The sequence below is a fragment of the Pseudophryne corroboree genome, chromosome 9, assembly GCF_028390025.1.
Source record: "Pseudophryne corroboree isolate aPseCor3 chromosome 9, aPseCor3.hap2, whole genome shotgun sequence".
NCBI classification, from domain to species: Eukaryota; Metazoa; Chordata; class Amphibia; order Anura; family Myobatrachidae; genus Pseudophryne; species Pseudophryne corroboree.
Window position 1 is genome coordinate 137,226,021 of NC_086452.1, and position 72,089 is coordinate 137,298,109.

The 72,089-nt window shown below is 44.4% G+C and overlaps 1 long non-coding RNA gene across 1 annotated transcript; it reads left to right on the top strand.

Annotated features, from left to right (window-relative positions):
- Nucleotides 1–12,414: 12,414 nt before the first annotated feature.
- LOC134956815 (uncharacterized) lies at nt 12,415–53,502 on the top strand. The gene is made up of 2 exons (XR_010186199.1): nt 12,415–12,470; nt 53,322–53,502. It is a non-coding gene; the product is annotated as an uncharacterized LOC134956815 (long non-coding RNA).
- Nucleotides 53,503–72,089: the final 18,587 nt, after the last annotated feature.

Sequence of the window (72,089 nt, forward strand, 5' to 3'; positions counted from 1 at the left end):
GAAATCCGCAGCGTCTCCCGGATCGCAGGAGCAGAAGTCCACCCCTGCTTCTGCCAAATCTGCAGCATGACGCTGGGGTTCCCTTGCGGGAGTCCGCTCGGGTGGGGGCACGTCTGAAACTTTTCAGTTAAATCTGGATTCAATCTGGCCTGGACCCATGGGTCTTACAAATAGTGTCCCATGGGTACAAACTAGAGTTTCAAGACGTCCCCCCATTGGCCGATTTTTCAAATCGACCTTGCCAGCTTCTTTTCCAGAAAGAGATACAGTTACAGTAACAACGGCAATTCAAAAATTATGTCAGGATCAGGTCATTGTCCTGGTACCCTTGTCACAGCAAGGAGAAGGTTTTTATTCAAGCCTCTTCGTAGTTCCGAAGCCGGACGGCTCGGTCAGACCGATTTTAAACCTGAAAAATCTGAATCTCTACCTGAAAAGGTTCAAGTTCATGATGGAATCCCTGAGGGTACTGATTTCCAGTCTGGAGGAGGGGGGACTTCATGGTGTCAGTAGACATAAAGGATGCTTACTTGCATGTTCCCATTTATCTTCCTCACCAAGCTTATCTTAGATTTGCAGTACAGGATTGCCATTACCAGTTCCAGACGTTGCCGTTCGGACTCTCCATGGCACAGAGGGTATTCACCAAGGTGATGGCGGAGATGACGGTCCTCCTTCGTCAAAAAGGAGTCAATATTATTCCTTATCTGGACGATCTCCTGATAAAAGCGAGATCCAGGGAATAGTTGGTGCAGAACATCGCACTCTCCCTGTCAATACTCCAACAACACGGTTGGATCATGAATATTCCAAAGTCGCAGTTGGAACCGACGACAAGATTGTCCTTTTTAGGGATGATTCTGGACACAGAAGTACGGAGAGTATTTCTTCCAGTGGAAAAGGCTCTGGAAATCCAGAAAATGGTCAAATATTGAAACCAACAAGCGTGCCGATCCATCAATGCATTCGGTTGTTCGTGAAAATGGTAGCGGCCTACGAGGCCATACAGTTTGGCCGATTTCATGCCAGAGTATTCCAGTGGGACCTGTTGGACAAGTGGTCCGGATCCCACCTACGCATGCACCGGAATAATCCTGTCCCCCAAAGCCAGGATTTCACTCCTGTGGTGGCTACACAGCGCTCACCTACTAGAGGGATGCAGGTTTGGGATTCACGAATGGGTCATAATAACCACGGATGCAAGTCTCCGAGGCTGGGGAGCTGTCACACAGGGGGAAAGCTTCCAAGGAAAATGGTCAAGTCAGGAAGCCTGCCTTCACATAAACGTTCTGGAATTGAGAGCCATTTACAACGGCCTTCTACAAGCGGTACATCTTCTTCAAGATCATCCCGTGCAGATCCAGTCGGACAAAGTAACAGCAGTCGCGCACATAAACAGGCAAGGTGGAACGAAAAGCAGAGCGGCAATGGCAGAGGTGACAAGGATTCTCCTCTGGGCAGAAAGACATTAAGAGCTTTGTCAGCAATTTTCATTCCGGGAGTGGACAACTGGGAAGCAGACTTCCTCAGCAGACACGATCTCCATCCAGGAGAGTGGGGCCTCCACCAAGAAGTCTTCGCAGAGGTGACAAGTCTTTGGGGAGTTCCTCAAGTAGATATGATGGCATCTCATCTAAACAAGAAGCTTCAGAGATATTGTTCCAGGTCGAGAGACCCTCAAGAAATAGCAGTGGATGCACTGGTGACCCAGTGGGTGTTTCGGTAGGTATATGTTTTCCCTCCACTTCCACTGATTCCAAAAGTTCTCAAAATAATAAGAACAAGAGTTGAGCAATCATCATTGCTCCAGACTGGCCAAGGAGGGCTTGGTATCCAGATCTTCAGGAGTTCCTCATAGACGATCCTCTGCCTCTTCCTCCTCGAGAGGACCTACTACAGCAGGGACCATGTGTGTATCAAGACTCACCGCGGCTTCTTTTGACGGCATGGCTGTTGAGCTCTGGATCCTAGCCCGAAAGGGTATTCCCAAGGAAGTCATCCACACTCTTATTCAGGCCAGGAAAGGAGTAACGTCTAAACATTACCACCGTATTTGGAGAAAATGTGTGTCTTGGTGTGAATCCAAGAAGGCTCCTACGGAAGAGTTTGAGTTGGGATATTTTCTCCATTTTCTACTGGCTGGTGTGGATGCGGGCCTTAGATTGGGGTCAATCAAGGTCCAGATTTGGGCCTTATCAGTTTTCTTTCAAAAACAATTGGCCTCCTTTCCAGAAGTTCAGACATTCGTGAAAGGGGTTCTGCACATCCAGCCTCCATTTGTGCCTCCAGTGGCACCATGGGACCTTAATGTGGTGTTGCAGATCCTTCAATGAGATTGGTTTGAACCTCTGCAGGAGATAGAATTGAAGTTTCTCACTTGGAAAGTGGTGATGCTTTTGGCCTTGGCATCCGCATAGAGGGAGGAGCCAGTTCACACCCTTGAAAAGTCTTAAAGTGCCCATGGCTCCTGTGGAACCGTCTATACCCCATGGTACTGAAGTGGACCCCAGCATCCTCTACGGACTAGGAGAAAAGGATTTACCGGTAGGTATTAAAATCCTATTTTTTCTATTTCTGAGCCCTTTTAAGACAGACAAAATGTATAGAAGTAACAGAGTTACTGTGCAGTAAGGAATATGCTGAGACATACCGTATATGGATCATACTGTACAGTATATAACATTTTCTAGTTTCTGTTTTTGTTGTGCCTGCAATACAATATGATTTACTCTGCTGTATAACATAAATATTATTTTTCAGAGTACAGTACCTGATACCCTTAAAGATTTATTGAATAAAGAAGTTCGTGAGAAACTTAACAATTTTCTGGTAAATATGTTGTAAATTATCTTTTGATGTTACACCCTAAAGTATTAATTGCCTTGTATTGAATTGCCTAAATCTGTACTTATCTAAAAAAAAAACTAATTTTGTAATGCTACTTTTCCATATTAAAAATGTCTAATATATAACATTTTTAAGATTGTTGTTGTTAAAATTAAAAAAATACTGTAAATCTTAAAAGGTGAACACTGATAATTAATTGTACAGCCAAATGTATCTGACTATTTGTGATTAATCAATTTGATTAGTTTTTTGCAGAATATAATTTGTAGAAATGCTAAAACTTTATTTTGTTAGATTTGGAGTTATTAAGACGGGATCAGTATGGGATGCTGACGTACAGGATGCCTAATGTCAGTACACCGACATCGGCATCCTGTGCGCCAGAATGCAAGCAGGGGGCGAGCACAACAAAGCCCCTTGTGGGCTCGCTGCACTTGCCACGTTGCGGGCACGGTGGCAAGCTTTGCTCGCCACAGGTTCTATTGTCTCTCTATGGGTGTCGTGGACACCCACAGAGGGAGAATCATCCACTTCGCCAGTGTTCCGGTGACGATATAGTACCTCTGTCGGGATCCCGGAATCGGTACTGAGACAGCCGGGATCCCTATGGGCGGGATTTTAACCGCATACCATTAAGACTGCTGCACGGTATATTTGTGAATTTGATTTTAAAACATCTAGATATGGTGACATTGGAAGACAACTTCAAAACAATGTTTGTGAATTTGGCCAATTACATCTACACTTAGAAGTCAGTCAGTAACTATTCAAAATAATGGCGATTACAAGTTACATGCAATGGTGTAACGCATGTAAGCAATGGAAAGGTTATCTCAAGATGTCACTAGTTCGTAAAGTTTTTGGGTAAAAAATATGTTTCACTATGTTTAGATATTTTAATCAATGTATTCCATAATATTTATGTTATGGATAATAATCTCATAATATTTAGAAACTGACTAATGTCAATGTACAAAGGAATTTGTATGAATATTCTATTTGTTACATTCAGACAATTAGAGATTGTGGCAAAGATAAGGGATGAATTTCCCATTAGGCATGTGCCTAGGGCGGCACTTGTTTGGGGGCAGCACTTATCAGCCCAAAAAGTACCAGCAACTGCTAAATATTTCCATTGTACTGAATGGAGTGTACACGGGTAGAACATGCACTTACTGCCCCTGTAAGCTGTCCTATATGTATAATAATTTGTTATTATTCTATTAAATTGGCTATCATCAAATGAGGACCTATAACAAATCAATAAAAATAATACATTTAGGCAGGCAGGATGGAGGCCATTACTGTTTTGCCAAGGGGCGCACACTCTCCTAAATCAGCCCCTGGCAAGATGAGGTCATTTCAAAACACCACTTATTTAATATATGACTAGCAAACACAAAATTGCAGTAACTAAAATTAGAGAGCAAAGTGGTGAATAAATATATCTGGAACGCTTTAAAACGAAAATGTTACTCACTTTCAAACTCATTACAAGAATATATACTGTATATATATATATATATATATATATATATATTTTTTTTTTTTTTTTTCCAAATCAATATAAAATGATATTGGCCTGTAAGCACTTCTGTGATTGGATAACCCTCGGGAAAGTTGAGGAGGGGGGAGCATTGGTACAGTTGATGTGATACAAAGGTCTAAGGCTTAGGAATAACAAAGATACACAGTTACAACTTTGTTATTGTGTGGCCATGTCACTGATCAGCAGAAACACAGGAGAAGGCCCCTGGATCCATGCCCCCCTCTTATTACCAGGGAACAGGACTGACTTGTGAAGGACAATAGGGCACAGTTAAACTTTAGAAGTGTGATGAGGTCTAATCATTTTATGCAGTTTTTTGTGTTAAACCAAAAAATGTATATCTATAGTATTGGGTGCTCTTAAATGATAAACAAATCTGTTTTGAGCAACAACAAAAAAACAGTCCAATAGTAAAACAACACAGATACCAAAGAAATACAGTAGGTACGTTCCTGTATGATTCTTTGTTTCCAGCGTATCACATCAGTTTCCAATCCTTCTTAAATGCAAACTCCTCCTTTCCTCTCGTTGTGTCCAATGTTGGTCATATAAAACAAGGAAGGAGAGAAAATATTGTGCAATAGATTTTTTTTTTATTTAAACATCCAGAGTCCACAGGACTCAAAAACATGAACATATAAAATTCCATAAAACGATCATAAAATCAATATGTGAGCACATAGAGCACAGAATGTGCCTCATACACAGGTCTGGAGTTTGTAATTACCGTAAAGTAGGAAAACTGAAATCAGTCCTCATAAAGATGTTAAATGAATATTTCCAGTTAGCCTCCCGAGCAGCAGCGTTCTGGATCCCGATAATCACACCTCAAGACACAGCAGAAACAGTCCCCTGTGCTTCACCAACGCATTTCAAGCACAGGGGACTGTTTCTGCTGTGTCTGGAGGTGTGAGGTGCTCTATGTGCTCCCATATTGATTTTATGATCGTTTCATGGAATTTTATATGTTCATGTTTTAGAGCCCTGTGGACACTGGATGTTTAAATTAAAAAAACCTATTGCACGATATTTTCTCTTCTTCCTTGTTTTATATGACCAACATTGGACACAACGAGAGGAAAGGAGGGGTTTCCATTTAAGAAGGATTGGAAACTGATGTGATATGCTGGAAACAAAGAATCATACAGGAACGTACCTACTGTATTACTTTGGTATCTGTGTTGTTTTACTATTGTACTTTTTTTTTTGCTCAAAACAGATTTGTTTATCATTTAAGAGCGCCCAATACTATAGATACACATTTCTTGGTTTATCATTCGTAATTGGGGTATGGGAATTGCCCCCTAAGTGTGTATAGGTGTATAGGCAGCTTTAGCTCTGCGCACCAGAGAGGTTTCCTTATTCTTTGCACAATTGTTTTTTGTGTAGTGAATTTTGCAGTATCAAATAAAGAATAATATCTTACAGGATGGTGTGTCTCCAGTTTTCCTTGATCCCCTTGTTTGTAGTGCGGTAAGTGTGAAGTGCTTAATAATACTGTAAAATATTTGATAGGCAATCCAAATACAGTATGTAATGTAACAATAAACAATCTGAATCTACAGACAGAAAACTCTGATTTTAGGAAAATAAAAAGTGCTAGTAATGTAAATGTGGTTATGAACAATGACCCAAAATTAGATAATATGTTAATTACAGTATACCCCTTCTCCACCAAAAACCCAGGTCCTACCTGTATATTTGAACATGGTTTCAAGCTGTGTCACAGCAGCTTGAAACCCCGTTGTCATGATTCTGATTGTATTTCTCATATTCTGGGGTTAACCTCAGCATATCCTGTAACTTGCATCTGTTCAGCTCAGCAGGAAGACTGCAAATCTGTGTTTGCTTCCCTTGATTAGCCACCTGAGTAGGAATTCCTCTAAGTAATCAGTATCAGCTGTGTACAGCATTTTGATTCTTCACTGTGTTCAGCAATCTGGAGTTTAGGCCTAAAAGTCAGCATCCTCTGTTTATTTTTAGAGGTTCAGGCTTCAGTGTTTTTTTCGGCCTGCTAGTCCTCACTACACATCAGAGCCAAACCTGGAGTATTGACGTGACAGGGTCTGATCACCTGACCAGGAGCTATCCAATCCTGTGCCAGCCTGAGACTCTCTGAATCACCTGACTCTGTTCACCAATCACCAAGGACAAGGAAGTATAAGTAAAGAGACTTGTGTTACAGAAACTGCCAGTTCCTTGTGTCGCACAGCTCAGTGTGAGCTTAGTAGCTAAGCTCCCTAAGAGGTAACACTATTACCTTAGTTCCTGTAAAACTCTGCTCTTTTGCTACCCAGTCTGGATTACAGTTGTGTTACCAGTTATATCCAGTAATCTTTAGTCTCGTCATAAAGACACAGCCACAGTATTATTCAGTCTCGTCTTAAAGACACAGCCGCAGTATTCTTCAGTCTCGTCTAAAAGACACAGCCGCAGTATTCTTCAGCCTCATTTTAAAGTCACAGCTACAGTCTTCAGTTCTTCTTCAGCCTTGTCTTAAAGTCACAGCCACAGTCATTGTTCTTCATACAGTTACGTTTCCATTTATATCCGGTACCAGCCCGGATTACAGTTTTGTTCCAGTTATACCGGTATCCAGCCTGGTCCACAGTGCGGTTCTCAGTCTCACCAGTAACCAGCCCGGTTCTCAGTCTTACCGGTAACCAGTCCGGTTCAACATCTTCAGCTCTCCTCCCAGTTCTTCGCAACTCCAGAGAACCTATTTCATAGTAACCTTGCATACACAAACACCTACTCCTGTGACAGTATATCCAGTTCGTTCTCACCAATACATTCACCATCCTGCTATCAACACCAAGTCCCTGGTGATCCAGTAGTCAGGATACGGCTCCCACCGGGTTCAACCCCCGGTCAGGGATTGCTCCTTACTACTTCATCTCACTGATTCCCACAGACCAGCCAAATATACACATAGTCCTCCAGTTACCCACATGGACTTCACATACATGCCATGTTCACAAAAACCACAATCATGACACCTGTTCCTGTTGCCCGGTCTTCCGTCTGCGGCACTTGAGCTGACATCCTCTCCAAACACCAGTAATCATGCTCTCCATATGCATGTAGGGTCAGATGACTTGGGTCACACCATTGACACAGCATGTTACCTAGGTCAGTGCCGGATTTGAGTGTATATGCAAGAGGTAGAGATATCAAGGGTATTCAGGCACTAAACGTAGGAGACGCTTTGCTAAGCTGCAGCCTGGTAAAGGAGAAAGTCACTCCCACAGAATTACAGTGCCGGATTTGACCCTGGCAACTACCAGGGTCGAATTCCTGGGTAACGTGATCAGGTTAATTTTTGGTGGAAAAGAGGTATTACTGAAACTTTAATTCTATTAACCAAACAATGATATAGTGTTTCCATTACGAATTAACTAACTAGTCCTAAATTAAACTGACATGTGTATTACTGGCTCAAATGTATTAAGCCTTAAAATGTGATGAAGTGGACATGGATAAAGAGTGATAAATGATCAGCCAATCAGCTTCCTAACTGTCATTTGACAGGCTGTGTTTGAAAAATGACAGTTAGCAGCTGGTTGGCTGTTCATTTATCACTCTTTATCTGTCTCCACTTTATCACTTTTTAAGGTTTAATACATTTGGGTCAATGTTGGTTATAGAACTGCACATACTACATTAGCCAAACAATATACTTGTAGTTTAACATTGGCACAGATGTAATAAATAAAAATTAAATACACTGCTCAAAAAAATAAAGGGAACACTAAAATAACACATCCTAGATCTGATTAAAATGAAATATTCTTATTAAATACTTTGTTCTTTATATAGTTGAATGTGCTGACAACAAAATCACACAAAAATTATCAATGGAAGTCACATTAACCCATGGAGGTCTGGATTTGGAGTCACACTCAAAATTAAAGTCGAAAAACACACTACAGGCTGATCCAACTTTGATGTAATGTCCTTAAAACAAGTCAAAATGAGGCTCAGTAGTGTGTGTGGCCTCCACGTGCCTGTATGACCTCCCTACAATGCCTGGGCATGCTCCTGATGAGGTGGCGGATGGTCTCCTGAGGGATCTCCTCCCAGACCTGGACTAAAGCATCCGCCAACTCCTGGACAGTCTGTGGTGCAATGTGGCGTTGGTGGATGGAGAGAGACATGATGTCCCAGATGTGCTCAATTGGATTCAGGTCTGGGGAACGGCGGGCCAGTCCATAGCATCAATGCCTTCGTCTTGCAGGAACTGCTGACACACTCCAGCCACATGAGGTCTAGCATTGTCTTGCATTAGGAGGAACCCAGGGCCAACCGCACCAGCATATGGTCTCACAAGGGGTCTGAGGATCTCATCTCGGTACATAATGGCAGTCAGGCTACCTCTGGCGAGCACATGGAGGGCTGTGCGGCCCACCAAAGAAATGCCACCCCACACCATTACTGACCCACTGCCAAACCAGTCATGCTGGAGGATGTTGCAGGCAGCAGAACATTCTCCTTGGCATCTCCAGACTCTGTCACATGTGCTCAGTGAGAACCTGCTTTCATCTGTGAAGAGCACAGGGTGCCAGTGGCAAATTTGCCAATCTTGGTGTTCTCTGGCAATTGCCAAACGTCCTGCACAGTGTTGCGCTGTAAGCACAACCCCCACCTGTGGACGTCGGGCCCTCATACCACCCTCATAGAGTCTGTTTCTGATCGTTTGAGTAGACACATGCACATTTGTGGCTTGCTGGAGGTCATTTTGCAGGGCTCTGGCAGTGCTCCTCCTGTTCCTCCTTGCACAAAGGCGGAGGTAGCAGTCCTGCTGCTGGGTTGTTGCCCTCCTACGGCCTCCTCCACGTCTCCTGATGTACTGGCCTGTCTCCTGGTAGCGCCTCAATGCTCTGGACACTACGCTGACAGACACAGCAAACCTTGCCACAGCTCGCATTGATCTACCATCCTGGATGAGCTGCACTACCTGAGCCACTTGTGTGGGTTGTAGACTCCGTCTTATGCTACCACTAGAGTTAAAGCACCGCCAGCTTTCAGAAGTGACCAAAACATCAGCCAGAAAGCATAGGAGCTGAGAAGTGGTCTGTGGTCACCACCTGTAGAACAACTCCTTTATTGGGGGTGTCTTGCTAATTGCCTATAATTTCCACCTGTTGTCTATTCCATTTGCACAACAGCATGTGAAATTGATTGTCAATCAGTGTTGCTTCCTAAGTGGACAGTTTGATTTCACAGAAGTGTGATTAACTTGGAGTTACATTGTGCTAAGTGTTCCCTTTATTTTTTTGAGCAGTGTATATTTAAATAATGAAAAGTACACTTATTTTGTTAAATAGCCTACTTGTTGCTGTACTGTTCTGTATTGCAACTTTATATTTATTGTATCTGTGTGTACTATAGTTGCAGGTTACTAACTCTGTATGATGGATTATTACATCCATGGTAATGATAAGATCAGAATGAATGGGACCCCTCCTTTTGTCCAAACAACCAGCTATGTGAAATGCTGGCCACAAATAAGACTATTTAGCATCATTCTGAGCACCTCATGACATCTGGTGTATGGCCGGCTTTACAGTAACTACTTGTACAGTAACTATTTGTACAGTTTGTCAGCTAGTGATCACCTGCAGCTCTGTAAATGACTGTAGTATCATGCTATTGTTTTCTATGTACAGTCTCTAATAATGGTTCAAAATAAATGTTTAGTTGAGCCATATAGCGAGCCTTTTTCACATAGTGTAAGATGTTCTGAAATAAAATAGTCTAATAACAGAATTGAGACCAACACCGTAAAAATACAAATGACAACATAGATTACTGTACATTGTAACACTCAACACAAACACACACATTTACCCCATGGCAGTCAGCAGAACATATTCCATCCTTTACAGAAGCTCCAATTCCTTCTTCAACTGAGTTTTCTCTACAGCTCTGCTAACCCCATATCTGCTCCAGCATTCTACATCTGTCTCCTATTACCAGTGAAAGTCTTTCTCTACTTACAGCTTTTTTCTCTACAAAGCCGAATCCCTATTTTTCTTTCAGCTTTCTCCTCCCCAGTTAATTCATTGGGTCATGTATAGGGCCTGATTAAGGGTTACGGATTAATATATCTACAGTATAGTAAGAAGGTCTACAATCATTAGGTCAACACCATTTGGTTGACAGTGAAAAGGTCGACATGGACAAAAGGGCGACATGTTTATTAGGTTGACCTGTTTTTATATAATCACTGGCCGGTGATCATATTTATTATATATATTGATTGCATAAGCAGTTTGTTTTAAATAAAATTTCAGCATTTAAAAGTTCATTGATTTTGTATTGAATATCAGCGCTTTTCAAAATATTTATTCTTATTGGTTTTTCTTTTTCGGTTTGAGTATACCCGTCGAAAAGCAGCAGGTATTCAGCCACTAATAGGCGCTGGGTTCTTTGGTTTTGTTTTTATTGACCTATGAAAGGTCAACACAGGAAAATTTTGACACAAGATTTTTTAAATTTTTTGGGTGTCGTTTTCTCACACTGAGCATGTGGACCCTGCTCGCCATGCTTTAAGCAAGGTGCCTCGCTCCACTACCGCAGTGCTCGGCACAGGTTACTACTATTCCCAATCGTAGTCCACGTGGATGGTAAAGTAGGATTTTTTTTAAAAAAAGTGAAAAAAAACACTCATACTGACCATATGTGTGTCGACCATTGGCATGTCAACCATGTGAACCTGTTGATCTTTTGTACCTGTCAACCATAAGCACTGTCGACCTTTCATAGCTCGACCTAATGACCATGTCAACCTTTTGACCATGTTGACCTAATGCATGTCGACCATTTGGGGTCGACCTGTTGACTGTCTAACTTGACACTGTAGATCTATAGACTACATACCCTGATTAAGGGTTCTAGCCAAACTAGGTTAATACACTTGAAGCCACAGTGAATGAATAGCAATCTCAAGCAGGGAGACAGACAGACAGACTGTGCACTGGATGGTGCACTGGATGGCAGAGGTTGGCGCACAGTCCTGTAACGCAGCAAAGCAAAATAGGAGAAATCAAGGAGCATGGATGTAATGCTATGTTCTGTGTACAGTGAATCAGTCCTGAGGCAGAACAGCATACATTCAGTATTCCAGGAGGTGTGGTCATAGATCATGAGCAGAATTCAGTACAGAGTGTGGAGTACTGATGGAACAGCAGGCCAGGAGTATATAAGGGACCAGTCAGAGGTTGTTATTCATGGTGGAGCAGTAACAAAAACTATGGCAAACATGAGGTCAAAACAAAGCACAGGTCAAGGCATGATAAAGTGACCAAGAAGCAAACTATGACCAACACATGCAAATAGTCAAGCAACGTAGAATGGGACACAATTCCTTAAATGGGATAAAGGCCTGGTGATACCACGAACATAGTATAGAGGCATGTCCCATATGTTCCATGGCACAAGAGGTCCAGTTTGTGTATGAAGCTTCTGAGAACACTGGTGGGTGATGGTGATAACTATTTTGATCCACACTGGAGGCACAGCCAAAACCAAGTCACTAGAATTGTAATTCAGCAACAAGACTTGGAAGTAGCCGCAAAGACAGCACCTGATGGATGAGGGCCTTGCAAATATGCTTGTATAAGTGCCACTCATGACAATACAGAGCAGCTCAAGAGTGGACAGCTGATCATCAGGTCTGCCAGACACACAATGCATGTATTAGTGTCAAGCGGTAACACAACATGATTGTACAAGGGACTATTGTAAGTGTTGCCTACTTTTTAGACTTGGCTTTTGCCAAACACATCTTAGCCATACTTTCTATCTGTTCTTGATTTTTAGGTAGAAATAAACAACAAATCCAGCAAATACCAAAAATTCAAAACAAAAACCCACATACTGTATATTCCAGATGGTCATTAGTGTACAATCTGTATTTTGCCTGATGAACTGGAATAACACTTTATGACTCAATGATTCAAAATGTTTTCTTTTCCCTAAATTGCTTATAAACCTATGCAATGTATTCCATTTTAGCTTGGAGGCAATAGTCCTGTTTCTCCTGCAGACATTATACTGTAAGTGGAATTTGGTAAGTGAGTTACAGATAGCAGTTGATATTACAGGTTGGACATATGAGCTTTCCATTTAAACATGTTCCACTACTGTTGGAGCACTAAGCTGGTCAAACATTTGGGGCCATTTTTTCATTATGGGTTTTTTTCTCTCGCCACAATCTAACGAAAATATATCACTGGAGCAATGATGCTGAACTCTATTGAACCATCAGTAATGGATAACAGTTATAAGAGTTCACTGACAGTTCTATCTGGCCAATCTTTATAGATCTGCACATGTATAAGCCAGCTTGGAACTGAAAACTTGTATTAAAAAACTAAACAGTCTGAAAAAAGAAAATAAGCCTCACTACATTAAAAACACTGAATGAGTTTGTTCTGTTATCAATATTCTCATATGGTGATTACTCAATAGCTATCACAGAGGTACAAGTACCACCACAATATATGTTAGGCTTCACCATGCAAGATTATCACTGGTGATAACACTGCTATCACTAACAGCAACCAGTTTTGTATTTTATTACTGCAGTAGTGAGCTCTATTGCTGTCTGACGTGCCCATTTATACCAGTAATAAGATTCGATGCCTCTGTACTAAAATCTTCTTTAGAATTTGTAAAAACAAAAATAAAAACCTACACAATAAAGCTTGAAGGTTGTTTCTAGATAGATAATGGCTTACAAAGTGTTTTATGTCTTTGTTTTAAGATTTAATTCATCTTCTTAAACACTTCAAATGCCCATCTAGCTCTTGAATGATAATGCTGATTTTGATTACCTTATAACCTTCACTATATGGGTAAGAGACTCAGTACGCAATTGGCGTATGGGGTACCGTAAGGGTAAGCACTTTGCGTAGCATACGCTCGGCCGTGATCGAGACGCACATGCGGTACGCTCGCTCACAGCTTACGCTTGGTGTCGAGCACGCTATAGGCGAGCGACTACCGTAATGCTACGCTACCAGCGTAGCGGACGCTCGATACCACGAGGAGATCACGAGCGGCGCAGACGCTCACAAGATGATAATCAGTAAACCTTGAATGTAACACACAGAAAGGATACTCTTATGCTGTAAACCTTGTTCTGAAACACTGTAGCGATATAACGCTGCTTAACCTGGTTAACCCTAAAGCTGTTTGAGCGATCGAGACGCTCCTATTACCCTCTGCAATGTAATGAACACACGATACCGTGCTAAGGTTCCAACACCTTTACTAACAAGCTTTTAGTTATATCGTAAAGGGGTAAACAGTTTACAAGTCATACACTACAAGCTAACATATAATTCTAACAGAATATCTAGACAGAAATATACAATAACGTTACAATCTTATACTATAACAGAGAGAGAGAAAGAATGAATGGCCAATACAAACAAAGAGCGAGTTGATTACAGAGAATTACTTACACACACTGGGAATGATCGCTGCGCTAGTCCTGGTACCAGCTCCGAGTTAGTCAATATGAAAACCGTTTGTGGAGTGAGAGAGACTGAGCTGCCCAGGCTGGCTGATCTTATATACACTGCATACAGTATACTACAAAGGGACCTATAATCTCATTGTTCATTGGACACAGGAATGTCTCCTCGCATTATAACAAAAGGTCATAGGTTAGTTTGAACAGGTGGGCTGTGACTATTTCAAACAGCTCAGGTGGGAGGGAATCTCCGGATTCCCGCCGCATGGATAATGAACTGCAAATATAGGATATGTCCAGAAACTACTAATGGCCATAACTATACGCAGGAGCGTTTAATCTATACCTAACCAACACCGGATTGTTGCTATTAAAATACTCTTCGGTTAGGTACCAGACACAACTGTTCTACCTTAATCAGACCCTTTGTACCACGTAAAGAGGGATTCCCAAGTCCGTGAACAAGTCACATTAAACAAACTTACAGTTATCACTAAGGGGAACATTACCTATAAAACCTGCTATATGGATTTATTATCTAACGATTGAGTCTCCCGCTAGACGCACACAAACTCTACCGTAAATGCACATACCACGCGCCAATGCGCACGGCCGTAGAAGCTCCATTACGCAGCTGCGAGTATCCGCACGCACAGGAGAGAATGTGCACGTGCAGCAGGCACGCGCATGAGGTGAATATATGGCAACGTGTAGCATGATATTTTTCTGACTTTGACAGTCCACCCTTTGGCAGTCATCAATAACTGCCACTTCCTAAAACAGTTCAAAAATAAAAAAATATATGTCATGTGTAAATACATTTCTATGGTTGGGTAAGGGAGAAGAGGATCAGGTGGGAAAAAGGTATGACCTAGTGAGATAGTAGAAGCATGTGTGTATGAATCCATGTTTGGGGGGTCATGTATCATCGTGCCGTATGTGTTTTAAATCAAGCTTCGAGGTATTGCGAAGTATACATTTGAATCCTTCTTATCCCGTATGACGGGTCTGTGGATGGGCTGTCAAACTTTACCGAGCTCTTTTCGGCTTTTGGTTGCAACAAAATGGGGGAGCACATTTTAGTTGATGATACATGAATGGGGGGATATGTGAGTGCTGATATCTGTGCCTATATTCCCTATCGACTATGTGTGTCATTACCTGAAGGTTGTAGAAATGAAGATAAGAAGCAATTATGGTAAATGCAGTCATAAACTATGTGAGTTTAATATACATTTGCTGATTGAGGTCTTGTCTGATGTCTTGTCTCGATGTACATGTTGACTGTAGTCTCCCGATGCTTTTGCTATAAATGCTGAGCAAAAAGCTTTCTCAATGTCCATAGACTTACAATCTTTAAAATATTGGGCTATCGTAAAAGTTAAAGTCACTAGGGAAAATGGGGGTCTATGGCATTGTCCATCAATGGTCTGTGTAAAAGGTTGTCAAATTCTTCTTCCAAGCGGATGTCTTTGTACCTTGGAGGAAAACAAAGGAGAAACGGGTGAAAGAAACGGACCGTGGAATCACATTTTCATCACAACATTGTCTCTATCGTTGGGTCATAAATCAAATTAGTCGTTGTTAGTACAGTGTCCTCGCTCCTTAGACTCATCACCCTGGTACTGTTTCTACGCTTCGCTAAAACCCGAACGCATCTAAATATCAGACCGACCAATATGATGACACCCAGAATACACAAAAGAAATTTCCCTACATCCATAATAATACCTTGGGCCCATTCTCCTAAACCAGAGAACCAATTTCATGGGTTCAACCATGACACCCAACCGGTCAGCTCATTGCCCACAGCGGCGAGAGTGAGATTGTGTTGCCTTCGAAACTCCCACTTTAATTGCAAAATGTCATCCATCTTTTGGTCTATGACCTCGACCGGGTCTTCAGTGCTGTTTGTAATATACGTGCAACACTTTATTCCATATTGAGTAGCCAAGGTGACACAATACCCGCCTGTCACTGCTGTGAGATAATTGAGAATCATCCTATGCTGAACCAGTTCTGTTTTGTAGGCTTGTAACTCTCTTCCAGTATACCTGAACGTGTCGTCATACATTTCAGTGATATTGTCTAATAAATTTGCAAGCGCAGATATATATCTATAGTTTAACACTCCTCTGGCGGTACGAGTGATATCTAACGCGATTAGGAATTGAATCCCGGTGGATTCATGGATCAGGTCAGAGGCCGGATGCTCTGTTCTTTCTGTCAGTTGCCTTTTAACGACGTGCTCGTAATGAGTGTGAGTGTAAGGAGCTTGTGCACTGCGGTGAATATCCTTCATTTTGTTATGGGATACAGTCATTACTTCAGGCAGTACCTTTCCAATATAACATAATCTCTCTGAGTTTGGGGCAAGCCACTCATACGCCTTTCTCCCGCATATGAAATATGCGTCATCGGGGAGAACATATGGGACTGAATATGTCAAAACCATGTTACACATTTTCCATGTGAACTCTCCTAACCCTAATTCTCCCATCTGTCTAGTACACGTATCCGGTTGTATAATATGTGCACAGTATCCTGGTGATACTTCACCAACTCTCATTGTCCTACTTCCTAGGGTATACCTATATCGGAAATATTTTCCACTGTGGCGTATAAGCTCTGTATCTGTAGGCATTCTATCGGCTCTATATGAAAAGGTCATGGTTTTGTTATTCCATGACACTTCCCAATTTCCCGGCTTTCGGGGATTGGAAATGTTAAAACACACTATGGACCTATCCACATGATATTGGTGGAGCTTCAAACTAGGAGGACTAGAGATATTAATCCTCTTGTCCACCGGCCTCCCACCACTTAACTCAAGTACCTCCCCTATCGTTAAAGGAAATGGTCCTAGTCCTGACTTGCTGTGACCTTGAGGTACTTGAGAGCATACCCAACAGTCTGTTTGGTTTAACACCTTTCCCACTAATGAGTGATAGTCACCCAATGGATGCCGGTCCATGTTAATGTTAAAACTGGACTGACATTTCTTGATGCACCCATCCTCAACTAAGTTATCACAATGCCTACAGATGCAATTTTCTTCAGCTAACAATCCTTCACAATTCCTTCTATGGTCAATGCTACCAGATCGTTTTCTGATACTCGCCTTTGCTTGGTGATTATGTTGTTCTTGGGAAATCTACGCCTCCATCTCTGTCATCAGAACCTTTCTGGATCCTTTCTCGACCTCACTGGTACTCTCACCGAAACAGACTGCTCTGGTCAACATCATGGTCAACAGGAAAACACGGACTGCAGTCTCTTGGGGCGAGTCCATCTTACAGGAGGAGAAAGAGAAATTTGTAATGGGGGTACAAAAAATACTTTGAGGGGAAAGAAAAATGTTACGATGTCTTTTGTCCTCTAGTCTTGTTGTTCTTCTTGCTCTGCTGTCATCTCAAAGGTGCTGTCTCTCAGTCTTCCAAACGCCGGTGATACAATATTCCTTCCAAATCAGCGATCTCCCTGTAAGGAGCAAAAATCTTGCATTACCACTTGTCCAACTGATGTGTGACATACCATCTCCAAAACATGGGAAAGAAGAGAAGAGCGAGAAGGAAAAAAAAAAACAAACGAGAGAGAGAACAATTCATCACATTTTACATTAAACAACAAACAAAAAAAAACATTGTCAGATCTTCTGTTCATCATCAGGCTGTCACACCTACATGTCCACTGGTATCTTTGCATAGTCTCTCCCACCAGTATTTCCATACTCCACCCTTTGTATCTGGCCAGGATACATCGATGCTGGTAGGTCATACTGGGGTTTGGTAGACTTCTGAAAAGGTCAGGTAGTCAGGTGATGTTGGAGCTGTTGTGGTGAACGTCAGAGATGGGGGAAAAGAAACATTTTACAGATACATTACAAAAATTTTTTACCCGGTCATTCCTGTGTCTTCAAGGAATGACCTCCCAATTTATTAACTGTTACCTCAGGCTTTATCAAGGTTAATGATCAACTTTCCTAATCATAAATTATATGTGTGGACCAAAATTTGACATGTGTGATACCTGATTATACTTCCGAGTGTCGTAACTCTGCTCGTGTTCTTGTCTAGGGGGTCTGACTTTATGTGGGCTGTTACAGTTGCTGGCATGATGTCCTTCTCTTTTACAAAGATAACAAGCCCTGGGCTTCCTCCAAGTGCCAGTGACTTGAGGTCTTGGTTGATTTGATGCCTCCTCAAACACTTGGATGCTCATCACCATCAACCGCTTTCCCTGTACTTCCCTGATTCCTTGGATACCATGGTTATGTTGTTGTCTTGGGGGTATATATACCTTCTGTAAATTTCTTGATCTACAATCTCTTGCATAATGACCTTCCTTCTGGCAATTATAACACCTTATCACCTTGGACTTACCCACAGGGATCTGAGGCTCCTTACGTCTCTGTGTTTCCCTGTGCTTGCTGATGTTTTGCTCATGCCCAACAGCGGACTTTCTTAATGCAGCCACCGAGATATTTCTCCAGTTTGGGTTGGTGGTCTGTACCCTTGTTCTCAACACTTCCTTTAAACCATCCATTAACACAAATACTGCTACTTCTCTGTGCGGTGCACTTGTTTCGATGTTTTCTATACCTGTATACCTAGCCATGTCCTGCAATGCCCGGTGGAAATAATTAAAAGTACTTTCCCCTTCGTTTTGTCTTATGGAGAAGATTTTGTTCCACTCGACAATGGCTGGGAAATATACTTCTAACTGTCGGTTGATCTGCTTAATACATTCCTGATTGTGTTCCTCCGTACAAGGTACCTCCGTGTCTAATTTACAATCAGCAATAAATTTCGCAGGGTCAACACTGGAGGGCAAACCTGCCCTCAGCACTGTCCGCCAATCTTTGTTGGTGGGTTCTGTGGAGTTTCCTAGTTCTTTAATAAACCTTTGACATTCAACTAGATCTTTCCTAGGATCAGGAAATTCAGACATAATTGACCTTAATTCTGTCCGAGACCAGGGACGGCGCATTGCACTGTCCTTGACGGGAATGATTCCCTGAGCGTCAGTCTTCCCAATGGGGACTGTGATCACCCTGACAGGGTTAAATTCAATTACATCATCTTGTGTTGGTTCTACAATATGAGGTACATTTGTTTGTGCGTGATATATAACACCGTACATACCTGTGGACACGACCTCACCTGACCCTCCGTTAGGGGGTTTGATTACTGTCTTTACCAATTTGGTTGCGTCCACCTGGATGTCTTGTAGGATGGCTGCTGGAAAAGGTGCCAACATCGTGCTGGGCTCACTTTCTTGCTGGTAATCCTGAGGGAAGTTTAACATGGGGTGCAACTTGCATGGGTTAATAGTTGTACATTTAACAGTATTACAATTATCATTGTTACATTTATTACACTTATCCTTATCATCTATAATACAGTTGCTAAGTGCATTTTTATCATTCACCAGTGTGCCATTCTCTGTAACCACCTTCTCTCTCGCTGCCACATTTTTCTTACCAAAGTGAGAGTCAGCTGTGTAAGCTAATTCTCCTTGTATTTCACCTTCCTGTTGCCATAACTGTAAATAATCATTATGTTTGATCCGTCTCTTTGCAGATTTAATGAGACATATCCTTCTCCTTAGATTTTGCAACACGTCTGGGCTAAAACTGCCTACCCGTGGGAACTTTTCCCCGTCATGCACAGTCATTCTTTCCCATTCATTGCACAATACCTTTGTGTGTGATCCATTTCGGACTTCCCGGTCTGTATCACACGTTATCCTTGCCGACTCTATTGGTCGGTTTACTAAGTCAACCCGAACCGAGGTTGATCGCCCCCTACCTGAACAACTGGCCCCCATCTTTGCAGGTGCTGCTTTCACTACCTCTGACCTTCAAATCAGGGTCTTCAGCGAACCCTTACAAAAACCAAGATGTCCTGGGTAGGCCGGCGGCGGAAGTTTACCGAGTACTCCACTCACTCGCCCACGTCGACCAATACGCCCACACACTGCCTTTGCGCTGGCGTACTCAACCTAGGGCCCCTGCGACCTGAACCTCTATTTACTGGAACATGTGGGTGTGATCCGAAGAGCACTTAACCCTTTCCAGTAACTATTGGTTGTTGGATAGTTCCCAAGTGACCAGCGAACCTCCCTTAAAATAAAAAAATTACACAAATCACGTTAGAATGTACAAATAGCGTTTGTGACCCCTCTAGCGTACGCAAATGGTACTGGGTCAAGTTACTAACTAATGCACACAATTACGTGCGGTACAATCGTTCTGCACATAAGCAACTAATCTTATGTGCGGAGCGACCAGTGGAATCGAAAATTGTGGCTGCGAATTCCTTCAGCCAGAGCTTAATGGCCTATATGGGTATCGCACCAACCCTTTCTGGTGTTGTGCTCCTTTTGTCTATAGCGGACTCCTTAGTCTGCTGTACCTAGACCTCCTGGTCTGTCTGGACCTCCTGGTCTGTGCTACAGTAGACCTCCTGGTCTGCTATATTCTAATGCTCTTTTTTTTTTAAAGGTTTAACAAGGGATGCCTCCCAAGCCACCATGCAGTCACTTACACGTATGTACCTCACGAGAACTCGATGATTTCCTGTGGTTCAACCCCAAAAATTTTAGAAACTTATATATATGTATATACACTCTTTCACCTCATATGCACTTTACTTTTGTTTCTGTGCAGAAATCCCTTTCATTCAGTAACACAGTCTAGTCCAGATGAGTTGCAAATTAGAGAAGGATCTATTAGCTTAAAATTTTGGACACTGAGATCGATTTGTGCTATTATCGCGTTGCCTCCTTTTCGCCTATTTAAAATAATACTATCGTGTGATTTGTATTATGTGGGCGTACCCAGACGCTCCGTTGCGTAATATACGCTCCATGCGTCGGCCCTTGCGTCGCGTACGCTAGTCCCGCCCTTTGTTAGAGACACATGTACGCAAGCCAGGTATATCCACAGAGCCGTCTTAACAGCAGTGTGGGCCCCTGGACACAGCAATGCACTGGGGCCCCTACCCACCCACCAGCGGGGGGAGCTATCAGCGGCAGCTTTGATGTTCCGCGGGGGATAGGGGGGGTTCTATCTTTCGCTCAGTATGTAGGACCTGGAGAAATAATTTCTGCTAATTATTCCTTTACTGCACAGATGGGGCAGGAAGGAGAACACTAAACTGTAGAAGGGGGCATTGTGCTGAATGAAGGGGCCCTGGTACATGACTTCCAGGGTGGTAGGGGGTGTTTAATACACAGGGGAGGAGTGGATAATGGAGTGGGCTTAATATTCATCATTTTCCGGGGGGTCAGGGCAGCGTGCTTTACTGCAGATATCTCCAGTTCCTGGAAATAGATTTCTTAGCTTTAATGGGGAAAAAAAAAACAAGAGTCCCACCTGTCAGGAGGTACTGGGGACACTTGTCAGGAGATACTGGGGACACCTGTCAGGAGGTACTGGGGACACTTGTCAGGAGATACTGGGGACACCTGTCAGGAGGTACTGGGGACACTTGTCAGGAGGTACTGGGGACACCTTTCAGGAGGTACTGGGGACTTGGGGATCAGACTTTAGAAGCCAGAGCAATCCACCGACAAAAATATAAAACTGCATATTAGGAGTGTGGAGCTGGAGCAGGGAACAGCTGCTTGAAGGCTGATATCTCTGGCTCTGGGCATAGTAGAGACAAGCTGCCAGTGTCCACTGAAATGGGAGAGTCACAGCTTTTGGAGTATACCCTCAGAAAAACTCTAAGTCAAAAAGAAACCGAGATATCTGGCTGGGAAGAACAATTAACAGGCTTGGATGGGGACCACTGCTTTGAAGTCTGATATCTCTGGTTCCCCAGGGCCGATTTTCAAAAATCTGGTACCCCTGGAAAGAGGGGACCCTCAGCTATCAGACTAGGGCCCTTTTACTCCTGGGGCCCTTGGGCAAGAGCCCATTGAGCCCATACGAAAAGACGGGCCCTGTATATCCACAGAAATACAATTAACACGTTTATATCAATGTAGATGATCTTTAACTGTAATCATCTACTGAACACCACACCGAACTTCCTTGTATCTTAGGCAAGCCGTGCACGTGTTTTACAAATTACTCCTTAACGTATTAATATTACTTTTAACTACCAATAGCAACAAATCTTTCTCAGCACGTTATCAATTGTGAAATGGCAAACAGGAAAGTGATGTGAAAATACACAAATGAAAAGAGATACAGTTGTGTGCGTGCGTGCGTGTGTACGCAAAACAGAAATAAACAGTTTTAAAAAGGCAATAGCGTATTGTTCTTACCTCCGGTTCCGGATTCCACCAGCACTCCTACAACGTAGCGAAACAGACGCTTATCTAGCCAGCACTACTGCCTTCCCGCCCTTGCTGGCAGATCACGCCTGCTTTCGTCAGTGTGGATATGTGGAGGACGGACGAGCCGCCAATTGATAATGCTGATTTTGATTACCTTATAACCTTCACTATGTGGGTAAGAGACTCAGTATGCAATTGGCGTATGGGGTACCGTAAGGGTAAGCACTTTGCGTAGCATACGCTCGGCCGTGATCGAGACGCACATGCGGCACGCTCGCTCACAGCTTATGCTTGGTGTCGAGCACGCTATAGGCGAGCGACTACCGTAATGCTACGCTACCAGCGTAGCGGACGCTCGAGACCACGAGGAGATCACGAGCGGCGCAGACGCTCACAAGATGATAATCAGTAAACCTTGAATGTAACACACAGAAAGGATACTCTTATGCTGTAAACCTTGTTCTGAAACACTGTAGCGATATAATGCTGCTTAACCTGGTTAACCCTAAAGCTGTTTGAGCGATCGAGACGCTCCTATTACCCTCTGCAATGTAATGAACACACGATACCGTGCTAAGGTTCCAACACCTTTACTAACAAGCTTTTAGTTATATCGAAAAGGGGTAAACAGTTTACAAGTCATACACTACAAGCTAACATATAATTCTAACAGAATATCTAGACAGAAATATACAATAACGTTACAATCTTATACTATAACAGAGAGAGAGAGAGAATGAATGGCCAATACAAACAAAGAGCGAGTTGATTACAGAGAATTACTTACACACACTGGGAATGATCGCTGCGCTAGTCCTGGTACCAGCTCCGAGTTAGTCAATATGAAAACCGTTTGTGGAGTGAGAGAGACTGAGCTGCCCAGGCTGGCTGATCTTATATACACTGCATACAGTATACTACAAAGGGACCTATAATCTCATTGTTCATTGGACACAGGAATGTCTCTTCGCATTATAACAAAAGGTCATAGGTTAGTTTGAACAGGTGGGCTGTGACTATTTCAAACAGCTCAGGTGGGAGGGAATCTCCGGATTCCCGCCGCATGGATAATGAACTGCAAATATAGGATATGTCCAGAAACTACTAATGACCATAACTATACGCAGGAGCGTTTAATCTATACCTAACCAACACCGGATTGTTGCTATTAAAATACTCTTCGGTTAGGTACCAGACACAACTGTTCTACCTTAATCAGACCCTTTGTACCACGTAAAGAGGGATTCCCAAGTCCGTGAACAAGTCACATTAAACAAACTTACAGTTATCACTAAGGGGAACATTACCTATAAAACCTGCTATATGGATTTATTATCTAACGATTGAGTCGCCCGCTAGACGCACACAAACTCTACCGTAAATGCACATACCACGCACCAATGCACACGGCCGTAGAAGCTCCATTACGCAGCTGCAAGTATCCGCACGCACGGGAGAGAATGTGCACGTGCAGCAGGCACGCGCATGAGGTGAATATATGGCAACGTGTAGCATGATATTTTTCTGACTTTGACATGAAGTACCATTGAGTCAGTGCTCCATTTAAACAATGACAAATTTGCTGTTCTGTAAATTCACTCTACAAAAAAAAGTATGTGTATAACTTGCAAAATAATTATAATAAGCACCCATATGCTGAATACACACTAGAGCATTGGTGGCCAACCCATGGATCTCGAGCCGCATGCTGCTCTTTCTCCACTCGCATGCGGATTGGCTCCCTGCTTCGGGTGGTCCCACCCATGAGCGAATCAGAGCTTGCAGACTGGCAGCTGCAGCTCCTGATTTGCTGCCGGACTGCAAGCTTTGATTGGCTCACGAACCGGTGCCTGATACACACACAGTCACACACCACTGCCGGAGACTGAGGGGCAGGAGGGGCGCGCATGCGCTCTTCTCCCCTCACACACAAGCACAGCCCAGCAGCAGCGTGGTGAACAGCACTGGGGGGCATATCTGGCACTGTGGGGCATATGTGTATCTGGCACCATGTGGGCATATGTGTATCTGGCACTGTAGGGTGCATATGTGTATCTGGCACTGTAGGGGCATATCTGGCACTGTGGGGGCATATGTGTAACAGGCACTGTAGGGGCATATCTGGCACTGTGGGGACATATGTGTATCTGGAACTATAGGGGAATATCTGGCACTGTGGGGGCATAGGTGCATATGTGTACCTGGCACTTTGGGGCATATGTGTATCTGGCACTGCACTACTGGGGGCATATGTGTATCTTGCCCCCCACATGTGTATCAAGCCCCATGTGGCCACACCAATTTTTTTGGCACACAGTACCACTAAGATTTTTTCTACATGCATCACTGACTGGGGCATTATATATATGTGGCACTGTACTGGGGCATTATATGTATGTGGTACTGTACAACATGACTAAAAATGGGGTTGTGACACAAGGTCATACTCTAACGTCATACCGTAAGGTGTGCGCGCAACAATGTGGCTTTATGACAACTAGGCCACACCCACATTTTTGCGCACGCTTTTGTCGTGCGCATGATAATGGCTCTTTCACTTGACTCTAGATCTGTTCTAGCTCTTTGCCTCTGACTGGTTGGCCACCCCTGCACTAGAGGATATACAATATAGGGCTAGATGTTATAGGAAGCCATTTTTTAGGTGTCCTAAAAATTGCATCAAATTGCACATTTGAAATTTGTGATTTTAGCTTAAAATCACAAATGTAATAGGGTCTGATTTCTCTAACGTTCTAGTGGATGCTGGGGACTCCGTAAGGACCATGGGGAATAGCGGGCTCTGCAGGAGACTGGGCACTCTAAAGAAAGATTTAGTACTATCTGGTGTGCACTGGCTCCTCCCTCTATGCCCCTCCTCCAGTTAGAATCTGTGCCCGGCCGAGCTGGGTGCTCCTAGTGGGCTCTCCTGAGCTTGCTAGAAAAGAAAGTATTTTGTTAGGTTTTTTATTTTCAGAGAGCTTCTGCTGGCAACAGACTCTCTGCTACGAGGGACTGAGGGGAGAGAAGCAAACCTACTCACGGCAGAGAGGTAGCGCTTCTTAGGCTACTGGACACCATTAGCTCCAGAGAGATCGAACACAGGTACCTAACCTTGATCGTCCGTTCCCAAAGCCGCGCCGACGTCCCCCTCGCAGAGCCAGAAGAACAGAAGCAGCAGAAGCAAGAAGACATCGAAATCGGCGGCTGAAGACTCCTGTCTTCACTTAAGGTAGCGCACAGCACTGCAGCTGTGCGCCATTGCTCCCACAGCACACCGCACACTCCGGTCACTGTAGGGTGCAGGGCGCAGGGGGGGGGGGGGGCGCCCTGGGCAGCAATTAAGTACCTTTCTGGCAAAAAGAGGCATATATACAGTCTGGGACTGTATATATGCCCGAGCCCCCGCCATTTTTTACACATTAAAGCGGGATAGAAGCCCGCCGCTGAGGGGGCGGGGCCTTCTTCCTCAACACACCAGCGCCATTTTCTCTTCACAGCTCCGCTGGAAGGACGCTCCCCAGGCTCTCCCCTGCAGTATACAGGTGCATTAAAGGGTAAAAAAGAGAGGGGGGCACATAAATTTAGGCGCAGTATATATATTAACAGCAGCTACAGGGTAAATACTAAGGTACAGTGTAATCCCTGGGTTATATAGCGCTGGGGTGTGTGCTGGCATACTCTCTCTCTGTCTCCCCAAAAGCCTTTGTGGGGTCCTGTCCTCAGTCAGAGCATTCCCTGTGTGTGTGCTGTGTGTCGGTACGCCTGTGTCGACGTTTGATGAGGAAGGATACGTGGAGGCAGAACAAGTGCAGTTGAGTGTGGTGTCGCCGCCGACGGTGCCGACACCTGATTGGATGGATATATGGAAGGTGTTAAATGATAATGAAAACTCCTTGCATAACAGATTGGATAAAACTGTAACCGGGGGGACAGTCAGGGTCTCAACCCATGCCTGATCCTACAGCGCAGAGGCCGTCAGGGTCTCAAAAGCGCACACTATCCCAGATAGTTGACACAGATGTCGACATGGAATCTGACTCCAGTGTCGATGACGATGAGGCAAAGTTGCAGCCTAAAATGACTAAAGGCATCCGCTACATGATTGTAGCAATGAAGGATGTATTACACATTTCTGAGGAAAATCCTGTCCCTGACAAGAGGATTTATATGTATGGGGAGAAAAAGCATGAAGTGACTTTTCCCCCTTCACATGAATTAAATGAATTATGTGAAAAAGCGTGGGATTCCCCTGACAGGAAGGTGATAGTTTCCAAGAGATTACTTATGGCGTATCCTTTCCCGCCAATGGACAGGTTACGCTGGGAATCCTCCCCTAGGGTAGACAAGGCGTTGACACGCTTGTCCAAGAAGGTGGCCCTGCCGTCACAGGATACGGCCGCCCTAAAGGATCCTGCGGATAGAAAGCAGGAAGCTATCCTGAAGTCTGTTTATACACATTCTGGCACACTGCTGAGGCCAGCAATTGCTTCGGCCTGGATGTGTAGTGCGGTAGCTGCATGGACGGATTCTCTGTCTGAGGAGTTAGATACCCTGGACAGGGACACTGTTCTACTGACCCTGGCACATATCAAGGACGCGGTCCTATATATGCGGGATGCCCAGAGGGACATTTGCCTGCTGGGCTCTAGAGTTAACGCAATGTCCATTTCTGCCAGAAGGGTCTTATGGACTCGGCAATGGACAGGGGATACCGACTCTAAAAAACACATGGAGGTTTTACCTTATAAGGGTGAGAAATTGTTTGGGGACGGTCTCTCTGACCTAGTTTCCACAGCTACGGCTGGGAAGTCAAATGTCTTGCCTTATGTCCCTCCACAACCTAAGAAAGCACCGTATTACCAAATGCAGTCCTTTCGTTCTCAGAGGAGCAAGAAGGTCAGAGGTGCGTCCTTTCTTGCCAGAGGCAGGGGTAGAGAAAAAAAGCTGCACCATGCAGTTAGTTCCCAGGAACAAAAGTCTTCCCCGTCTTCCACTAAATCCACCGCATGACGCTGGGGCTCCACAGGCAGAGCCATGAGCCGTGGGGGCGCGTCTCCAACTTTTCAGCCACCAGTGGGTTCGCTCACAGGTGGATCCTTGGGCTATACAAATTGTGTTTTAAGGATACAATCTGGAATTCGAGGTGATGCCCCCTCACCGTTACCTAAAATCGGCCTTACCAACTTTCCCCATGGAAAGGGAGATAGTGTTGGAGGCAATTCACAAACTTTTTCTCCAGCAGGTGGTGGTAGAGGTCCCCCCCCCCTTCAACGGGGAAGGGGCTACTATTCCACTATGTTTGTGGTACCGAAACCGGACGGTTCGGTCAGACCCATTTTATATTTAAAATCCCTGAACATTTATCTGAAGAAATTCAAGTTCAAAATGGAATCGCTCAGAGCGGTCATTGCAAGCCTGGAGGAAGGGGATTTTATGGTGTCTCTGGACATCAAGGATGCTTACTTGCATGTCCCCATTTATCCACCTCATCAGGAGTACCTCAGGTTTGTGGTACGGGACTGTCATTACCAATTCCAGACGTTGCCGTTTGGCCAAAGTGATGGCGGAAATGATGGTGCTCCTTCGGAAGCAAGGGGTTACAATTATCCCATACTTGGACGATCTCCTCATAAAGGCGAGGTCCGGGGAGCAGTTGCTGATCAGCGTAGCACACTCTCAGGAAGTGTTGCGTCAGCACGGCTGGATTCTGAACATTCCAAAGTCGCAGCTGATTCCTGCGACGCATCTGCCCTTCCTGGGCATGATTCTGGACACAGACCAGAAGAAGGTGTTTCTCCCGGAGGAGAAGGCTCAGGAGCTCGTGACTCTGGTCAGAGACCTCCTAAAGCCAAAACAGGTGTCGGTGCATCGCTGCACGCGAGTCCTGGGAAAGATGGTGGCGTCATACGAAGCCATTCCCTTCGGCAGGTTACATGCGAGAATCTTTCAGTGGGATCTGCTGGACAAGTGGTCCGGATCGCATCTTCAGATGCATCGGATGATCACCCTGTCCCCCTGGGCCAGGGTGTCTCTTCTGTGGTGGCTACAAGGTGCTCACCTCCTCGAGGGCCGCAGATTCGGCATACAGGACTGGGTCCTGGTGACCACGGATGCAAGCCTCCGAGGGTGGGGGGCAGTCACTCAAGGAAGAAACTTCCAAGGGTTGTGGTCAAGTCAGGAGACTTGTCTGCACATCAATATCCTGGAACTAAGGGCCATATACAACGCCCTGAGTCAAGCGGAGCCTCTGCTTCGAAACCAACCAGTGCTGATTCAGTCAGACAACATCACGGCAGTGGCCCATGTAAACCGCCAGGGTGGCACAAGAAGCAGGTTGGCAATGGCAGAAGCCACCAGGATTCTTCGGTGGGCGGAGAATCACGTACTAGCACTGTCAGCAGTGTTCATTCCGGGAGTGGACAAATGGGAAGCAGACTTCCTCAGCAGACACGACCTCCACCCGGGAGAGTGGGGACTTCATCAAGAAGTCTTCACGCAGATTGCAAATCGATGGGAACTGCCACAGGTGGACATGATGGCATCCCATCTCAACAAAAAGCTAAAAAGATATTGCACCAGGTCAAGGGACCCTCAGGCGATAGCTGTGGACGCACTAGTAACTCCGTGGGTGTTCCAGTCGGTCTACGTGTTTCCTCCTCTTCCTCTCATACCAAAGGTGCTGAGAATTGTAAGAAAAAGAGGAGTGAGAACAATACTCATTGTTCCGGATTGACCAAGAAGGACTTGGTACCCGGAATTGCAAGAAATGCTCACAGAGGACCCATGGCCTCTGCCTCTCAGACAGGACCTGTTACAACAAGGGCCCTGTCTGTTCCAAGACTTACCGCGGCTGCGTTTGACGGTATGGCGGTTGAACACCGGATCCTAGCAGAAAAGGGCATTCCAGAAGCAGTTATTCCTACGCTGATAAAGGCTAGGAAGGACGTGACAGCAAAATTTTATCACCGTATATGGCGAAAATATGTTGCTTGGTGTGAGGCCAGGAAGGCCCCTACAGAGGAATTCCAGCTGGGTCGATTCCTGCACTTCCTACAGTCAGGTGTGACTATGGGCCTAAAATTAGGGTCCATAAAGGTCCAGATTTCGGCCCTATCCATTTTCTTTCAAAAAGAACTGGCTTCACTGCCTGAGGTTCAGACGTTTGTTAAGGGAGTGCTGCATATTCAGCCTCCTTTTGTGCCACCAGTGGCACCTTGGGATCTTAACGTGGTCTTGGCTTTCCTGAAATCCCACTGGTTTGAGCCACTTAAGACGGTGGAGCTAAAGTATCTCACGTGGAAAGTGGTCATGCTGTTGGCCCTAGCCTCAGCTAGGCGTGTGTCAGAATTGGCGGCTTTGTCATGTAAAAGCCCCTATCTGGTTTTCCATATGGACAGGGCAGAATTGCGAACTCGTCCGCAGTTTCTGCCAAAGGTGGTGTCATCTTTTCATCTGAACCAACCCATTGTGGTGCCTGCGGCTACTCGTGACTTGGAGGATTCCAAGTTGCTTGATGTAGTCAGGGCTTTGAAGATTTATGTTCCCAGGACGGCTGGAGTCCGGGAGACTGACTCGCTGTTTATCCTGTATGCATCCAACAAGCTGGGTGCTCCTGCTTCAAAGCAAACCATTGCTCGCTGGATCTGTAACACGATTCAGCAGGCTCATTCTGCGGCTGGATTGCCGCATCCAAAATCAGTAAAAGCCCATTCCACAAGGAAGGTGGGCTCTTCTTGGGCGGCTGCCCGAGGGGTCTCGGCATTACAGCTTTGCCGAGCTGCTACTTGGTCGGGTTCAAACACATTTGCAAAGTTCTACAAGTTTGATACCCTGGCTGAGGAGGACTTGGTGTTTGCCCATTCGGTGCTGCACAGTCATCCGCACTCTCCCGCCCATTTGGGAGCTTTGGTATAATTCCCATGGTCCTTATGGAGTCCCCAGCATCCACTAGGACGTTAGAGAAAATAAGAATTTACTCACTGGTAATTCTATTTCTCGTAGTATGTAGTGGATGCTGGGCGCCCGTCCCAAGTGTGGACTTTCTGCAATACGTGTATATAGTTATTGCTTAATAGAGGGTTATGTTATGTTGGCATCCATTGGTTGATGCTCTGTTGGTTGTTCATACTGTTAACTGGGTAAGTTTATCACAAGTTATACGGTGTGATTGGTGCGGCTGGTATGAGTCTTACCCGGGATTCCAAAATCCTTTCCTTGTAATGTCAGCTCTTCCGGATACAGTTTCCTTGGCTGAGGTCTGGAGGAGGGCATAGAGAGAGGAGCCAGTGCACACCATATAGTACTAAATCTTTCTTTAGAGTGCCCAGTCTCCTGCGGAGCCTGCTATTCCCCATGGTCCTTACGGAGTCCCCAGCATCCACTACGGACTACGAGAAATAGAATTACCGGTGAGTAATTCTTATTTTTTAGGGTTAAAACAGAAATCACATGCGATTTTTTTGCAATTTTTAGTATTTCTTTTCATTACTTTGTGCACTTAGCCAGAAGGGTTTGGGTATGTGTGATCACATAACTACATCCCGCCAAAAGCATGCACAGATCAGTGAGATCCGTGCATGTTTCTGTATGTAAAAGTAAAGAGTTTAAAAAAAAAGCTGTGTTGGTCCCCCCAAAAGCATAACCATCCCTGGGCTCTTTGAGCCAGTCCTGGTTGCTAAAATACAGGGGGGAAAATGTGTAGGGGTTCCCTGTATTTTAACAACTAGCACCGGACTCATGGACTGGTCCTGGTTTCAAAAATATGGGGGTGAGGGAGACGTAGGGGTCCCCCATATTTTTGGAACCAGCACCGGGCTCCATTAGCCAAGTAGGTAATGCAGCAGCCGGGGGACACTTTTAGACAGGTCCCTGGGGCCGCAGCCTCACCCCACCAACTAGTCACCTGGGGGAGTGGGGACCCCTATAATAAGCCCCACCCCCCCCCCCTCCAGGCACCCAAGGGCCAGGGATGAAGCCTGGGGCTGTCCCTGCCATCCATGGGCTGCGGATGGCATGCTGATAGCCGTAAATTGTGTTAAAAAAAAGAAAAAATATTGTCTTTTGCTGTGGAACTACAGGTCCCAGCAAGCTTCCCTGCATGCTGGTACTTGAAGAACCACAAGTACCAGCATGTGGGCCATTAAAGGGCCTGCTGGTACCTGTAGTTCTACAACAAAAGAAATATTCAAATAAAGACACGACACGCAGACCGTGAAAGTAAAACTTTAATAAATCACTCTTGCACACTAACACTCACATATACTTACCTACATCCCATGCCGCCATTCACGTCCCCTTGTCCAATAGAATCCATAGGGTACCTGTAAACAAAACCTATACTTACCTACTCTGGTGTAGATCTTCTTCAGTCCATGTAGGCATCCACAGGGTTAAAAAAAAATCACTATCAACTCGAACCATGACAGACTAGTTAAAGTGTATGTTTACACATACACTTGCACTATCCGAATGGGGTTCCTCCATGTGACTACTGTCAGTACAGGGACCCCTCAGCCAATCAGGGGCCGCTGCCATGGCAGCAGATTCCTGATTGGCTTTATACTCTGAGGGCACAACCAATTGCGGCTTGCCCATAGGACTGAATAAAGACGCTTGTCTCCATTCACTCCTATAGTGGGAACCGCTAAATTGCCTTAGCCACAAAGGTCAGTCCCAATTGACTTTATGGATTTCCACTCTAACTCTAGCTCTTGGACTAGTGCTGGTTGTTAAAATATGGGGGAACCCTACACATTTTTTCCCCTGTGTATTTGCAATGAGGATTGTCTCAAAGAGCCCGTGGCTGGTTATGCTTTTGGGGGGGACCTCCACGTCTTTTTTTTTTTTCAACTCTTTCTCTACCTTTACAGACAGAAACATGCACGGATCTCGCTGATCTGTACATGCTTCTGGCTAAGGTGGTCATTCCGAGTTGTTCGCTCGCTGCTATTTTTAGCAGAATTGCTAATAGGCTAAAATCCGGCAGTTCTGCACATGTGTATGCACCGCAGGGCGCACGTGCTAAGTAATTTCACACAAAACTATGCTATTTTACTCACGGGCGAACAAAGCTTTTCAGTTGCTCTGTTGATCGGAGAATGATTGACAGGAAGTGGGTGTTTCTGGGTGGTAACTGAGCATTTTCCGGGAGTGTGCTAAAAAACGCAGGTGTGCCAGCAGAAAACGCAGGAGTGTCTGGAGAAACGGGGGAGTGGCTGGCCGGACGCTGGGCGTGTTTGTGACGTCAAACCAGGATCTAAACGGATTGAGGCGATCGCAATCTAGATGTAGGTCTGGAGCTACTCAGAAACTGCAAGGAAATACTTAATAGCAGAATTGCTAATCTTTCGTTAGCAATTCTGCTATGCTAAGATAAACTCCCAGAGGGCGGCGGCTTTGTGTTTGCATTTCTGCTAAAAGTAGCTAGAGAGCGAACAACACGGAATGACCACCAAAATCGTCAGTCTGAACCTAATCTATTATTCTGGCGTTTTTTGGTAATGTTTTTTGGGGGTAATTCCAAGTTGATCGCAGCAGGAATTTTGATAGCAATTGGGCAAAACCATGTGCACTGCAGGGGAGGCAGATATAACATGTGCAGAGAGAGTTAGATTTGGGTGGGGTGTGTTCAATCTGCAATCTAATTTGCAGTGTAAAAATAAAGCAGCCAGTATATACCCTGCACAGAAATAAAATAACCCACCCAAATCTAACTCTCTCTGCACATGTTATATCTGCCTCCCCTGCAGTGCACATGGTTTTGCCCAATTGCTATCAAAAATCCTGCTGCAATCAACTTGGAATTACCCCCTATGTGCAAGTGGAAAAATCGCACCCTATTACAGTTGCGGTTTATATTGTTTTAAATGGGAAAACATCTGGATGAGATTTTTCCCTGACGATTTTTGGTAGAAGGCAAACGTGATTTTGCACATTCCTGCATCCTATTACATTTGCGATTTGTGGAAAACATGCGATTTTGCGGTAAACATTGCATGTTCTACGAAGTCACAACCTATTACATTTAGCCCATAGTGTCTAAAGATGATCAATGATATTTTGATTTATCTGAAAAATACGTCGCTAGTTTGGTGTAGTGTGTATGGATGACCTGACAGTGTATACAGAGAAACGATTAGTAGTTCCCAATCCTCTGAATAGATAGATCATTCAAATAGTAATGATGATTGTTTAGTGTGTATGTACAGTATCATGTGTTCTCAATTATCAGGTTGGTCATTACATATTTCAAGGATGTACCCCAAATTACTCTAGTATAATATACTTGGCAGAGGCGTATCTAGGGTAGGGCGAGTGGGGCACGTGCCCTGGGCGCCTTGGCAGGCCCAGGAGAGGGGGGTGCCGCCGGCGTCCAGGGCATCATGCCCCACTCGCCCCCGAACCCTAAATGTGAGGGGAGGAGAGCGCAGCATCTCTCCCTCCCCTCACCGCCGCTGCCAGCACTAGCAGCGCTGCCAGCAGCGCTGCTGTGTCCGGTCTCCTGCGTTAGCCAATCAGAGCTTGCGGACCGGCTCCTGATTGGCTGCCGGTCCGCGAGCTCTGATTGGCTAGCGAACCGGCGCCAGACAGCCGCCGGAGACCTGGATCGGCGAGGGGAAGGAGAGGCGCTGCGCTGCGCTCTCCTCCCCTCACATAGCAACAAGCGGCCGCCGGCCGGTAAGTGACGGGGGGGAGGTCCAGCGGCACAGTGGGGCATGTATCTGGCACCAAGTGGGGCCTGGCACTGTGGGGCATGTATCTGGCACTGTGGGGCATGTAACTGGCACTGTAGGGCAATGTATCTGGCACTGTGGGGCAATGTAACTGGCACTGTGGGGCAATGTATCTGGCACTGTGGGGCATGTAACTGGCACTGTGGGGCAATGTATCTGGCACTGTGGGGCATGTAACTGGCACCAAATGGGGCATGTAACTGGCACTGAGTGGGGCCTGGCACTGTGGGGCATGTAACTGGCACCAAATGGGGCATGTAACTGGCACTGAGTGGGGCCTGGCACTGTGGGGCATGTATCTGGCACTGTGGGGCATGTATCCGGCACTGTGGGGCAATGTAACTGGCACTGTGGGTCAATGTAACTGGCACTGTGGGGCAATGTAACTGGCACTGAGTGGGGCATGTATCTGGCACTGTGGGGCAATGTATCTGGCACTGTGGGGCATGTATCCGGCACTGTGGAGCAATGTAACTGGCACTGTGGGGCAATGTAACTGGCACTGTGGGGCAATGTAACTGGCACTGAGTGGGGCATGTATCTGGCACTGTGGGGCAATGTATCCGGCACTGTGGGGCAATGTATCTGGCACTGTGGGGCATGTATCCGGCACTGTGGGGCAATGTAACTGGCACTGTGGGCCATTTTCAGTGGCCACACCCCTTCTGGAGCGTGGCCACACCCCTTCTGGAGTGTGGCCACGCCCATTTTTGTAATAAAGTTATTGCGCACGTCATAGGCACGCGCCCCAAAAAAGGTGCATGGTCTCAAAAAGAAAGGGGCATGGTCACACAATAGTAATAATGCCCACAGTAGTAGCACCCCTAATACCCATAATGCTCACAGTAGTAGCACCCCGTAATACACAATGCCCACAGCAGTAGCGTCCCTTTTACAGTGCCCACAGAAGTAGTGCTCCTTATGCAATGTCCAATATACTGGTAATGCCCACAGTGGTAGTGCCCATTATATAGAGCCCATAGTAGTGGTGCCCCTTATGCAATGCCCCCAGTAGTAGTGCCCCTTATGCCCCCAGGAGTGATGCCCTTTATGAAGTGCCCCCTTTACAATGCCCTCATTAGTAGTGCCCTCATTAGTAATGCCCTTAATGGGAATGCCCCTGTGTAGTATTGCCCCCAGTAGTAATGTCACCTGTAGTAATGCCCCCAGTCGTTTAGCCCCCAGTGGTAAGGCCCCTGCAGTTATGACCCCAGTAGTTTACCCCCACTTTATTTTAGCCTCCCAGTGGTAATGCCCCCAGTAGTTTAGCCCCTGTAGTTTAGTCCTCATGTAGTTTGCCCCATGTAGTTTAGCCCCCAGTGGTAATACCCCCTGTAGTTTAGCCCCTGCAGTTATGCCCCCAAGTAGTAATGCCCACAGTAGTTTAGCCCCTGTAGTTATGCCCCCAGTAGTAATGCCCCTGTAGTTATGCCCCCAGTAGCAATGTGCCCCTGTAGTTATACCCCCGTAGTAATGTGCCCCTGTAGTTTGCCCACTTGTAGTTTGCCCCCAGTAGCTTGCCCCGTTGTAGTTAGCCCCTGTAGTTTAGCCCCATGTAGTTTTCCCCAAGTAGTAATGCCCCCAATAGTTTGCCCCCTTGTAGTTTAGCCCCCAGTAGTAATGCCCCCTTGTAGTTTAGCCCCCAAGTAGTAATGCCACCAGTAGTTTAGCCCCTGTAGTTATGCCCTCAGTAGTAATGCACCCCTGCAGTTATGCCCCCAGTAGTAATGCGTCCCTGTAGTTGCCCCCTTGTAGTTTGCCCCCAGTAGCTTGCCCCCTTGTAGTTTGCCCCATAGCTTGCCCCCTTGTAGTTTGCCCCCAGTAGCTTGCCCCCTTGTAGTTTGCCCCAGTAGCTTGCCCCCTTGTAGTTTGTCCCTCATAGCTTGCCCCCTTGTAGTTTGCCCCCAGTAGCTTGCCCCTTGTAGTTTTCCCCAGTAGATTGCCCCTTGTAGTTTGCCCCCTGTAGCTTGTCCCCTTGTAGTCTGCCCCAGTAGTTCCCCCCCCCAGTAGTTTGCCCCCAGTATCTTGCCCCCTTGTAGTTTGCCCCCAGTAGTTTGCCCCCTTGTAGTTTACCCCCAGTATATTTCCCCCAATGGTTAACCCCCTGTAGCTTGCCACAAGTAGTTTTCCCCCTTGTAGTTTAGCCCCCCTGTAGTTTAGCCCCCTTGTAGTAATGCCACCAGTAGTTTAGCCCCTGTAGTTATGCCCTCAGTAGTAATGCACCCCTGCAGTTATGCCCCCAGTAGTAATGCGTCCCTGTAGTTGCCCCCTTGTAGTTTGCCCCCAGTAGCTTGCCCCCTTGTAGTTTGCCCCATAGCTTGCCCCCTTGTAGTTTGCCCCCAGTAGCTTGCCCCCTTGTAGTTTGCCCCAGTAGCTTGCCCCCTTGTAGTTTGCCCCTCATAGCTTGCCCCCTTGTAGTTTGCCCCCAGTAGCTTGCCCTCTTGTAGTTTGCCCCCAGTAGATTGCCCCTTGTAGTTTGCCCCCTGTAGCTTGTCCCCTTGTAGTCTGCCCAGTAGTTTTCCCCTCAGTAGTTTGCCCCCAGTATCTTGCCCCCTTGTAGTTTGCCCCCAGTAGTTTGCCCCCTTGTAGTTTACCCCCAGTATATTTCCCCCCAGTGGTTAACCCCCTGTAGCTTGCCACCAGTAGTTTCCCCCCTTGTAGTTTAGCCCCCCTGTAGTTTAGCCCCCAAGTAGTAATGCCACCAGTAGTAATGCGTCCCTGTAGTTTGCCCCCATGTAGTTTGTCCCCAGTAGCTTGCCCCCTTGTAGATTTCCCCCAGTAGTTAGCCCCCTTGTAGTTTACCCCCAGTAGCTTGCCCTCTTGTAGTTTGCCCCCGTAGCTTGCCCCCTTGTAGTTTGCCCCCAGTATCTTGCCCCCTTGTAGTTTGCCCCCCGTAGCTTGCCCCCTTTTAGTTTGTCCCCAGTAGCTTGCCCCCTGTAGCTTGCCCCCTTGTAGTTTGCCCCCTGTAGCTTGCCCCCTTGTAGTTTGCCCCAAGCAGTTTGCCCCCCAGTAGTTTGCCCCCAGTATCTTGCCCCCTTGTAATTTGCCCCCAGAAGTTTGTCCCCTTGTAGCTTGCCCCTTTGTAGTTTACCCCCAGTATATTGCCCCCAGTGGTTAACCCCCTGTAGCTTGCCCCCAGTAGTTTGCCCCCTAGTGGTTTGTCCCCCAGTAGTTTGCCCCATAGTAGACGCGCCGCTAATACACTCACACATATGTTTAAAAAAAACAAAACACCTTACTTTCCAAGTCCCGCTCCCACGGCCGACCGCTGTGATCCTCCTGGCGTCCGTTCCTCAGCAGCACTATGAGAGAGACGTCATGACGTCTCTCCCATAGCGCAGACTGACTTAGCCGGAAGCCAGAGCTCAGTAAGGAGCTCCTGCCGCCGGCATCTGCTGTGGAGAGGGAGCCGGGCGCCCGCTGATAACACAATCTCAGCGGGCGCCCAGCATCTCCCTGTGGCGCCGGGCACGCATCGGGTTAGGTGAGCCGGAGGAGACGGAACTTTAACCCCTGTGTCCATGTATACAGTATCAATGTAAATAATAATCTAAAAACAAATGTCCAAAACCACATGAAGGTTCGATCAAACATCATTTCCATTAACATTGTAGGCACTGCATGTGATAAGAATTTGTGTTCAACTCATTTTGTTTAGTTCAGTAATTATTTTTCAGAATTGTAGGTTATTTTGTTTTGTTCAATGTAAAATGAATTGATAACTACTCAGAGCAGCTTTGACTAGATATAATCTGCAGGAGTACGAGAAGAAAAATACAGCCAGACACCAAATGGAAAAGCTTTGATGGTTGTTTCACAGGTTCTTGTGTAATGCCCATAAAAGCTACACTCACTGGCCCTCATTCCGAGTTGTTCGCTTGCTAGCTGCTTTTCGCAGCAGTGCACACGCTAAGCCGCCGCCCTCTGGGAGTGAATCTTAGCTTAGCAAAATCGCGAACGAAGTATTCGCAATATAGCGAAAAGATTTTTCTTTGCAGTTTCTGAGTAGCTCGAGACTTACTCTTCCAGTGCGACCAGTTCAGTGCTTGTTGTTCCTGGTTTGACGTCACAAACACACCCAGCGTTCGCCCAGCCACTCCCCCGTTTCTCCAGCCACTCCCACGTTTTTCCCAGAAACGGCAGCGTTTTTTCACACACTCCCATAAAACGTCCACTTTCCGCCCAGAAACACCCACTTCCTGTCAATCACATTATGATCAGCAGAACGAAGAAAAAACCTTGTAATGCCGTGAGTAAAATACCAAACTTCTTAGCAAATTTACTTGGCGCAGCCGCAGTGCTAACATTGCGCATACGCAGTTAGCGGAAAATCGCACCGATGCAAAGCAAAATAATGAGCGAACAACTCGGAATGAGGGCCACTGTTAGTAACAGAAAGTGCAAATAGTTGCACCAGTCATAGGGGGTAATACATACCTGATCGCTGGGCTGCGTTCTCATACAGCGGACGATCAGGTCTAAACTGCACATGCGTATGCACCGCAATGCGCAGGCGTGTCGCACGGGTACAAAGCGGATAGCTGCTCAGCGAAGGGTTTGTGTGAAGGATCCATTCGCACGGGCATTCGCAAGGAGATTGACCGTTTTCTGGGAGTGGTTGGAAAAACACAGGCGTGTCCAAGCGTTTGCAGGGAGGGTTCCTGACGTCAATTCCGGTCCCGGACAGGCTAAAGTGATCGCAGTGGCTGAGTAAGTCCTGGGCTGTGCATAGACTGCACAAGATCTGTTTGGACAGCTCTGCTAAACATGCGTTCGCACACTTGCACAGTGAAAATACACTCTCCCTGTAGGCAGCGACTATCTGATCGCAGCAGTGAAAAAATCGCTTGCTAGCGATCAGGTCTGACTTAGGCCCACAAATGGGGAAAGAAGTACAACTGTACTGATATATCTGTTGCATGTTTTGTGCAGTTCTTTACAATTAGTGTCCTGAGCAGGCACTCTGATACATGTCCCAAAGGGATATCAGACTCCAGAATTCACAAACATTAGCTGGGTAACTGTTGACACTGTCTACACATTATAGCAAAGCTGTGATACAGCATACTGTAGAAGAGCATGAGTATACTCAGAGGGGGTAATTCCAAGTTGATCGCAGCAGGAAATTTTTTAGCAGTTGGGCAAAACCAAGTGCAGTGCAGGGGGGCAGATATAACATGTGCAGAGAGAGTTAGATTTGGGTGGGTTATTTTGTTTCTGTGCAGGGTAAATACTGGCTGATTTATTTTTAGAGAAAAACCAAACCAAAAAATTCCCTTGCGCTTGTATAGTCAACTATCCTGCTCGTTTTATCATATATAATATAAATAAAAATTGTTAACACTAAGCTGCTCCCAAATGGTACTACTGAAATACCAGCTGTAGATTAAAAATGCAAAAAGGATATAGGTATATCAGGAAGCTCTGTAGTATTAAAGTAAAAAATATTTTATTACACAATAATCTAAAAACAATTCAATAAGATAGACATATAATTCATATAGCTATATAATTGTTTCTCTCATAATTGTCTCCAATAGTATCCAGCCGCACCAAGACCCTTAGTTGCAATGTTCTTTATATTTAAGGATATAAGGTGCTTATATAAACCATAAGGTTTTAATGGACAGTGAGTGTCCCGTTTAACACATGTCTCCTTAGATCTTTATTGTCAGTCAATCAGCAGCGTGAGGATTTTAGTGGCAAGCAAACCAACATGCAGTGACTCCTCCGTTAATTGACGTTATGTGATCGCTGTGTGAACGGGCTGAGGGAGGGTGCCGTAGCGGTGATGTCAGGCGCTATGCTACACCCCAGTTCGAACAAAGCTGACAATGTCCAGTTGTTTGCAGTGTAAATTAACGGGTCAGTCTTACCAGACTTGTATTTCTTGCACAAGCCGTGAGATCTCTGCAGTGAACTCACGTAGCAGTAGTGGCTGTGTGCTGTCTGTAATCGGCTGTCCTTATTATAAAGGCCGTGGAGACAACTTTAGATGGGTTTAATTGAGCTCCTTACGCGTTTCTCCGACATTATCCCACGGCGGTTTTGTCAGAGGATATAATAACTACCAAGCCTGGCTGTTCTTTTAAACCCAAACGAACCAATCAGAACAAATTGATTAATCCAAACACCTGTGGTGTCCGCTGTAGTACAAATGCACATAAGAATCATATGACTTTATAAAAAATTCACTTAATATAAACCAAAAACAAGCAGAATAGTGACCTTTATATTAGATATCAAAAGCAAACTATAATTTGTTTAATTCAAACTGAACGAATATAAAATCTCAATGAAAGCACATGGGATTACCTTCTGCACTCATAGCATAATGGTAAGAGTGCAGAATTAGCATGCTATGAGACCCAGGTTCGAATCCCAACAGGATACATCATATAATTTTATAATTTACTGGATAATGGATACTATAATATGCCGCACATAACAATTAGCGGCATGCAACAAATTATATGCATAATACATTAATATAAATAAAAAACTAAAATATACAAAAAATAAATAATAAAAATAAAAATAATAATAAATACATCTGTATCAAATGAATTCATTTAATGTACTGTGCCAATATATAGCATAGTGCCTTATACTCTCCATCTAAATTTCCACTTCTCATGAATTAGTTGTTATAATGAACCACCATATAAATATAATAGCTAGTTGATATACCTATATCTTAACCTTAGTACCAAAATTATTATTAATCCAATGAATGGAAAAATAGAACTAAAATTCTAAAGATAATGTTTCTTGTTTGAAGCTCTTTTATCTTATATTATTTAATTCAATGTTTTCATTAAGACCATCAGGAACCAGTGTATCTAGAGTAAAGATCCAAAATGCCTCTCTGGTACAGAGGCGACTATATCTATCTCCACCTCTCGGGGTGGGAGCAATGTATTCAATACCTTGTACCTTTATTACATTCATATTCCCATCATGAATTTGCAAAACATGTCTTGATACACTGTGACTATTATTCTTATTGAGAAAATGTCTTCTGTGCTCAAGAAATCTTATGTTAAGGCTGCGTGTGGTCCTGCCTACGTACTGCATACCACACTCACAGCTTAGAAGATAAATAACATATGTTTTTTGACAATTCATGTATGATTCTATTTTGAAATTTTGTCCAGTTGTAGTAGATTGAAAGGAAATACTTCTATGAAGAATGAAGTTACATGTTATGCATCTGGTTTTACCACATCTGAAACAACCTATATATGTAGAGAGCCAAGTGGTTTTATTCAATGGTTCATCTGACTTCTGTATATCCTGAAAAAAACTGGGTGACAAATGATTCCTCAAATTCTTAGCTTTTTGAAATACTACTCTCGGATTGTCACCAAGGCAAGGTTTCAATATTTTATCTAACTTCAGTATTTCAAAGTTCTTATGGAGAATTTTCTTTATCTCGTCTGCACAGATATTAAATTTACTAATAAATGGAAGTATTTCATTATCTCTATGAGAATCTTCTTTAGAGCACCTAGATTTAGACTGAGAGAGAAGAGATCTCCTATCTCTTTGACCTGCTTCTTTCAATGATTTACTTAACAGTGTATCAGGATAACCCTGGTCGCGAAACGCTTCTGTCAAAACCTTTGCTTGTCCAACAAACTCCTTTTCATCTGAACAATTGCGTTTTAATCTGAGGTATTGACCTTTAGGTATATTGTTCTTCCATTGTAAATGATGACAACTTTTGTAATTAAGATAATTGCCACAATCAACCTCTTTTCTGTATGTACATGTGGCAAGTGTATCGCCACTGACAGTGAGGGCAATATCAAGGAAGTTAATGTGTGTAGAGTGACAAGTGTGACTAAACTTAAGACCAAAAGTGTTAGAATTAAGATAAGAGAGAAAAGAAGAAACTAGATCAGACCCATCCCAAATAATAAATAGATCATCTATGTACCTACCATAGAACACCAGGTTCGCCATATATGGCCCCTCCCAGATGTATTTTTCCTCGAAGAGGCCCATATATAAATTGGCGAAACTGGGGGCAAACCTAGTGCCCATGGCGGTACTGTGCACTTGAAGAAAAAACTGTGAATTAAATAAAAAATAATTGTGCGCTAAAATAAATTTCATGGATTCCAAAATAAACTCACAGCGGTCTGTAGTCAAATTATCATCAGCCTCCAAAAAATGGCGACAAGACTCAATTCCTTGTTGATGGGGTATGTTGGTGTAAAGCGATTCAACATCACAAGTGAGGAGTACATATGATTGTCGCCATTCTATGTTGTTAATTAAATTTAAAAAATTAGTAGTATCCCTAATATGGGATTTCAGTTTACTAACATGTGGTTGTAAATATGAATCCACGAAAAAAGAAAGACTAGAAGTGAGGGACCCCACACCGGAAATTATGGGGCGACCAGGTGGTGAAACTAAGATTTGTGAATCTTAGGAAGGTGATAGTATGTGGGAACTATAGGGTAAGGATCAAACAAAAATAGAAATTCTTCCTTTGATATTGTCCCCACTGCCAGTGCCTCTGTCAACATGAATTTGTATACCTGTAGGAAAAGGGTGGTAGGGTTGCCGGCAAGTTTTCTATAGAATTTCTGATCACTTAATTGTCTATTAGCTTCTTCTAAATAGACCACTTTGTCTTGTACCACCAACCCTCCACCCTTATCCGCATTTTTGATAATAATTGAGTTATCATTTTTGAGAGCCTTTAATGCTCTACGTTCGTTACCATTTAGATTATCTCTTTTGAAAGACTTATTATTTTTCTCACAAAGTGTGCGTAAATCCCCTAGGGTTGAGGAATAAAAAGCTTCAATATAAGCACTCCTATGTTGGAACGGATAGAACTCCGATTTCTTTTTAAACATAGTATTAGTGTTTATCTTTGTCCCCATATTTGAGATATCATAAAATCTACACTCTTCTGACATAGATCTCAAATAGTCATCATTGTTTTCTCTCTCTAATGAGGACAGTACCTCAATACCATTAAGATCCTCTATATTCAAAATAATTGGAGTCCCTTCTATTTTACGTTGTTTAAGAGACTTATTAGCGAAATACCTCTTTCAATATAGGTCTCTAGTAAACTTATTAAGTGAAACAAACAGATCAAAGATGTCTGGATTTTTTGCAGGTGCAAATGTAAGGCCTTTAGCCAAAACTGCCTTCTCATGTTCAGTCAATACTTTTTTAGAAAGGTTATAAATACCTCTTTGTCTTATTTTAGCTTTAGATTTTTTGTATTGTGTCCTAGTTCCTCCTCTACAACCTCTGATTCTTCTGATCTTACTCTTTTTGGTGAGTTTGGGTACAGTATCTCGAATCTGTTGGATCGCTCCCTGCTCTGATTCTCCCCTAAAAAATGGTGTTGCTGGTACCGATATTTGTCTAGTCTATTTGCTGTTCTAGTCTCAGCTGTGTTCCTAATTGGTCTTTGTGTATCCTGCTTAGGCCTAGCTCCTGATTGTTCATATGAGTCCCTCCTTCCCTTAGGAGAATGAGTGTCCTGATAGCTACTTTTATTGGCACTTATCCTATCATGATAAGGGCTTTCTCTTCTCTTAGGGCTGATGTACCTTCTTTCTCCTCTCATAATTTGGCGTGAGTTTCTTCTAAATGAAGAATCGTCACTCCTATTTTCATTAGGCTGTTCTGTATTTTTATATTTATTCATCTTAAAATAATTAGTATTATTTATATTTTTATTGTTGTTACGATTATATGTTCTTACTTGATCATTTGTACAATCTCTATTATCTCTTTCAAACTTTTTCTTTTTGTTCACTAAGAGCGACTGTTCAAACTCATTAATTCTATTAAGCATAATGTCTTTGTCCTTAAATTCTTTCTTATGTTCAAAATGTCTCAATTGTTCTTGTACTTTCTCAATTTCCTTAGATGTTTTATTAACCTTTTCTTCTCTGAATTTAATCAGGAGTTTAATCAGTGCAAATGAACAAGTATCCAATATATTGTTCCATTGATTTAATAATTCGGGATTGTCTTTAAAAGAGCAAGATTTAAACACTCGTAAACCTCTGGGGATCATTTTATTCTCAAGATATCTATTTAGTGTTATTTGATCCCACCAGTGTCTTGTTTCTGCTCTAAGTAAAGAATCCAATTAATTAAATAAATGGTTAATCTTCACTGTATCATCATCATCACACACATGATTAGAATCTATGAATGATTCATTCTCTGTAACTAGAGCTTTCCTTCTAGTCAATCTATCCATAGTGCTTCTAAATGATGCCATAGTAATATTTATAATTAACTCACAATTAGATACTAGCAGCCTGGGTAAACAGTATAACATGAGTATAGCACTAGGTTTGCCCCCAGTTTTGCCAATTTATATATGGGCCTCTTCGAGGAAAAATACATCTGGGAGGGGCCATATATGGTAAACCTGGTGTTCTATGGTAGGTACATAGATGATCTATTTATTATTTGGGATGGGTCTGATCTAGTTTCTTCTTTTCTCTCTTATCTTAATTCTAACACTTTTGGTCTTAAGTTTAGTCACACTTGTCACTCTACACACATTAACTTCCTTGATATTGCCCTCACTGTCAGTGGCGATACACTTGCCACATGTACATACAGAAAAGAGGTTGATTGTGGCAATTATCTTAATTACAAAAGTTGTCATCATTTACAATAGAAGAACAATATACCTAAAGGTCAATACTTCAGATTAAAACGCAATTGTTCAGATGAAAAGGAGTTTGTTGAACAAGCAAAGGTTTTGACAGAAGCGTTTCGCGACCAGGGTTATCCTGATACACTGTTAAGTAAATCATTGAAAGAAGCAGGTCAAAGAGATAGGAGATCTCTCCTCTCTCAGTCTAAATCTAGGTGCTCTAAAGAAGATTCTCATAGAGATAATGAAATACTTCCATTTATTAGTAAATTTAATATCTGTGCAGACGAGATAAAGAAAATTCTCCCTGAGAACTTTGAAATACTGAAGTTAGATAAAATATTGAAACCTTGCCTTGGTGACAATCCAAGAGTAGTATTTCAAAAAGCTAAGAATTTGAGGAATCATTTGTCACCCAGTTTTTTTCAAGATATACAGAAGTCAGATGAACCATTGAATAAAACCACTTGGCTCTCTACATATATAGGTTGTTTCAGATGTGGTAAAACCAGATGCATAACATGTAACTTCATTCTTTATAGAAGTATTTCCTTTCAATCTACTACAACTGGACAAAATTTCAAAATAGAATCATACATGAATTGTCAAAAAACATATGTTTTCTCTGACGTCCTAGTGGATGCTGGGACTTCCGTAAGGACCATGGGGAATAGCGGCTCCGCAGGAGACTGGGCACAAAAAGTAAAAGCTTTAGACTAGCTGGTGTGCACTGGCTCCTCCCCCTATGACCCTCCTCCAAGCCTCAGTTAGATTTTTGTGCCCGAACGAGAAGGGTGCATGCTAGGTGGCTCTCCTGAGCTGCTAAGAAGTAAAAGTTTAAATAGGTTTTTTATTTTCAGTGAGTCCTGCTGACAACAGGCTCACTGCATCGTGGGACTAAGGGGAGAAGAAGCGAAGACATTAGCTCCAGAGGGACGATCACAGGTTCAGCCTGGATGGGTCCCGGAGCCGCGCCGCCGGCCCCCTTACAGAGCCAGAAGAGCGAAGAGGTCCGGAGAAATCGGCGGCAGAAGACGTTCCTGTCTTCAGATAAGGTAGCGCACAGCACTGCAGCTGTGCGCCATTGCTCTCAGCACACTTCACACTCCGGTCACTGAGGGTGCAGGGCGCTGTGGGGGAGCGCCCTGAGACGCAATAAAACATGTTTAAACCTTATATGGCTAAAGAAATACATCACATATAGCTCCTGGGCTATATGGATGCATTAACCCCTGCCAGTTTTCCTAAAGAAAGCGGGAGAAAAGGCCGCCGTGAAGGGGGCGGAGCCTATCTCCTCAGCACACAAGCACCATTTTCCCTCACAGTTCCGCTGGAAGGAAGGCTCCCAGACTCTCCCCTGCAGTCCTGCTACAGAATCAGGGTAAAACAAGAGAGGGGGGGCACTATTGGCAGCTAATATAAAACAGCAGCTATAAAGGGAGTAACACTTACATAAGGTTATCCCTGTATATATATAGCGCTCTGGTGTGTGCTGGCAAACTCTCCCTCTGTCTCCCCAAAGGGCTCGTGGGGTCCTGTCCTCTTTCAGAGCATTCCCTGTGTGTGTGCTGGGTGTCGGTACGATTGTGTCGACATGTATGAGGAGGAAAATGATGTGGAAGCAGAGCAATTGCCTGTGTTAGTGATGTCACCCCCTAGGGAGTCGACACCTGACTGGATGGTCGTATTTAAAGAATTACGTGACAGTGTCAGCACTTTGCAAAAAACTGTTGACGACATGAGACAGCCGGCAAATCAATTAGTGCCTGTTCAGGCGTCTCAGACACCGTCGGGGGCGCTAAAACGCCCGTTACCTCAGATGGTCGACACAGACCCAGACACGGATACTGAATCCAGTGTCGACGGTGAGGAGACAAACGTAATGTCCAGTAGGGCCACACGTTACATGATCACGGCAATGAAGGAGGCATTGAATATTTCTGACACTACAAGTACCACAAAAAAGGGTATTATGTGGGGTGTGAAAAAACTACCAGTAGTTTTTCCTGAATCAGATGAATTAAATGAGGTGTGTGATAAAGCGTGGTTTTCCCCCGATAAAAAACTGCTGATTTCTAATAAATTATTGGCACTATACCCTTTCCCGCCAGAGGTTAGGGCGCGTTGGGAAACACCCCCTAGGGTAGATAAGGCGCTCACACGCTTATCAAAACAAGTGGCGTTACCGTCTCCCGATACGGCCGCCCTTAAGGAACCAGCTGATAGAAGGCTGGAAAATATCCTAAAAGGTATATACACACATACTGGTGTTATACTGCGACCAGCGATCGCCTCAGCCTGGATGTGCAGTGCTAGGGGTGGCTTGGTCGGATTCCCTGACTGAAAATATTGATACCCTGGATAGGGACAGTATATTACTAACTATAGAGCATTTAAAGGATGCATTACTATATATGCGAGATGCACAGAGGGATATTTGCACCCTGGCATCTAGAGTGAGTGCGATGTCCATTTCTGCCAGAAGAGCGTTATGGACGCGATAGTGGTCAGGTGATGCGGATTCCAAACGACATATGGAAGTATTGCCGTATAAAGGGGAGGAGTTATTTGGGGTCGGTCTATCGGACCTGGTGGCCACAGCAACGGCTGGAAAATCCACCTTTTTACCCCAGGTCACCTCTCAGCAGAAAAAGACACCGTCTTTTCAAACTCAGTCCTTTCGTTCCCATAAGGGCAAGCGGGCAAAAGGCCACTCATTTCTGCCCTGGGGCAGAGGAAGGGGAAAAAGACTGCACCAGGCAGCCTCTTCACAGGAGCAGAAGCCCTCCCCCGCTTCTGCCAAGTCTTCAGCATGACGCTGGGGCCTTACAAGCGGACTCAGGCACGGTGGGGGGCCGTCTCAAGAATTTCAGCGCGCAGTGGGCTCACTCGCAAGTGGACCCCTGGATCCTGCAGGTAGTATCACAGGGGTACAAATTGGAATTCGAGACGTCTCCCCCTCGCCGGTTCCTGAAGTCTGCTCTACCAACGTCTCCCTCCGACAGGGAGGCGGTAGTGGAAGCTATTCACAAGCTGTATTCCCAGCAGGTGATAATCAAGGTACCCCTCCTACAACAGGGAAAGGGGTATTATTCCACGCTGTTTGTGGTACCGAAGCCGGACGGCTCGGTGAGACCAATTTTAAATCTAAAATCCTTGAACACTTACATAAAAAGGTTCAAATTCAAGATGGAGTCACTCAGAGCAGTGATAGCGAACCTGGAAGAAGGGGACTATATGGTGTCTCTGGACATCAAAGATGCTTATCTCCATGTCCCAATCTACCCTTCTCACCAAGGGTACCTCAGGTTTGTGGTACAAAACTGTCATTATCAGTTTCAGACGCTGCCGTTTGGATTGTCCACGGCACCACGGGTCTTTACCAAGGTAATGGCTGAAATTATGATTCTTCTTCGAAGAAAAGGCGTCTTAATTATCCCTTACTTGGACGATCTCCTGATAAGGGCAAGGTCCAGGGAACAGTTAGAGGTCGGAGTAGCACTATCTCAGGTAGTGCTACGTCAGCACGGGTGGATCCTAAATATCCCAAAATCACAGCTGATTCCAACAACACGTCTACTGTTCCTGGGGATGATTCTGGACACAGTCCAGAAAAAGGTGTTTCTCCCGGAGGAGAAGGCCAGGGAGTTATCCGAGCTAGTCAGGAAACTCCTAAAACCAGGCCAAGTGTCAGTGCATCAATGCACGAGAGTCCTGGGAAAAATGGTGGCTTCTTACGAAGCGATTCCATTCGGAAGATTCCATGCAAGAACTTTTCAGTGGGATCTGCTGGACAAATGGTCCGGATCGCATCTTCAGATGCATCAGCGGATAACCCTATCTCCGAGGACAAGGGTGTCTCTCCTGTGGTGGTTACAGAGTGCTCATCTTCTAGAGGGCCGCAGATTCGGCATTCAGGATTGGATGCTGGTGACCACCGATGCCAGCCTGAGAGGCTGGGGAGCAGTCACACAGGGAAGAAATTTCCAGGGCTTGTGGTCAAGCATGGAAACGTCTCTTCACATAAATATCCTGGAACTAAGGGCCATTTACAATGCCCTAAGTCAAGCAAGGCCTCTGCTTCAGGGTCAGTCGGTATTGATCCAATCGGACAACATCACGGCAGTCGCCCACGTCAACAGACAGGGCGGCACAAGAAGCAGGAGGGCAATGGCAGAAGCTGCAAGGATTCTTCGCTGGGCGGAAAATCATGTGGTGGCACTGTCAGCAGTGTTCATTCCGGGAGTGGACAACTGGGAAGCAGACTTCCTCAGCAGACACGACCTCCACCCGGGGGAGTGGGGACTTCACCCAGAAGTCTTTCAAGTGATTGTAAACCGTTGGGAAAAACCAAAGGTGGACATGATGGCGTCCCGTCTCAACAAAAAACTGGACAGATATTGCACCAGGTCAAGGGACCCTCAGGCAATAGCGGTGGACGCTCTGGTAACACCGTGGGTGTACCAGTCGGTGTATGTGTTCCCTCCTCTGCCTCTCATTCCAAAAGTACTGAGAATCATAAGAAGGAGAGGAGTGAAGACTATACTCGTGGCTCCGGATTGGCCAAGAAGAACTTGGTACCCGGAACTGCAAGAGATGCTCACGGAGGACCCGTGGCCTCTACCTCTAAGAAAGGACCTGCTCCAGCAGGGACCTTGTCTGTTCCAAGACTTACCGCGGCTACGTTTGACGGCATGGCGGTTGAACGCCGGATCCTGATGGAAAAAGGCATTCCAGATGAAGTCATCCCTACCCTGATCAAAGCCAGGAAGGATGTAACTGCGAAACATTATCACCGCATTTGGCGAAAATATGTTTCCTGGTGTGAGGCTAAGAAGGCCCCCACAGAGGAATTTCAACTGGGTCGTTTCCTGCATTTCCTGCAAGCAGGACTGTCTATGGGCCTAAAATTAGGATCCATTAAGGTTCAAATTTCGGCCCTGTCGATCTTCTTCCAGAAAGAACTGGCTTCATTGCCTGAAGTTCAGACGTTTGTCAAGGGGGTACTGCATATACAACCTCCTTTTGTGCCACCAGTGGCACCTTGGGATCTCAATATAGTTTTAGGGTTCCTAAAATCACATTGGTTTGAACCACTCACCACTGTGGAATTAAAATATCTCACATGGAAGGTGGTCATGCTGTTAGCTCTGGCGTCAGCCAGGCGTGTCTCAGAAATGGCGGCTTTGTCATATAAAAGCCCTTACCTAATTTTTCATTCAGACAGGGCAGAATTGAGGACTCGTCCTCAATTTCTCCCTAAGGTGGTTTCAGCGTTTCACATGAACCAACCTATTGTGGTGCCTGCGGCTACTAGGGACTTGGAGGACTCCAAGTTGTTGGACGTAGTCAGGGCCCTGAAAATATATGTTTCCAGGACGGCTGGAGTCAGAAAATCTGACTCGCTGTTTATCCTGTATGCACCCAACAAGCTGGGTGCTCCTGCTTCTAAGCAGACGATTGCTCGTTGGATTTGTAGTACAATTCAGCTTGCACATTCTGTGGCAGGACTGCCCCAGCCAAAATCTGTTAAAGCCCATTCCACAAGAAAAGTGGGCTCATCTTGGGCGGCTGCCCGAGGGGTCTCGGCTTTACAACTTTGCCGAGCAGCTACTTGGTCAGGGGCAAACACGTTTGCAAAATTTTACAAATTCGATACCCTGGCTGAGGAGGACCTGGAGTTCTCTCATTCGGTGCTGCAGAGTCATCCGCACTCTCCCGCCCGTTTGGGAGCTTTGGTATAATCCCCATGGTCCTTACGGAAGTCCCAGCATCCACTAGGACGTCAGAGAAAATAAGAATTTACTTACCGATAATTCTATTTCTCATAGTCCGTAGTGGATGCTGGGCGCCCATCCCAAGTGCGGATTGTCTGCAATACTTGTATATAGTTATTGTTACAAAAAAATCGGGTTGTTTATTGTTGTGAGCCATCTTTTCAGAGGCTCCTACGTTTATCATACTGTTAACTGGGTTCAGATCACAGGTTATACAGTGTGATTGGTGTGGCTGGTATGAGTCTTTCCCGGGATTCAAAATCCTTCCTTATTATGTACGCTCGTCCGGGCACAGTATCCTAACTGAGGCTTGGAGGAGGGTCATAGGGGGAGGAGCCAGTGCACACCAGCTAGTCTAAAGCTTCTACTTTTTGTGCCCAGTCTCCTGCGGAGCCGCTATTCCCCATGGTCCTTACGGAAGTCCCAGCATCCACTACGGACTATGAGAAATAGAATTATCGGTGAGTAAATTCTTATTATTTATCTTCTAAACTGTGTGTGTGGTATGCAGTACGTAGGCAGGACCACACGCAGCCTTAACATAAGATTTCTTGAGCACAGAAGAAATGTTCTCAATAAGAATAATAGTCACAGTGTATCAAGACATGTTTTGCAAATTCATGATGGGAATATGAATGTAATAAAGGTACAAGGTATTGAATACATTGCTCCCACCCCGAGAGGTGGAGATAGATATAGTCGCCTCTGTACCAGAGAGGCATTTTGGATCTTTACTCTAGATACACTGGTTCCTGATGGTCTCAATGAAAACATTGAATTAAATAATATAAGATAAAAGAGCTTCAAACAAGAAACATTATCTTTAGAATTTTAGTTCTATTTTTCCATTCATTGGATTAATAATAATTTTGGTACTAAGGTTAAGATATAGGTATGTCAACTAGCTATTATATTTATATGGTGGTTCATTATAACAACTAATTCATGAGAAGTGGAAATTTAGATGGAGAGGATAAGGCACTATGCTATATATTGGCACAGTACGTTAAATTAATTCATTTGATACAGATGTTTTTATTATTATTTTTATTATTTATTTTTTGTATATTTTAGTTTTTTATTTATATTAATGTATTATGCATATCATTTGTTGCATGCCGCTAATTGTTATGTGCGGCATATTATAGTATCCATTATCCAGTAAATTATATGATGTATCCTGTTGGGATTCGAACCTGGGTCTCATAGCATGCTAATTCTGCACTCTTACCATTATGCTATGAGTGCAGAAGGTAATCCCATGTGCTTTCATTGAGAATTGTTTATTAAAACTATATAAAGTTATTTATATTCGTTCAGTTTGAATTAAACAAATTATAGTTTGCTTTTGATATTTAATATAAAGGTCACTATTCTGCTTGTTTTTGGTTTATATTAAGTGAATTTTTTATAAAGACATATGATTCTTATGTGCATTTGTACTACAGCGGACACCACAGGTGTTGGGATTAATCAATTTGTTCTGATTGGTTCGTTTGGGTTTAAAAGAACAGCCAGGCTTGGTAGTTATTATATCCGCCGTCGGAGAAACGCGTAAGGAGCTCAATTAAACCCATCTTAAGTTGTCTCCACGGCCTTTATAATAAGGACAGCCGATTACAGACAGCACACAGCCACTACTGCTACGTGAGTTCACTGCAGAGATCTCACGGCTTGTGCGAGAAATACAAGTCTGGTAAGACTGACCCGTTAATTTACACTGCAAACAACTGGACATTGTCAGCTTTGTTCGAACTGGGGTGTAGCATAGCGCCTGACATCACCGCTACGGCGCCCTCCCTCAGCCCGTTCACACAGCGATCACATAACGTCACTTAACGGAGGAGTCACTGCATGTTGGTTTGCTTGCCACTAAAATCCTCACGCTGCTGATTGACTGACAATAAAAGATCTAAGGAGACATGTGTTAAACGGGACACTCACTGTCCATTAAAACCTTATGGTTTATATAAGCACCTTATATCCTTAAATATAAAGAACATTGCAACTAAGGGTCTTGGTGCGGCTGGATACTATTGGAGACAATTATGAGAGAAACAATTATATAGCTATATGAATTATATGTCTATCTTATTGAATTGTTTTTAGATTATTGTGTAATAAAATATTTTTTACTTTAATACTACAGCGCTTCCTGATATACCTATATCCTTTTTGCTTTATTTTTACACTGCAATTTAGATTGCAGATTGAACTCACCACACCCAAATCTATCTCTCTCTGCACATATTATATCTACCCCCCCCCCCCTGCAGTGCACATGGTTTTGCCCAATTGCTAACAAAGTTCCTGCTGCGATCAACTCAGAATTACTCCCAGAGTACCAATGTACAGCAAACAAAGTATCTAGCAGTCTTCTGTCTAATGGCTCCCAAATGCTCTGCATTCTGGACGTGTAAATATCTTTTATAGCTACATCTTACTGTACTATCAACCATAACTACCAAATCAATATGATATATTAATTGATACAGCTATGCTGCTTCAATTAAATATCTGTAATACTGTAATATATTTGCAAATGTAGAGTGAGCCATTGTTCCCACTATGTACGTGATGCATGTGCCTTGGGGCAGCACTTGTTGGGGAAGGGGGGGGGGGGGCACACCAGGCTGATGAGGCCAGGTGACTCTTTTTTTGTCATTACAACTTATTATTTTTATATTTTATTTTGCCACTGATGGGAGTGGGACAGTGTACAGCAGATTGTGGTCCGAAAGCTGGTAGTGGGTGTGAGGTTGGCACTGCTTTAGTGGTCTCGAGGCATCCGGACTGGCCCCTGAAATCATTTGGGGCAGTGACATGACTGGTGGTGGGTGGGTAGGGGGCGGCGGACAATAATGTGTCTAGTGACAGCCTGACCCCTAAATCTGCCCCTGGTGTGAGCTGTTTACTTACTGATTCATTCTAGGATTAAAGTTCTATGTTCTTCCATGTAATTATATTGTTATATATTATTTTACAGAGTCACAGGATTCCATCTGAAGCACATCTGCTTCCAAAGGAGAAAACTGATTCCGAATCCTCGCAACCCAATATTAATGATTTTCTGAAATTCTAATCCGCATTGGATCGCCCAGTCTTGATCGTTGCTTTATTTTCTGGATGATTTCTTTAATCAATAAATTTCTTGCACATAAGTAAAATGTGGTTTGTCATTAGTTAAAGATCCAAATGAATGAGCTAAAAAACCTTTCATAATTAAAAAAAAAAAAAAAAAAGACCAAGATTAGGAGAAGAAATGTCTACAAACTGAAAAAGAAAATACAGAGTGATAAATGAATAAATATCTGGTGCATACAAATTTTAAATGAAAAATAAAATGAAACTTATGATCCATATAATTTAGTAATACTTTATGCTTTATGAGATCCATCCACCTGAAAGCAGTAACAAGTGAGTGTTTGCATGCATCCTAGATTAAGCACATACATAGCATCACGATGTGATATTACTGGGGTGTGGATCATTGGGTTTGGCCTGTAAAAGGTCGCCAGTGTCTAGGTCGACCCCGAAAGGTTAACATGGGAAAAAGGTTGACGTGGTAAAAAGGTCAACACGGAAAATGTTGACACAGGAAAAGGTCGACATGAGTTGTTGTTTTTTGTGTAATGTACTCCGTAAAATGACTGGTCTCCATGCTGCGGGCAAGGTGCCTCACTCTGCTACCACTGCATTCAGCACAGGTTACTATTCCCAATTGTAACCCATGTGGATGGTAAGTATGAAAAGGTTGAAAATTAAAAATAAAAAAAAACTCATATTGACCTTTTCCTGTATCGACCATTTCCGTGTTGCCCCTTTTGACAATGTCAACCTTTTGTCTATGTCATCCTAATGAATATCGACCAATTGCGGTCAACCTATTGACTGTCTACCTTATTACTGTCGACCTATCATCCGGTTACCATATGACTGTTAGAAAACTCAGAAAAGAAGGTGGTAAACTAGTATACTCCAATCAGGCACTTTATCTGAGCTTGTTTTCCAAGCAGCTGTTAAGACCAGGTAGTCACCAGTAGCGGATCATGCCACGGGCAAGCAGGACTTTTGCCCGGGGCGCCGCCTTTCGGAGGGCGCTGGCACCATCCGGAGGGCTCCGCACCATGGCAAGATCCGCTACTGTGCCCCCCGCTGTGTCCGTCGCTGGTCCCCCGATGTGAAGGGAACTAGACGCTACCCGTCTAGTTTCCCTTCGCGGAGAGGACCTTTGCTGTGCGGTGCGCGATGACGTCATCGCACACCGCACAGCATTGTGGGAATGACACAGATGCTAGAGGGGATAATTGCCCTCTAGTGTCTGTACCATAGATCCGTGGAGAGGAGCGGCGCCGGCGGAGGTCTGCAGCCGTTGGGAATCAGGAGCGGGGATAGTAAGTATACATTTTTTTTGTTGTTTAAGCGGTGCTACTCCTACAGGCGGCACAACTCTACAGGGGGCGTAACTGACCACGCCCCCTGTATGAAGCCACGCCCCTATTTTCCGCCCGGGGCGCCAAAAGGGCTAGAACCGGCCCTGGTAGTCACCACACAATAAATTAATGCATATAATATAAAAACAGCGCTTAATAACTAGTACTGCAGACAGGTGTAAACATACATATAAAAAAAATTCATACAGTTTATTTAAAAAACACAATTCATCATGATCATAGTACTTTTCATAAAGCACATAAGTTCTCACGTCGGCAATATATGAAGAATTGGAAGCTGTATGTCACCAATCTCTGATATGGCTTTAAAATGTTCATTAAAGTTCAGATCATATATGGTGGTGAATAATTATAGCCAGATATTTGCAGGGAATAAAATCCAGTAGGTCAGAATAGTTACCAGTCCTGCGGGGATCTGTTGGGTATCCCATTAGTGGTGATCCTATGTGCAGTGGGATCCAGAACACAAAGCAAGGGGGGTCCCTTAGACATTACCCCCACCACAGTTTTGTTCCTGTTTGTCCCAAAACTGGCTTAGCAAGGTCCACACAAAGGTGTCTGAATGATGAAGTGTTGTCCAATGTCCAGAGGATGGTTGTCCTCTGAACATTGGACAACACTCCATCATTCAGCTATCAAAACCGCCATTCAGGTGAGATTGTGAGAATTTATAAAGAAACAGTAAGGAATTAATGCTTCCAAATTGGGGCATCTGCAAATGGGATCCAGACAACATCCAGGCGGTTGGGATCCCGGCAGTCAAAAAAAAAGGATGACGGGTTTCTGGCACTACTCGGAATGCCGACACCAGCAGTGGCGGAAGTACCGGAGGCAATGGAGTCGGTTGCCGCCGGGCTCCAGCAGTGAAGGGGGCACCTTCTCCATTGCCTCAGGTGCACTTCCATCACTGTGCACCAGCAACTTACACTGTATGAGCAAAGGGGATGTGGGATTGGCTGGCGCCTGTCCCGACTGACACCCCAGTTCCCGAGTCGCACCCCCAGACTCTGTGTGCTGACGGGCTCCCTCCTGCTGACTCCCATGCTGCCCGGCTCTGGCCCCATGACACCGGCCCCCTCCCGCAGTCACTCCGGCTCCCGCCTCGACACCGCACCTGGCCGGCTTCCACCCGCTGACACCGCGGCTGCCTGGCTCCCGCCCCGACATCGCACCTGGCCGGCTCCCACCCGCTGACACCGCGGCTGCTCGACTCCCTCCCGCAGTCACTCCGGCTCCCGCCCCGACATCGCACCTGGCCGGCTCCCACCTCCTGACACCGCGGCTTCCCAGCTACCTTCTGCAGAACCATCTAACTCCCCTTGCTTCTTCTCCACTGTCCAGGAGCTGCTGTGGGAAGAAATTGGTGCGAAGAGGGGACTAACGACTAGTGGGTCCGGACAATGTCTGTGTGTGTTTAAATGTATGTGTGTGTGTGTGTGTGTGTGTGTGTGTGTGTGTGTGTGTGTGTGTGTGTGTGTGTGTGTGTGTGTGAATTTGTACAGTATCTATGTGGCTGTGTGTGTATATGTATATATGTGATGTGTGTGTGTGTGTGTGTGTGTGTGTGTGTGTGTGTGTGTATGTATATATATATATGGATGCTGTATGTGTATTTGCATACATGTGTGTGTGTATGTGGCTGTGTTGGGGGGGGCACCATCATCTGTTTCACCTCCGGGCATCTACTATAAACTTACGCCCCTGGACACCAGCATCCCGAATAGAGGGAGTTATTCAAGTTTGTTAGCAAACCAAAAAAGTTAGCAATTGGACAAAACCATGTTGCACTGCAGATGTAACATGGGCAGACAGATTTAGATTTGGGTGGGTAATATTGTTTCTGTGCAGGGTAAATACTGGCTGCTTAATTTCTACACTGCAATTTAAATTTCAGTTTGAACACACCCCACCCAAATCTAACTCTCTCTGCACATTATATCTGCACCACCTGCAATGCAACATAGTTTTGCCCAGTTGCTAAACATTTTGGTTTGCTAACAAGCCTGAATAGGGCCCAGAGTCACAAGGCAAGTGCCGGAATTCCTACCGCCGAGATCCCAAACAATCATGCGGGGGAAGGGGAGAGGTTAGGTTTAGGCTGCGGAGGGTGGGGTAGTTAGGGTTAGGCTGTGGAGAGGTGGGGATAGGGTTAGGCACCTCCTCGAAGGGTTAGGGTTAGGCTGCAGGGAAGGGGGTTAGGTTCAGTTGCCATCAGGGAGTGTTAGGGTTAGGCTGCGGGGGAGGGAGGGTTAGGTTTAGGCTGCAGGTAGGGAGGGTTAGGGGGCCATTGGGGGAAGGTAAGTATACTTATCTTCCCTTTTCGGATTCAGACTATCGGGATGGGTTGGTACTCTGACCGCCAGCATCTCGACCGCTGGCATATTCTACCCAACCCCTGCAAATAGTTCAGTTCACTTTATATGAAAAAATAAGAATTTACTTACCGATAATTCTATTTCTCGGAGTCCGTAGTGGATGCTGGGGTTCCTGAAAGGACCATGGGGAATAGCGGCTCCGCAGGAGACAGGGCACAAAAAGTAAAGCTTTAGGATCAGGTGGTGTGCACTGGCTCCTCCCCCTATGACCCTCCTCCAAGCCTCAGTTAGGATACTGTGCCCGGACGAGCGTACACAATAAGGAAGGATTTTGAATCCCGGGTAAGACTCATACCAGCCACACCAATCACACTGTACAACCTGTGATCTGAACCCAGTTAACAGTATGATAACAGCGGAGCCTCTGAAAGATGGCTCACAACAATAATAACCCGATTTTTTGTAACTATGTACAAGTAATGCAGATAATCCGCACTTGGGATGGGCGCCCAGCATCCACTACGGACTCCGAGAAATAGAATTATCGGTAAGTAAATTCTTATTTTCTCTATCGTCCTAGTGGATGCTGGGGTTCCTGAAAGGACCATGGGGATTATACCAAAGCTCCCAAACGGGCGGGAGAGTGCGGATGACTCTGCAGCACCGAATGAGAGAACTCCAGGTCCTCCTCAGCCAGGGTATCAAATTTGTAGAATTTTGCAAACGTGTTTGCCCCTGACCAAGTAGCAGCTCGGCAAAGTTGTAATGCCGAGACCCCTCGGGCAGCCGCCCAAGATGAGCCCACCTTCCTTGTGGAATGGGCATTTACATATTTTGGCTGTGGCAGGCCTGCCACAGAATGTGCAAGCTGAATTGTATTACACATCCAACTAGCAATAGTCTGCTTAGAAGCAAGAGCACCCAGTTTGTTGGGTGCATACAGGATAACAGCAAGTCAGTTTTCCTGACTCCAGCCGTCCTGGAACCTATACTTTCAGGGCCCTGACAACATCCAGCAACTTGGAGTCCTCCAAGTCCCTAGTAGGCGCAAGGCACCACAATAAGCTGGTTCAGGTGAAACACTGACACCAACTTAGGGAGAGAACTGGGGACGAGTCCGCAGCTCTGCCCTGTCCGAATGGACAAACAGATATGGGCTTTTTTGAGAAAAAAAAAACACCAATTTGACACTTGCCTGGCCCAGGCCAGGGCCAAGAGCATGGTCACTTTTCATGTGAGATGCTTCAAATCCACAGATTTGACTGGTTTTAAACCAATGTGATTTGAGGAATCCCAGAACTACGTTGAGATCCCACAGTGCCACTGGAGGCACAAAAGGGGGTTGTATATGCAATACTCCCTTGACAAACTTCTGGACTTCAGGAACTGAAGCCAATTCTTTCTGGAAGAAAATTGACAGGGCCGAAATTTGAACCTTAATGGGCCCCAATTTGAGGCCCATAGACACTCCTGTTTGCAGGAAATGCAGGAATCGACCGAGTTGAAATTTCTTCGTGGGGCCTTCCTGGCCTCACACCACGCAACATATTTTCGCCACATGTGGTGATAATGTTGTGCGGTCACCTCCTTCCTGGCTTTGACCAGGGTAGGAATGACCTCTTCCGGAATGCCTTTTTTCCTTAGGACCCGGCGTTCCACCGCCATGCCGTCAAACGCAGCTGCGGTAAGTCTTGGAACAGACATGGTACTTGCTGAAGCAAGTCCCTTCTTAGCGGCAGAGGCCATAAGTCCTCTGTGAGCATCTCTTGAAGTTCCGGGTACCAAGTCCTTCTTGGCCAATCCGGAGCCATGAGTATAGTTCTTACTCCTCTACGTCTTATAATTCTCAGTACCTTAGGTATGAGAAGCAGAGTAGGGAACACATACACCGACTGGTACACCCACGGTGTTACCAGAACGTCCACAGCTATTGCCTGAGGGTCTCTTGACCTGGCGCAATACCTGTCCCGTTTTTTGTTCAGACGGGACGCCATCATGTCTACCTTGGTATTTCCCAACGGTTCACAATCATGTGGAAAAACTTCCCGATGAAGTTTCCACTCTCCCGGGTGGAGGTCGTGCCTGCTGAGGAAGTCTGCTTCCCAGTTTCCACTCCCGGAATGAAACACTGCTGACAGTGCTATCACATGATTTTCCGCCCAGCGAAAAGTCCTTGCAGTTTTTGCCATTGCCCTCCTGCTTCTTGTGCCGCCCTGTCTGTTTACGTGGGCGACTGCCGTGATGTTTTTCCCACTGGATCAATACCGGCTGACCTTGAAGCAGAGGTCTTGCTAAGCTTAGAGCATTATAAATTTACCCTTAGCTCCAGTATATTTATGTGGAGAAAAGTCTCCAGACTTGATCACACTCCCTGGAAATTTTTTCCTTGTGTGACTGCTCCCCAGCCTCTCGGGCTGGCCTCCGTGGTCACCAGCATCCAATCCTGAATGCCGAATCTGCGGCCCTCTAGAAGATGAGCACTCTGTAACCACCACAGGAGAGACACCCTTGTCCTTGGATATAGGGTTATCCGCTGATGCATCTGAAGATGCGATCCGGACCATTTGTCCAGCAGATCCCACTGAAAAGTTCTTGCGTGAAATCTGCCGAATGGAATTGCTTCGTAGGAAGCCACCATTTTTACCAGGACCCTTGTGCAATGATGCACTGACACTTTTCCTGGTTTTAGGAGGTTTTTGACTAGCTCGGATAACTCCCTGGCTTTCTCTTCCGGGAGAAACACCTTTTTCTGGACTGTGTCCAGAATCATCCCTAGGCACAGCAGACGTGTCGTCAGGATCAGCTGCGATTTTGGAATATTTAGAATCCACCCGTGCTGTTGTAGCAGTATCCGAGATAGTGCTACTCCGACCTCCAACTGTTCCCTGGACTTTGCCCTTATCAGGAGATCGTCCAAGTAAGGGGTAATTTAAGACGCCTTTTCTTCGAAGAAGAAGAATCATCATTTCGGCCATTACCTTGGTAAAGACCCGGGGTGCCGTGGACAATCCAAACGGCAGCGTCTGAAACTGATAGTGACAGTTCTATACCACGAACCTGAGGTACCCTTAGTGAGAAGGGCAAATTTGGGACATGGAGGTAAGCATCCCTGATGTCCCGGGACACTATATAGTCCCCTTCTTCCTGGTTCGTTATCACTGCTCTGAGTGACTCCCTCTTGCTTTGAACCTTTGTAAGTGTTCAAATTTTTTAGATTTAGAATAGGTCTCACCTAGCCTTCTGGCTTCAGTACCACAATATAGTGTGGAATAATACCCCTTTCCTTGTTGTAGGAGGGGTAATTTGATTATCACCTGCTGGGAATACAGCTTGTGAATTTTTTTTTTTTTTTTTTTTCCATACTGCCTCCTTGTCGGAGGGAGACCTTGGTAAAGCAGACTTCAGGAGCCTGCGAGGGGGAAACGTTTCGACATTCCAATCTGTACCCCTGGGATACTACTTGTAGGATCCAAGGGTCCTGTACGGTCCCAGCGTCATGCTGAGAGCTTGGCAGAAGCGGTGGAAGGCTTCTGTTCCTGGGAATGGGCTGCCTGCTGCAGTCTTCTTCCCTTTCCTCTATCCCTGGGCAAATATGACTCTTATAGGGACGAAAGGACTGAGGCTGAAAAGACGGTGTCTTTTTCTGCAGAGATGTGACTTAGGGTAAAAACGGTGGATTTTCCAGCAGTTGCCGTGGCCACCAGGTCCGATGGACCGACCCCAAATAACTCCTCTTCCTTTATACGGCAATACACCTTTGTGCCGTTTGGAATCTGCATCACCTGACCACTGTCGTGTCCATAAACATCTTCTGGCAGATATGGACATCGCACTTACTCTTGATGCCAGAGTGCAAATATCCCTCTGTGCATCTCGCATATATAGAAATGCATCCTTTAAATGCTCTATAGTCAATAAAATACTGTCCCTGTCAAGGGTATCAATATTTTTAGTCAGGGAATCCGACCAAGCCACCCCAGCTCTGCACATCCAGGCTGAGGCGATCGCTGGTCGCAGTATAACACCAGTATGTGTGTATATACTTTCATATGATATTTTCCAGCCTCCTGTCAGCTGGTTCCTTGAGGACGGCCCTATCTATAGACGGTACCGCCACTTGTTTTGATAAGCGTGTGAGCGCCTTATCCACCCTAAGGGGTGTTTCCCAACGCGCCCTAACTTCTGGCGGGGTAGGGTATACCGCCAATAATTTTCTATCGGGGGGAACCCACGCATCATCACACACTTCATTTAATTTATCTGATTCAGGAAAAACTACAGGTAGTTTTTTTCACATCCCACATAATACCCTCTTTTGTGGTACTTGTAGTATCAGAAATATGTAACCCCTCCTTCATTGCCCTTAACGTGTGGCCCTAATAAGGAATACGTTTGTTTATTCACCGTCGACACTGGATTCAGTGTCCGTGTCTGTGTCTGTGTCGACCGACTAAGGTAAACGGGCGTTTTAAAACCCCTGACGGTGTTTTTGAGACGTCTGGACCGGTACTAATTGTTTGTCGGCCGTCTCATGTCGTCAACCGACCTTGCAGCGTGTTGACATTATCACGTAATTCCCTAAATAAGCCATCCATTCCGGTGTCGACTCCCTAGAGAGTGACATCACCATTACAGGCAATTGCTCCGCCTCCTCACCAACATCGTCCTCATACATGTCGACACACACGTACCGACACACAGCACACACACAGGGAATGCTCTGATAGAGGACAGGACCCACTAGCCCTTTGGAGAGACAGAGGGAGAGTTTGCCTGCATACACCTGACAATGCTAAATTCTTTTGTCGTATAAACAACCCTTTATGAAGTCTAAGAACACTGTACGCTGTTTACTTAAGAAGTACCGTATGGGTACACTAGTTGCGTAACGATCGCTCAGCCGTAGGCGAGACGCTCAAGCGTCACATTCGCTCACGGCCCAGAGATCACAGGACAGCACGTTATTGGCTATGACTAGAGTAATGATTCGCTATGGCGTAGCGGACGCTCGAGACCACGAGGAGATCACCAGCGGCGCAGGCGCTCACAACGCTATACCTTTATGTCTAAACCTTATCAATGAAATACACAGAATACATTAATGTGAATACAGGGTGTAAGTGCAACCTTGTGTAACCTGACTAGCTACAAAGCTGCTTGAGCGTTACCGACGCTCAAGTGAACACTTAAAACTATAGAAAATACACAGATACTGGTTTAGGGTCCAAAGCCTATTAACTGTATTATATCTAATATACTTGTAAAAGAGAATCACAGTACAAATGATACACTACAATATAACAGAGACTACCTAACCAGATAACTACACAAGGAATACAATACAATACAATTACTATTTATGGGAAAATGGAAGGGGAAGAGAAGAAGAGAGAGATAGAGAGAAATGGCTCATGATAACATTAAATAAGAGACAACATGGTTGCAGATAAAACTACACATGTGAGAGACAATCGCTGCGCAGTTAGTCAATGCTGAATACAGCATGGGATGGAAGCTAGACTCCATTTTGAGAAAACTCCCATAATTCCAAAGACTGCACCACATGCCTGAAAGGGGGAGGGGAAGACATCCAGCAGCAGCCATTTTAGATTTGCAGGTCCAAACACATGGCACTCTCTGCTACACCACAATCACATAGCAGAAAACACAAGACTCCATTTTATTCCAAAATGTCCAAGCCTCAAAACAATGCATATGTTCTGATTTTACAATTCCAAACCATCTAAATCACCTTTCACAATGTAATCCAACTTCCTAGAACCATCTCATAATTTCACATCCCAAACAACTTCAGTATCTCAATAACCAGAGCATATTCATCACAAGACCAGATCACAATGTAATTAACACAAACGTAACTGCATGGTGGTATTTATGATTAACAGGATATATAGTATAACTAACCAGCACAATCTATTTTAAATATCCATAGGCAAACAAATACCACAAATACTATGCTACAGATTGTATACTGTTCCAATTCATCACAGACTTCACAGAGTATCCACAAACACCCAACAATCACACAACCAAGTTACAATATCCTATTTAAACCAGAAAGCAATCTGTCTGTTTCCTTATCTAGCCATGTGAAATTCAATACTTAGCCTTTAGTTTGGAGGATGTCCTGGGGATTTAGCCGCCATGCTGCTGGGTGCCAGGTAGCTGTGTGTGTGTGTGTGAGTGTAGCTACATTACATCTGTTCTCTGAGGCCACACCTGACCACTACCTTCCTGTTTGACCAGTACCTGGGGGAGGGGTCTTTCTTTCTCCTTTGTATTGAGTCACTATTCTCTTTGTATATGCTAATCAGGTTCAGCCCTGAAAACTTAGTAAAAGGTTGTCTTGAGCATCCATTGTTCTAACAATATGATCTTAGCTTTTATACATATAATCATATCTATCTGCTGCAATGTCCCACAACTTCACAACCAGCATCAAACTAACCCACACATCATTCTGCTTGCTTCAATACCAAACATGATGGGCACACCTGGTTCTGTTCAAATGATACGTATTCATGACATCAATTCATCAGCCAATTCTATATCTCCATGATGTCTGGTGTTTGCTGTGCTCGCTGCGCATATTTGCAAGTATAGCGGCTTATATGTGTGCAGTTTATATGGTCTCTCTATGTAATATTTTTGACTTTGACAGTCCACCCTTTGGCAGTCACCAATAACTGCCACTTCCTAAAACATTTCAAAAAGAGAAAAATATATGTCAGGGGTTAATACATTTCCATGGTTGGGTAAGGGAGGAGAGAGGAGAAGGTGTGAAGAGGGTATGACCTAGTGAGATAGCAGAAGCATGTGTGTATGAATCCATGTTTGGGGGGTCATGTATCATCGTGCCGTACGTGTTGTACATCAAGCTTCGAGGTATTGCGAAGTATACATTTGAATTCCTTCTTATCCTGTGGTACAGGTCTGTGGATGGGCTGTCAAACTTTACCGAGCTCTTTTCGGATTTTTTTTGAACAAAATGGGGAGCACATTTTAGTTGATGATACATGAATGGGGGAATATGTGATTGCTGATATCTGTGCCTGTATTCCCTATACTATGTGTGTTATTACCTGAGGGTTGTAGAGATGAAGATGAAGAACACTTATGGAAAATGCAATGATATTCTATGTCAGGTAAATGTACATCTGTCGTCGAAGTTTTGTTCGGTATCAGTTGAAAGTCGTCTTCTTTGCGCTGTTTTGCTCCTTAGGCATGAGCAACAAGCTTTGTCAGTGCCATCAGATTTACAAAAAATGTTGGGCTAGCGTGAGTTTAAAAATACTAGGGAAACTGGGGATCCGTGGCAAAGTTCATCAAGTGTCCATATCATAGGTTGTCAAAACTTCATCTTTGGTGCTTGTCTGTTGTCTGTATAGCGTCTCGTCAACTTCCTCGTCCAAGGGGGTCTTTGTATCTTGGAGAAAAGCAGAAAAACAGGTGAAAGAAACGGACCGTATAATCGCATTTTCATCACATCCTGGTTTCTATCATTGGGTCATAAATCAAATCCAGGTTAATTACGGTTTCCTCACTCCTCAAGCTCATCACTTTTGTACTTTGTTTGCACCTCATTAAAGCCTGCCTGCATCTAAATATCAATCCAATCGATATAACGACACCCAAGATACATAGTAGAAACTTTCCAACATCCATTATGACTCCTTGAGCCCAGTCTCCTAAACCGGAGAACCAATTTCGCGGGTTCAACCATGACACCCAACCAGTCAGCTCATTACCTACAGCAGCAAGGGTGAGATTGTGTTTTCGACGAAATTCCCACTTCAATTGGAGAATATCGTCCATCTTTTGGTCTATGACCTCTACCGGATCCTCGGTGCTATTTGTGATATACGTGCAACACTTTATGCCGTACTGTGTTGCCAATGTAACACAATATCCGCCTGTTACTGCTGTAAGATAATTAAGAACCATCCTATGCTGAACTAGTTCTGTTTTGTAAGCTTGAAGTTCTCTTCCAGTGTATCTAAACGTGTCATCATACATTTTGGTGATATTATCTAACAAATTGGCGAGTGCGGAAATGTATCTATAATTCATCACTCCTCGAGCGGTGCGAGTGAAATCTAACGCTACCAGAACCTGAATCCCGGTGGATTCATGGATAAGATCAGAGGCCGGATGCTCTAACCTTTCTGACAGTTGTCTTTTAACTCGGTGCTCGTAATGAGTGTGAGTATAAGGAGCTTGGGCACCACGGTATATGTCCTTCACTTTGTCATGTGTAACAGTCATCACTTCAGGCAATACTTTTCCAATATAACACAATCCTTCAGAGTTTGGGGCAAGCCACTTGTACGCCTTTCTCCCGCATATGAAATATGCGTCATCGGGGAGAACATATGGGACGGAGAAGGACATGACCATGTTACAAACCTTCCAGGTGAAATCTCCTGACCCTAATTCTTCCATCTGCTTAAGGCACGTATCAGTTTGTACGATATGTGCACAGTATCCTGGTGATACTTCTCCAACTCTAGTAATCCTATTTCCTAAGGTATATCGATACCGGAAAGATTTTCCTCTACTGGCTATGTGGCGTACAAGCTCTGTATCTGTAGGCATTCTATCTGCTCTGTGTGAAAAGGTCATGGTAAGGTTGCTCCATGACACTTCCCAATTTCCCGGCTTACGGGGATTGGAGATATTAAAACATAAGAGGGACCTATCCACATGGTATTGGTGGAGCTTCAAACTAGGAGGGCTGGAGATGTTAAATCTCCGGTCCACCGGTCTCCCACCCCTTAGCTCAAGTACCTCCCCTAACGTTAAAGGAAATGGTACTAGCCCTGATTTGCTATGACCCTGAGGTACTTGAGAGCATACCCAACAATCTGTTTTATTTAACACGTTACCCACTAAGGAGTGATGGTCACTCAATGGATGCTGGTCCATATGGATATTAAGACTGGATTGGCATTTCTTTATGCATCCATCTTCAACCATTGTCACAGAGCCTACAGATACAGTTTTTCTTTTTGAACTAACAATCCTTCAAAGAAAATGTTTACAGATAACATGGTTGTTAGATCGTGCCCGGTACTCGCCTTTGCTTGGTGATTGGGTTGCTATTGGAAATTTACACCTCCGTCTCAGTCATCAGGACCTTTCTGGATCCTTTCTCGACCTCACTGGTACTCTCACCGAAACAGACTGCTCTGGTCAACATCATGGTTAACGGGAAAATCCATATCACAGTCTCTTGGGGCAAGTCCATCTTACAGGAGGAGAAAAGAAGAAATTTGTAAAGGGGGCATAAGAAAACAGTTTGAGGGGGAGAGAACTTGTTACGATAATAAGTTCTCTCGTCTTGTTGTTCTTCTTGTTCTGCTGTCCTCTCAAAGGTGCTGTCTCTCAGTCTTCCAAACGAACATTCTGGTGATGCAATATTCCTTCCTAACCGGCGATCTTTCTGTAAGGAGAAAAAAATCTGGCATTACCATTGGTCCAACTGAGGGGTGACATACCATCTTTAAACCATGGAAACATGAGTGGGAAGAGAGAGACAACAAAAAAACAAAAGAGATAGAGAACAATTCATGTGCATATATACATTACATAACTCGACAATAACCACCAATGAGAAAAGAGAAACAAAACATTTTTAAACATTGTCAACATTAAGAAAACATTGTTAGCATTAGAAAAACATTGTCAGACTTATTAGGCTGTCATATCTATGTGTCTACTGGTCTCCTTGAGCAGTCCCTCCCCACCAGCACCTGCATTACTCCACTGTCTGTATCTGGCCAGAAATACATTGTGGCGGAGGTCATGCTGGGGTTTGGTAGACTTCTGCAAGGACCAAGTGGGTATGCAATGTGTGAATTCTTACCAATACTCGTCAGAGATGGGGATAGAGAGAGAGAGAGAAAAAAAAACATTTCACTGATACATTTACAACGTTTCACCTGGTCATTCCTGTGTCTTTCAGTGAATGACCTCCCAATTTATTAACCGTTACCTCAGGCTTACCATCAGTCCTAATGATCACCTTTCCTGACTATATATTATGGGTGTGGCCCAAAATTCTTCCTATATGATCCCTGATTATAATTTGGTGTGTCATAACTTTTGCTCATTTTCATGTCTAGGGGGTCTGATTTTATGTGGGCTGTTGCAGTTACTGGCATAATGCCCTTCTCTTTTGCACAGATCACAAATCCTTAAGTTCCTCCATGTGCCAATGGCCTGGGGTTTTGGTTGATTTGATGCCTCCTCAAACGCTTGGATGCTCATCACCATCAACCGCTTTCCCTGTACCTACCTGATTCCTTGGATACCATGATTATGTCGTTGTCTAGGGGGTTGGTATGCCTTCTGTGAATCTTTGATCATACAGTTAGATCTTTCCTAGGATCTGGGTAATCAGACATGATTGATCTCAATTCTGTCCGGGACCAGGGATGGCGCATTGCACTGTCCTTGACGGGAATGGTTCCCTGATCGTCAGTCTTCCCATTGGGGACTGTGATCACCCTGACAGGACTAAACTCAATTACATCACCTTGTTTTGGTCTTATAATATGGGGTACATTTGTTTGTGCGTGATATAAAACATTGTACGTACCTGTGGACACGACCTCACCTGACCCTCCGTTAGGGGGTTTGATTATTGCCTTTACCAATTTGGTCGCGTCCACCTGGATGTCTTGTAGGATGGCTTCCGGAAGAGGTGCCGACATTGTTCTGGCCTCACTTTCATGAGTGTATTCCTGGGGGAAGTTCGACATGGGGTGCAACTTGCATAGGTTAATAGTTGTACATTCAACAGTATTACAATAATCATTGTTACATTTATTACACTTATTCTTATAATCTATACTACAGTTGCTAAGAGCGTTTTTATTGTTCAACCCTGTGCTTTTCTCCGCAACCACAATCCTCCCTGATGCCATGTCTCTCTTCTCAAGATAAGAGTCAGAAAAGTCAATTGAATCTCTTTGTAATTCACCTTCCTGTTGCCCTAACTGCAAATAATCATGATGCTGAATTCGTCTCTTTGTTGATTTTATGAGACATATCCTCCTCCTTAAATTTTGTAACACTTCTGGGCTGAAGCTACCTATTCTTGGGAATTTGTCCCTGTCTTGTACAGTCATTCTCTCCCATTCATCACATAAAACCTCTGTGTGACTTCCGTATTTTTCACACATGATGTATCTTGCCGACCCGACTGGTCGGTTCTCTGAATCAACCCGAACCGAGGTTGATCGCCCCCTACCTGAACAATTGGCCCCCATAATCTGCAGGTGTTGCTTACTACTCCTTTGATCTTTATATCACGGTCTTCAGCGAACCCTTACAGCAAACCAAATTATTCAAAATAGGCCGGCGGTGGCGGTTTACCGAGTACCCCACTCACTCGCCCACCTCGACCAATACGACCTGATCACACCGACATGGTGCTGGCGTACTCGATACAGGGCCCTACCAGAAAGAACCTTCTGTTTACTGGAACATATGAGGGTTACCCGCAGGACACTTACTCTTTCCAGTAAAGGTGGGGTTGTTAGATAGTTCCTGAGTGACCAGCGAACTTCCCTTTAAAAATAAAAAATTACACAAATCACGTCAGAATGTACAAATAGCGTTTGTGACCACTTTACTCTAATGGTATTAGGTCAGATTACTAACTACTGCACACAATTACGTGCGGTACAATCGTTCAGTACATAAGCACTACCTGTTATGTACTGAGAGATCAGTGGAATCGATGTTTCCGGCCGCGATTCCTTCAGCAAGAGCTTATGGCCTATATGGGTTCTGCACCAACCCCCGGGGTTGTGCCTCTTGTACCTTTATAGCGGACCTCTTTGTCTCCTTATGACCTCCTGGTCTTGTCTGTACGACCTCCTGGTCTGACCTCCTGGTCTGGTCCGCTATACTCTAATGCTCAAATATTATGTTTAACCAGGGATGCCTCCCTAGCCACCGTGTATGTCACTTACACGTGTGTCCTACCCGATTTCTTTTGGTTCAACCTCTAAGTTGTATAAACTTGTATACAAAAAACACACTCAACACATGTACACTTTCATTTATATATCTATTTCTGCGCAGAAATTTTTTCTTTAGCCCAGCTGTGTTACCAATTAGGAGCAGGATCTATTAAACTAAATTTCAGATTTTCCAAAAATAGATTTGCGTTATTTACCGCGTCGCGTTATCTACCGCTGTGCGTTACTTATCGCCTTTGCGTTATTTCAACTTATCGTGACTTGAGCTACGTGGGCGTAACCGGACGCTCCGTTGCATAATGTACACTGCGTGCGTCTGCCTTTGGATTGCGTACGCTCTGTCCTTGTAAGCACACTTGTACACAGACCAAGTACGTTCACAGTAACACACTACACGTTTATCAATGTGAATGATCTTTAAGTGTAATCATTCACTATACACCACCCAAATCTCCCTTGTATTCTTAGGCGAGACTGTGTGCGTGCTTTACAAATTACCCCTTAAATGTATTACTTTTACACTTTAACTACCGAGTAGCAACAAATCTTTCTTAGCACGTTATCAATGCAAATGGCAAACAGGAAGGTGAGATGTGAAACTTACACAGATGAAAATGCAATTCTAAATTTAATCTAATAACATACATTGATGTAAGCACATGCATATAGATATTACATATAAGTACCAATCACTATTACCTATGATTGACTATGATATAGATTAAATAAATGCATTAAAAAAAAACTCATTAAATGATGATTTCTTTTTGACAGTGGATGGCTGATTGTTTCCTGAGTCAACTGAAAACCAGCCGCTCAGAAAAAAAAAAAATTTGACCTTCCCAAAATGGCCGCTGCTCCTCCCCCTTCCACCTCCATGAGGGTCACACAAAATGGTGGACAGACCATGCGGCCTCTTGTCACAAAGAAAGTCATCATTCAAAACTCCTAAAGTTATCCTAGGCCTGAGTGTGTAGTTGGCACCAAATTGAAATAAAAACCAGATTTTCAAAGACAATAGCGTACTGTTCTTACCTCCGGTCCCGGATTCCCTCAGCACCCTTTACTAAGCAAAACAGACGCTTATCCAATCAGCACTGCAAGGAATATGATCCCGCCCTTTGCTGATGGATAATGTCTGCTGATATTACCTAGCAGAGATATGTGAAGGACTGGACGGCCCCCAATTGACAATGCTAAATTCTTTTGTCGTATAAACAACCCTTTATGAAGTCTAAGAACACTGTACGCTGTTTACTTAAGAAGTACCGTATGGGTACACTAGTTGCGTAACGATCGCTCAGCCGTAGGCGAGACGCTCAAGCGTCACATTCGCTCACGGCCCAGAGATCACAGGACAGCACGTTATTGGCTATGACTAGAGTAATGATTCGCTATGGCGTAGCGGACGCTCGAGACCACGAGGAGATCACCAGCGGCGCAGGCGCTCACAACGCTATACCTTTATGTCTAAACCTTATCAATGAAATACACAGAATACATTAATGTGAATACAGGGTGTAAGTGCAACCTTGTGTAACCTGACTAGCTACAAAGCTGCTTGAGCGTTACCGACGCTCAAGTGAACACTTAAAACTATAGAAAATACACAGATACTGGTTTAGGGTCCAAAGCCTATTAACTGTATTATATCTAATATACTTGTAAAAGAGAATCACAGTACAAATGATACACTACAATATAACAGAGACTACCTAACCAGATAACTACACAAGGAATACAATACAATACAATTACTATTTATGGGAAAATGGAAGGGGAAGAGAAGAAGAGAGAGATAGAGAGAAATGGCTCATGATAACATTAAATAAGAGACAACATGGTTGCAGATAAAACTACACATGTGAGAGACAATCGCTGCGCAGTTAGTCAATGCTGAATACAGCATGGGATGGAAGCTAGACTCCATTTTGAGAAAACTCCCATAATTCCAAAGACTGCACCACATGCCTGAAAGGGGGAGGGGAAGACATCCAGCAGCAGCCATTTTAGATTTGCAGGTCCAAACACATGGCACTCTCTGCTACACCACAATCACATAGCAGAAAACACAAGACTCCATTTTATTCCAAAATGTCCAAGCCTCAAAACAATGCATATGTTCTGATTTTACAATTCCAAACCATCTAAATCACCTTTCACAATGTAATCCAACTTCCTAGAACCATCTCATAATTTCACATCCCAAACAACTTCAGTATCTCAATAACCAGAGCATATTCATCACAAGACCAGATCACAATGTAATTAACACAAACGTAACTGCATGGTGGTATTTATGATTAACAGGATATATAGTATAACTAACCAGCACAATCTATTTTAAATCTCCATAGGCAAACAAATACCACAAATACTATGCTACAGATTGTATACTGTTCCAATTCATCACAGACTTCACAGAGTATCCACAAACACCCAACAATCACACAACCAAGTTACAATATCCTATTTAAACCAGAAAGCAATCTGTCTGTTTCCTTATCTAGCCATGTGAAATTCAATACTTAGCCTTTAGTTTGGAGGATGTCCTGGGGATTTAGCCGCCATGCTGCTGGGTGCCAGGTAGCTGTGTGTGTGTGTGTGAGTGTAGCTACATTACATCTGTTCTCTGAGGCCACACCTGACCACTACCTTCCTGTTTGACCAGTACCTGGGGGAGGGGTCTTTCTTTCTCCTTTGTATTGAGTCACTATTCTCTTTGTATATGCTAATCAGGTTCAGCCCTGAAAACTTAGTAAAAGGTTGTCTTGAGCATCCATTGTTCTAACAATATGATCTTAGCTTTTATACATATAATCATATCTATCTGCTGCAATGTCCCACAACTTCACAACCAGCATCAAACTAACCCACACATCATTCTGCTTGCTTCAATACCAAACATGATGGGCACACCTGGTTCTGTTCAAATGATACGTATTCATGACATCAATTCATCAGCCAATTCTAT